We start from the raw sequence: 72,089 nt of genomic DNA on the forward strand, positions 1-72,089 counted from the left end.
TGTAAAATAGATAGCTAGTGGGAAGCAGCCGCATAGCACAGGGAGATAAGGTCGTGCTTTGTGACCACTTAGAGGGGTGGGATAGGGAGGGTGGAAGGGAGGCATATGAGGTAGGGGATATGGGGATATATGTATACATATAGCTGATTCACTTTGTTATACAGCAAAAACTAACATGACATTGTAAAGCAATTATACTCCAATAAAGACTTTTTTAAAAAATTATGTTTACTGTTAAGTCAAATCGTGGAATTTTTTTTTAAACATCTTTATTGGAGTATAATTGCTTTACAATGGTGTGTTAGTTTCTGCTGTATAACAAAGTGAATCAGCTATACATATACATATATCCCCATATCTCCTCCCTCTTACGTCTCCCTCCCACACTTGCTATCCCACCCCTCTAGGTGGACACAAAGCAGCGAGCTGATATCCCTGTGCTATGCTGCTGCTTCCCACTAGCTATCTATTTTACATTTGGTAGTATATATAAGTCCATGCCACTCTCACTTTTTCCCAGCTTACCCATCCCCCTCCCTGTGTCCTCAAGTCCATTCTCTATGTCTGCATCTTTATTTCTGTCCTGCCCCTAGGTTTTTCAAAACCATTTTTTTTTTTTTTTTTTAGATTCCATATATATGTGTTAGCCTACAGTATTTGTTTTTCTCTTTCTGACTTACTTCAGTCTGTATGACAGACTCTAGGTCCATCCACCTCACTACAAATAACTCAATTTCATTTCTTTATATTGCTGAGTAATATTCCATTGTATATATGTACTACATTTTCTTTATCCATTCAAATCGTGTAATTTTTTTAACCAACTTTTAAAAATCAACTTATAATAATAGTAACTGTAATGGTGACTTATTCCAGAGAAGTTTGGACCTCATGTTTACAGGAAATTTTTTAAAATTCAGTTTATATAAATATTTTTGTTGAAGTGAAATACGAGAAGGTCATTAATAAACGATGTTAGAGAATAGACATATATTTTATTAGAATAAAATTACATGGATGAAGTGGAATGGAAACATAAGTTTAAGGGGAAAAATGATGTAAATATTTGTAAAGAAAGCTTAATGATTTATTTTTAAATGGATGGTAGGAGTGTTAAATTGCTATGGTATTTAGATCACATTAGTTACTATTAGAAAAGTAACACAACATTTTAATTTTTAAGTAAAATATTTACATGAGAGAAATTATATCCTCTGCAACTATTTGCACTTACAGTAAAAATTTTCAGCTGTAGCAATGTGCTAGAAGGACACATACTTTTTCAATATTCTATTAGGCTGTATGTGAATAGGAAAGTTAAAAGACCACTATGCTACAGGAACATATTGTTTGTCTAACATTTGTATAGGAAATGCAGATATTTCTAAAATCTGAAGAAGGCAGAAGATCGTATCCCGAGAGTACAAAATCATAGCAAGTTTTTACTAAAGCAAACATAACCTTCTGAAATATTTGTGTCTCAGCCAACACCTCCTACAGTTGTCTGCCTGGTTCTTCTACAGCTACATCTTAAAACCTATTCGCCTGCTCATAATGCATATCAGGGAAGAAGTAAGAATTTGGGAAGCTGATGTCATATAATACTATTAAGGCACACTGTGATAAATGATAATTCTCTTATATAATAACGGCACACACATACACATGATCACATAATCCTCGACCCCTCCAGCATAACACACGTGGCTGACATGTAGGATTATATTAGTTTTCCAGGAGTTGCTCCTAATGACTAATCAGGAAGTTACTTACCCTCATGGAATGGCATATACCTAAATAAAATAGGCTGACGTTGTACACAGGAACAAAAACACATAACACAGGATATGACCATCTCTTTGTATGTTTTAATTTATCTTTGGGGCAAAGTGACAATAAACCATCAAAGTTAAAATGGAGTCAAATTTTAATGAAAATTCAGGGATAAAAGTATTTAAAACAACTTTGCTGGGGCTATTAGAACATGGAGTTCTGCTCCAAAAGTGTTCGGAAAAAGCTTTACAATCTAAAAACACATTGAAACTCCCGAGTGTAAAACACTCTAAGCTAAATTATGGGAAAAGCCAATGTCGTATCAGCACCAAACAATCACCCAGCATCAGAATGAAAAGAAGGAAATGTTCTGAATAGCTTGCCAAGCCTAAAGAAAAGTAGAACAGTTGCCGAAGACAGATTGGTTGTAACAGACCAAAAGGATGCATTCTAATTTGTTACCACTTAAATTTTGAAATAGGTCATTATCTTCAAACGGGTAAACATAGCTGCATTAGAGAAAAACAGAGAGAGGGAGGGAGGAAAGAAAAAGGGCTTAACAAGTAACAGTGAGAAATGCACTTTAAGTTTTAGGTTTCTTCCGATCAATATATCCTATAATGCATTACAGGTGTATGAATGCTATGTTTTCCCCGTTTAATTTTTGCTGTGAGATAAAGATAGGTTAAGTGTAAAAACAGTAGATCTGGGCACCCCCATATTAAATAAGTGATTGACAATGTATCTCTTATATAGTCTTTAGTAATCCATTTTAATCGCTTTTAACAACTTGACTGTTTGAGTATCTAATGGAAGAATTTTTAAGCAAAATTACTTGACAATTTAATATAAAGCAGTCGTTCCTAACCTTTTTGATTAGGATAATTTTTAAGCTTATCATATGGGAAAATTTCAAAAAACATAAAGTTAAAAGGAAAGCTAGTCTAAATCTCCATGTATAACAATTATCAACTCATGACCGATCTTATTTCATCTATAACCCACCTACTTATTCCACTCCACATTATTTTTGAAGCAGATACAAATTATGAGATGATTTACTTTTGTTTCTAACGTAAAATGTTTGAGGGCCCTCCCCTATCACACTTCAGTGGTTACATTTTTAATAATACTTGATTAAGAAAATCTACATGTACACATGGATTATTGCCCACCCCACTCCTGCTTTTTTGCTATGACTCTGTGCCACCCTCCCCACCACAAAATTCTGTGGCCCACGGTGGGGAAACTCCTGGCATAATGAAAATAGCTGGTAACATCACTTAGAAATGTGCTTATTTATTAGCTCCTTTACATATACTCACAACACAAATACAGCTTCTGCAATTTTATTTCTCAGGAATATACTTGTCACTACGGGTTTATAAGCAATTGGGAAAGATAGTATTAGAATTAACAACACTTTTTTTCCTCTTTATCCACCAAACTGATCATTTCTCTGCTAACATAGAAACAAAGAACTAACACGGGCCGCTGCTTTTTAAAAGCTGTTATGCCCTAACAGCTCTTTAGGGCCTTTTATGACCTTGACATTACCTATGAAAAAACGTCCAGATTTTTGTGGGCTGCAAATCCTTGCGCAATACAGCTTGAGAACTGGCATACTTTTTGGCAGTCTCCCAGAGAAGCTAAGGAATAAATGAGCGAAGACTGCGTTCACACATTTGGAAATGACAATAGCACACTGGAGGCCTTGATATACCCGTACATTTATTTTCTTTATATAAAAGACCAATATCCAATGCTATTAGCCAGAACTTCTCTTACATATGAAATTCACTTTTGTAGGAAGAAAGAAAAAGAAAAAAAAAAAGCTTCTTTTTTCTCTGTATAAGAGAGATAATTTCTTTAGTTTCTTTGGTAAGGGTCTCTAAACAAATCTTTCCTGATTTATGCTCAGTGCATACATGTAATACTGATTAATGCTAATGAGGTTCACATATTTAAAAGAGTGCACTCAATCTCATGATTATAAATACCATTCAGAAAGTGTGTGACTGGATTTTATTGGTATGAATTTAATCCAGGTCAATTTTAAACTCCTAAAGTTTTATGTTTAAATGAACCAAATTATCTCCATTAAATCATACTTGACATTGATCGTGGCTATATAAAGAGAAAAGTTATAGTAGTGTTCATTTATACTTTATTAGAGAAAAGCAATCGTTTCCACTTGAATTCTCTTCCTAGTTTCATGGAATATCCTGTTTTGTAATTATAAATTTCTGAAAAATATGTCATCACTTGAAGATTCCAATTTTGGCTTTATTTTTCTAAACATGTCCATTATGGAGCTGAGCAAATAGAATATATTAGATAACAAAATCTTGCTTACATAGTAAAATGTTTTTCTAAAACATAGTTCAAACATGAAATAAGACAATATAGTTTTCAACCAGGGAAATTATTATCTGCTGCATATGTACCGTACTAATTAGATTACGCCTAAATCCTGGTAGTTTGCATAATTGTACTTAATTTCTCAGGGGGGTCAAATTATAGCATTGGACCTCTATGAAGAGATAATGCTTCTTAGTCAGCAAACCATATCACATTCTAAAGAAACTGAAATATATTTGTAACTTTAGAGTAATAAAATGTAGTCTTTTCAGAGGCCCAATTTGAATAGAAATCCCTTCAGAAATGCACCTGGTTAAATATACATAATCATGAAATATGGTTAAACATTGGTTAGAAGCTCATTTACTTCATCCCTTCCAGTTTAGTGTCAATTTGTTAAACATATTTTCTGGTCGTTTCACTAAACTATCATTAAAATGTAAAATTTCAGACCTTGAACTTCTGCCTATCACTTCTTCCTTATTATATTTCCTTCTTCTGGGTTTAACATGTTTTCTCCATATTAAATAATTGTTTTCTCTCCTCACCACCACCCCTCAGAAATAGGGCACTCTTATTAACAAACTTGCTATGTTAGAAAAAGGAAAAGGCAACTGAGGAAGAATGCTTGCAATTTATTTATAAGGGAGAAAAGGAGATCACCAAAATAGTGTAAGAAGTAAAAAATTTGCTGTACAAGAATCTGAAGATGTTCTGAAAAAACAGTATTCTTTCAGATTTCTTTGGAAGTTACTTTACTCTTAGACAAAAGGTATCCAGGCAAATTTTTTGGTATTTGGTATTTTCAGTGGCTTTGGCCTACTCTGAGCTACTTGGTATTCCACCAGGTTTGTTCTTGGCTGGTGTAACCCTTATCAAAAGCACTGAAGTATTCAAACATAGATTATCACCAGAATCACTCAAGACACCTTTGACAAAATACAGGTTTCCAGAGAACCAGCCTAGATTTATTGAATGGGAATCTTAGAGGTGGGGTTCTGGAGGTAGGGTGAGGCAGAACATAAGAATCAGAATTTTTTAAAAAGTTCCCCAGAGGATTTTTTTAAAGCAGCTTCATTGAGATGTAATTTACCTACCATTTACCTATTTAAGAATACATTTCAATGTTTTTTTAGTGTATTCACAGATATGTGTGATCATCATCACTGTCAATCTTAGACCATTTTTATCATCTCTAAGAAAACTCTTCAGCTATTCTCCTACTATCCTCCCATCCCCATCATTCCTGACTCTATAGATTTCCCTATACTGGACTTTCATACAAATGGATTCATACAATCTGTGATCTTGTATGACTGGCTTCTTTCCCTTAGCAAAATGTTTTCAAGGTCCAACCAAATTGTTGTATGTATTAGTACGTCATTCCTTTTTCTAGCCAAACAATATTTCATTGTATGGGTATATCGCATTTTGTTTATGGACATTTGGGTTCTTAGAAGATTTAATCATTAGCCATATTTGGTAACTAATGATCAAGTGTGGATCTCAGAGCAGTTTCAAGCTCTCCTCACAAAGCAACACTGGGTCCTAAACTGCAAGGAGGGAAGAGAAGCATGGCTGGAAAGGCAGGGCTTCAGATGGAATTGGCTCTGCGCTTCTTAGTCATATGACCTGGGCAGTGTCTTTAATTCTCTCCACTTCATTTTCCTCATCTGTAAAACAGGAAAAATGATTTCTCCTTCATAGAATTGTTATGAGGATACATGAGACAATTGAGTAAAGTGCTTAAAATTGCCTGGCACAGAGGTATTTTACACATGACAGCTATTATTCTTATTTTCTTTGTTGAATTAATACAAAACAGCCATTTATATACAGAGTTATAGAAGCTGGATAGGTTATTTCTGTCTAGAAAATGAATTATTATGAATAAAATAAGCAAGGCTTCCTTAGCGGCCCAGTGGTTAAGAATCCGCCTGCCAATACAGGGGACTCGGGTTCGATCCCTGGTCCGGGAAGATCCCACATGCTGCGGAGCAACTAAGCCCGTTAGCCACAACTACTGAGCCTGCACTCTAGAGCCCACGAGCCACAACAACTGAGCACGTGTGCCACAGCTACTGAAGCCCACTGCGCCTAGAGCCAGTGCTCCACAACAAGAGAAGCCACTGCAATGAGAAGCCCGCGCACCGCAACAAGGAGTAGCCCCCGCTCGCCACAACTAGAGAGAAAGCCAGTGTGCAGCAACGAAGACCCAACGCAGCCAAAAATAAATATATAAATTTTTAAAAAATAAATAAGTAAAATAAATAAATAAAATAAGCCTCTCCAAGTTATAAGAGAGTAAAAGGACAGATTGGATGATGCAATTTCTTCACTTTTTTAAACTAAAGTAAAAGTAATAATAAAAGTCCACATTTTCATTTGGAAAAAAAATAGTTGCTTCTATTTAAGAGTACAAATCAGATTTTTATTGTTTCATTGCATTTTCAAAATCCATATATTTTGTATACTCTGCAAATCTTCTGAAAGTTCTACCCATGTAAGTGCATGTATGTATATGTGTACACACACACACATACACATGTGAACACACATATAATCATAGTTAACACTTACTGAACTCTTTATATATGTCAGGCAATGTACTTTATGTGCATTGATATACTTAACCCTGCCCACAACTTTACATGATCAGCTAAGGAAATTGAAGCATAGGATAGTCAAGAATCTGGATCTGGATCATAAGGTAGGTAAGTAGCAGAGCCCAAGCTGTTAACCATGACATTTGTAATAGTTTTTCTCCACGTGTTTGTATATAAGATAATGCAATAGCTATTGTTCATGAACTACAGAACGATGTTTATTACAGCTTGAAGCAGTCTTTAGCAGGTACTAGTGAAATCCACCCTATACTGTTGCACTTCGAACACCGTTTAAAGATCAAACCAAAGATAAGTAGCATTGTGAAGATTACTGGTTTTCAAACTGAGTTCTGTGCTGCCCCTTCACAGAGACCCAGGGATTCAGGAAGGAAGGGGCTCTAGGCTTCACACTCTGATTCATCAGAGCAGTTCTTTTTTTATCTATTTGGTTTATTTTCATGTCAACTTTGATCTATTTGTCTTATTTTCATTTCAATAATAAGTTACTTGACAGGAAATAAAAGTTTTGAAAATCACTGGTATAGTTGAAAAACCTTGAGTTTTGGAGGCAGACGGTCCTGATGCTGAATCTCAGTTATACTACTGCCATCCCAGCTGTAGAATCTTGGTTTAAATATGTAACCATACTGGACTTCAGTTGCTACATCTGTCAAACAAGGGCTATCTACGCCACGTGCTAGGCAAAGGGTAAATAAAATGTGAGTAGAATAGTGCCTGATACATAAAGGTTCTATAAATTAATTCCCTCCCCATTTATTATAATTATTTCTTTATTCCCCATTACTCTGCAGGGTCTTTATATTCTTTTTACCTAATAAGGGACTATCTCAAAACCGACACTCATTGAGTGTTTGTTGAATGGAAGCAAATGTGATAGGATACTAGAATGAAATAGTTAGGGTCAATATTGAGGTTAGAAGTGGATTATAAAGAGTTTTGAATGCTATGGTAAAATTTTAAACTGAAAGTTTTGAAAGGTAGAGATGTGATAGTATCTATTTCTCAGCAAAACAGATAATTTTAGTGCAGTGATTCTTAACAGAAGGTGCTGGGTATAGTTCAGCTTAATAGTTAGAAGTGTGGAATCTGAGTTCAAATAACAGCTCTCTCACTATCCGTGTTTGGCTGATAAAATGTAACAAATACAATTTTAACTAAATGGACTATGATTCCAAGAGTAAGTTTAGATTTTCTTCTATAAAGAATTTTTTTGGGCTTCCCTGGTGGCGCAGGGGTTGAGAGTCCGCCTGCCGATTCAGGGGACACGGGTTCGTGCCCCGGTCCGGGAAGATCCCACTGGCCGCTGAGCCTGCGCATCTGGAGCCTGTGCTCCGCAACGGGAAAGGCCACAACAGTGAGAGGCCCGCGTACCGCCAAAAAAAAAAAGAATTTTCTTGAAATAACATTTGCTGCAACAAAATCTGAACTATAGCATTCATTCAGTTCCATAATATCCAGTATCAGATTATAATTGCCTTGTTTAATACAGTTAGAATTCCATATGGAATTCTTTCCATTTTTTATAAATATTCCATCACGGATTAGATCTCTGCTTAAGCTTATTATCTGATCATAGCTTCCATTATAATTTGTCTGTGTGTGACCCCACAGGACTGCTATGCCCAGCGTTTCTTGGCTTGTTATCAGATGAAGATGAACAGTGCAGAACTGTGAATAAATTGTATAATTGGAGAAGGTCATCTTTCCTGCCTCTAGTCTGCTCTGTCCCCTTCCAGGGCCCCACACTGCCTTTTTGCCCTCTAACTCTCCTCATCCATCAAAACAGGAAAGAGTGTGATATCCTATTTTATAGCTAAAACTGATTCAGATATTTGTATTTTTAAGCTCTTTATCTCTAACTGTGGAATGAAATGATTTATCAACAGTTTAAAGTGATGTGTTTTCTTTTAGGCGAAACAGACGTAGTAGAAGGAAAATGCTAGATTAAGTGCTAAATCCTGAAGGCAAAACAACTGAGTTATATTAGGGTGCTGTGTGTGTTAGGGGAGGGGAGGTTGTGGTGAGAGAGTTCTGTGTGGAGACAAATGATCAGAAAGACTACCAGGTACATAAGAATCTCCGCTTATTCCATGTCTTCTCTTCTTTTAAGCCTAACGTTTCTCCTTTTTTTTTTTTTTTTTTTTTTTGCGGTACGCGGGCCTCTCACTGTTGTGGCCTCTCCCGTTGCAGAGCACAGCCTCCGGACGCGCAGGCTCAGCGGCCATGGTTCACGGGACCAGCCGCTCGGCGGCATGTGGGATCTTCCCGGACCGGGGCACGAGGGGCACGAACCCGTGTCCCCTGCATCGGCAGGCGGACTCTCAACCACTGCGCCACCAGGGAAGCCCACATTTCTCTTTTTATTCTTTGGCCAAGGGTCTCAAATTTTGAAGCTCTGGAGTTCATCCATCACTAAAAAGCAGAACCTGAGGCATGAATTAAGTTTTTAAGTCTTATAAAGGAGGCACAATCCCAGGGCAGTAAGGGTGAGGGAAAGGGAAGGCGAGGGTAGGAAGGATGAGAGGTAACACAAAGTTACCATGCTGGCCGCTGCTTCATAATATGCCATGGAGAGACTAAGGCAATCACTTTCATCTGCTCAGCAACCCTAGGAAACTGTGCCTGAGGATGAATGGGAGGAAGAGAGGAGAGAGAATCTATCTGCCTGGCTCCCTCTGGTCTCTTGGTTTCCATTAGTTCAGGTTGACCCCACAGGGAGTTCATTCTCCTGTACTTTTGTATTAACGTCTGACTGAGCAGGAAGCCAAATCCCATGCCATGTGGTGAGGTGTTTCATCTGAGCCCATAAATGGCAGAAGCAGCCAGAGACCCTGGGCATGTGGCTGGTTACCTGGCTGCAAGGTGATAACAAAAGTGGAGGGTCAGTATTCTTAGTTATGCAATAAGTTAGCTCCAGACAGCAGAACCATGTGAGGCACAGAGTAGGTACACCGTAGTTTTCGAGAAATACCTGATGGCCTAGAAAGCAGGGCAGGAAAGGCCAGTGGAATCCAAAGGGATATATAACCTATGTCTTGTGTTTTTGTTTCTTTTTTCTATTTTATAAAGATTATAAGTTCATTTAGGGCAGGACTATGTATTTTCAGCTTTGTGTGCTTTGTGACTATAATACTACATGCTGTATCTTGGGTGAGTTTGACCTTAAGGTGTACTACGATTTCAAAGACAGCTTGCAGGGAAGGGCAAGAAGCAGGATTGAGCAAAACAGGCAAACTAGTCAGCAGTTCAAACTGGAGTTTACAAAGGAGCATGTTGAACTGGAGCTTGGGCAAAGACGAAGCTAAGGGGGGTCTAATTTGCCTGGGATATGGTAGCCATGGGGACGTTAAAAATCAAGTGGCTCCACTGGAAGTGAATGATATGTAGCATCCCAGCCAGAGGCTGATGACAAAATGCAGGAATAGAGAACAAGGTGCCAGAGATCCAGCCAACTGGATTGGGGTTCAAAATAGGTTTCAGTTCCAGGCAGAGAACTGGAATAAAAAATATGGGGAACCAAGGCAAAAGGACCTCATATCTGGGCTGTATGAACATGGCAGGAATTTTTTGAAATTATTAGCAGTATTTGTATGAATAATAATGATTTGTAGTCAAATTTTATTAGGTACATTAGCTACTTCTCTAACTTATATTACTTAATTTCCCCAACAACTCTCCTAGATAGATACTTTTATTATTTCTGTTTTACAGATAAGGAAATCAAGAGTCAGGAAAGATAAATAACTTGCCCGTGGTCACACAGCTAGTGAATAGGGGACTAGGATCTAAACAGAGGAGTCTGATCCAGAGCATATACATTCAGCCACCATTGAAAGTATTAAATGAAAGAAGGCTGACAAAGCTCTTAGCAGAGTTCCAGTCATATAGTAAGTTTTCAGTGAATATTACCAATTATCATCGTTATTGTTAGTAGTTTTGTAATAGAAGCGGTACTATTAACTGTATCAGTGGTATTCACCGTAGCAGCAGTAGCACGTCCACGGAATTTGGGGTCAGCTGATAAGACCTATTGACTGTTTTGGTCCACAGGAGAGGACTGATGAGATGGGAACTGTCCTAGGGCACAGGGGCTGAGAATCAGGTGTGAAGGAGTAAGAAAATATAGGGACATACAGTGCAGAACCTTGCCCTTTTAACAAAAGTAATTGAGAAGTAACATAGAATAGGAGTTAAAAGCTTGGACTTTAGAATTACAAAGACATGTGTTCTGTTATTTATTAGCAGTGAGTCCTTAGGGAAGTAACTCAACAGATGTGAGTTTCAAACAATTTGCACCTGTACCCAGCGGAGTGCCTGGCATATAGTAATCATTCAGTAAATGCTTGTAGAATTAACTCACTGCTTCATTTCCATTCCTTTCCACTCAAAAAAGCTCAAAACAAACCAAACCAAAAACTATCCCAGTGCACAGCTGCTATTAAACTTCTGAAATACCAAGGCAAAGCCATCCCACTGAGAGTAGCTACTTTTATAACTGATATAATTTGTCACCCACATCCGCCTAACATTTCAGGAGCCTCCCCATCTGTGCTCAAAAGCTGTAGCACAACCAGGGAAAACTGTGTGATGTGCTATCCCTGTCATCTTGATGCTGTGTTGCTACAGCAGGTATTCCTCTGTTATTCACTTACCTGAAGCTATTTTGATTTGACAAGTAAGAGGCAATTTTGAAGAAAGTGCCTATTTTTTCCCCCCAAAGCCTGTCATTTTTAAAGAAAACATTTCTCATTTTAACTATGGTGTAATCAAACATGAAAATAAATGTATATTCAAAGGAACAGGTCATCTCTTTCCTTGGTACCTTTCACTGTAAATTTGAATTTCAGTTCCTGGGGCTCAAAAGAAAATAATGCTGTAATTCATGGGGCGGGGGTGGGGGGGTGGCCGGGGGGTGGTGGGACTGGAGGAGAGAGGGAGAGAGAGGGAGAGAAAAAGAACATTACTGCCACCTCTTGCTCACTTCTCTAGAACTGAGAAAATGTGGAGGAAACCTGGAATTTTGCTTGCCGAAGTTTCACACAGACAGTCTGACTTTTGTTTTTACTTCCATGACCTTTAATGGCTCTCAGTGCAGCCAGACCAACTGTGCATATATGTTGACACTATGGAAACCACACAAATAAGTAGTTTGGGGTTTGCATGCTGTATTTACTTTGGCACTTAACAATGATACGCATATTTTCCTGTTAGAGCTCCCAAAGGTTTTGGGAGTTCAGTTGCCTTTCTCTTTTATTCAGCGTTCAGATTGCTTCATCATTACTGCAAATGTGCAAGTATTTTTAAACTTTTTTTTTTGCTAAGTGTAGTTCTATTTTGTTTTGGAGAGCACTGTTTGCTTTAACAGAAGTAGGACAGGTCCTGTTCAAGCTGTGAAACACACACTCTGGAGGGATAGGGGAGGGAGGAAGGCATCTTTGCAGTCACTGGAGGAACAGAGCCTACAGAAGGATCACCCTCAGGTCTGTAGATGTTTTCTATTTCTTTTCACCCAGGAATTTCAAAGTGACTTTTGACATCTCTGATTGTCCCTCAGAACCACTGCCTTGTACCCTTCTTCAAGAAATCACTTGCTTCACTTAGTTCATACCCCTTCTATCATTAAGAACAAAGTATATACTCCTAGAACTCTAAAGAAAGACATATCAAGAATGAAAATTTTAAAAATTCTGATAAATATATTCTAATTTTAAATGGTTGCCATGGACTGAATGTTTGTGTCCCCCCAAATTCATATGTTGAAACCTAAATTCCCACTGTGATAGTACTTAGAGGTGGGGCTTTGGAGAGATAATTAGGTCATGAGGCTGGAGTTCTCGTGAATGGAATTAGTGTCTTTTATAAGAAGAGAGAGAGATGATCTTTCAGCCATGTGACCATACAGCAAGAAGGCAACTGTCTACTAGCCAGAAAGTAGGACTTCACCAGACACCATATCTGCTGGCACCTTGATCTTGGACATCCTAGCTTCCAGAACTGTGAGAAATAAATATTTATTGTTTAAGCCAACCATTCTATGGTATTTTTGTTATAGCAGGCTGAGTTGAATAAAACAGTAGTAAAATATGTACAACAAAATTTAACCATTTTAACTGTTTTTAAATGTATAGTTCAGTAGCATTAAGTACATTCATATTATTATGCAACCATCACCATTATACATCTTCAGAACCTTTTCATTATCTGAAATTGAAAATCAATACCCATTAAATAGTAACTTCCGTACTATCCGTCTTCCCAGCCCCTGACAACCACCATTCTATTTTCTGTCTCTCTGAATTGCACTATTCCAGATACCTCATACAAGTGGAATCATACAATTTACCCTTTTGTATCCGGTTTATTTCACTTATCATCATGCCTTCAAAGTTTATGCATGTCATACCATGTGTCAGAATTTCATTCACTTTTAAGTCTGAGTAATATTCCATTGAGAGTGTATCCATTCACCTGTCAATGGACATTTAGGTTGTTTCCACTTTTTGGCTACTGTGAATAATACTGCTATGAATATGGATGTACAAATATTTGTTCTAGTCCCTGCTTTCAATTCTTTTGTATATACACTTAGAAATGGAATCGCTGGGTCATATGGTAATTCTATGTTTAATTTTTTGAGGAAATGCTGTGAAGTTTTCCACAGCAGTTGTACCATTTTATGTGTCCACCAATACTGCACAAGGAGTTCCAGTTTCTCTTCATCTTTGCCAACACTTATTTTTTCTGTTTTTTTGATAATAGATGGCTATTATCAAAAAACCAGAAAATAACAAGTGTTATTGTGTGAGGTGGTGTCATGTTGTCATATTTTAATTTTTCATAAAATAAAGTTTTGGCCTAAATTTCTAGATGTTTTTACAAAAGATCTGAAACTCACTACAACAGTTTTATAACACAAAGGAGTATGTTATAGGACTGTTAATATGGTGCCATGTAGCTAAAGAACCATTAGTTAAACAGCTAAAGAACCAGGCAGGATAGATGAATAAGAGAACTAGGCGTATAGACATACTTTAGTAAAATACACAGGACTTCGTGCCTAATTGGATTAGGTATATAGAAAGGCAAGAAAAGAATCTTTTCCACATTTCTGACATGGACAATTGATAGACGGTAGTACTATTTACCAAGATATGGAAAACAGGGAATTATAATAAAATATGCTGCACATCCAAGTGGACATGTTCAGTACACAGCTGAGTCTAGCAAACAGGAAAAAGCTGAGGAAAAGGGAGAATTTTGGAGTTTTCAGCTTACAGTGATGCCATCAGCCTGCAGACTTCATCAACGTGTAGGCTGAGAAGGGACCACAAAGGACAGATCAGTGGGACACACCAGTAGCTGAGGGTGGACAGAGGAAGAGTAAGAAGGAATGATTTTAGAGTTACAAGAATGATTCCACTGAAACCAGGTAAAAAAAGATTTTGGCCCAAACTGTCAAAGCTGAAGACAGATAGGGTAAATAAATAATGAAAACTGCCGATTGGATTTAGTACCTAAACAACCACAGGTAACATTCACAGAGCAGTTTCATAGAGACAGGTGGGGGAAAGAAGTGGACAAAGCGAACAGAGCACAGGTTTTCAAGAAGCTCGGGAGTGAAGAGGAGAAATTCAGGGTGGCAGCTTGAGAAATGCACTTTGTTTTTTTTTTTTATGCTGAGATAAAGCTGAGCCTGTTTATAGGCTAAAGGTAAGGAGCTAAAGGAAAGGAAGAGGTTAAAGACACGGGACAGAAAAGAGGCAGCTGATGGATCCAGGTCCCAGAGGAGGTGGGAGAGAATGAGATCCAGAGCACAAGCAGCTGGGTTAGGATCAGGGTTCGTAACCTCTCCTTTTAGAACAGAGAAAAGAGGTAAGGTTACAGCATTTGCAGTTGTGTTTGTAGAAGTGGGGGGAAGGGCAGGAACTTAAGAGCATTCATGCTTGATATAATCTTTGTGAAATAGGAAGTAAAGTCACCTACTAAGAAAAGGTGTTATTTTAGAAAATCAATATGGTAGAATAGTACAGTATACACTGAATGAGATGAGTTAAAAGTATAGAAAGGAAACTAACGTTAATAGTTTAGGTGTGAGTTTATATGGGACTTAAGTGGAGTGATGACAATATGGTTGGAAAAGAGAGGTGGACATCATGCTTTTTTTCTCATATTCTTCTGAAAGCGAGAAGCATTATTTTTTCTGTGAGGAACAAATCCTGATACACAATGTCTATGCCATGGGAATTGCCACATGACATCAATATTTAAAAACATAGGCAGTAAGATCCTTGACATCAACCTTGGTGATGATTTTTTTGAACCTAATTCCAAAAGCAAGGCAACAAAAGCTAAAATAAATAAGTGCGACTATATCAAACTAAAAAGCTTCTGCACAGCAAAAAAAACTATCAACAAAATGAAAAGGCAATCTACTGAATGGGAGAAAATATTTGCAAATCAAATTTTTGATGAGTTAATATCTAAAATATATAAAGAACTCATACAGCTCAATAGCAAAGAAACAACTCTATTTTAAAAAATGGACAGAGGATCTGAATAGACATTGTTCCAAAGAAGACATACAGATGGTCAACAGGTACATGAAAAAATGCTCAATATCAGTAATCAGCAGGGTAATGCAAATCAAAACCACAATGAGATATCACCTCACATTTGTTAGAATGGCTATTATCAAAAAGATAAGAAGTAAGAAGTGTTGGAGAGAATGTGGAGAAAAAGAAACACTTGTGCACTGTTGGTAAGAATGTAAATTGGTGCAGCCACTTTGGAAAACGGTACGAAGGTTCCTCAAAAAATTTAAAACATAACTACCGTAAGGTCCAGCAATTCCACTTTTGGTTATTTATCTGAAGAAAACAAAGAAAATGAAAATACTAACTCAAAAAGACATGCACCCCCATGTTCACTGCAGCATTATTTATAATAGACAAGATATGATAATCTAAGTTTCCATCAATGGATAAGTGGATAAAGAAAATGAGGGATAAAGTATATATATTATATATATATATATATATAATATATATACATATATACACACACACAATGGAATATAATTCAGCCATAATAGGAAGTAAATCTTCCCATTTGTGACAACATAAATGGACCTTGAGGGTATTATGCTAAGTCAAATAAGTCATCAAAGAGAAATTCCGTGTTATATCACTTATATGTAGAATCTAAAACACCAAAACAAACAAACAAAAAAACCCCCCAAGCTCATAGATTCAGAGAACAGATGATTGGTGGTTGCCACAGGCAGTGGGCGATGGTGGGCAAAATACATGAAGGGGGTCAAAGGTACAAATTTCCAGTTATATAATAAATAAGTCATGGGGATGTAATGTGCAGCATGGGGACTATAGTTAATAATGCTGTATTGCATATTTGAAAGTTGCTAAGAGAGTAGATCATAAAAGTCCTCATCACAAGATTTAAAAATATTGTATGGTGATGGATGTGAACTAGACTTATTGTGGTGGTCATTTCACAATATATGCATGATATGCACAATATATACATTAAATATATTTCATCATACTGTACACCTGAAACTAATATAATGTTATATGTCAACTATAGCTCAATAAAAACAAAAATTTAAAAAAGAACAAATGCAACTGGCCAATAAACATAAGAAAAGTGCTCAGTATCATCTAAAAATACATATATAAATAAAAATAAAACATCTAGTGCTAGAACTAAGCATCCTTGGAGCAACAAGACTCTCTAAAGACAAGTTTTTAGATTGCAGAGATGAATATCAATACTAACTTGCCCTACCCACTTCAATTTTGAGCTATTTATTGTTAACACCTTCTCTGTCACACACACACACACACACACACACATTCTTATGTGTGTACATATATGTGGAGAGTAGAACGCTTGATTTAGGAGGAACTAGGGTAAACACACAAAGGAGCCTGACCAAAACCCCTACGTAGACCAGAAATAAAGATCACAATTATGAATAATTTGCTTTTTAAAAATTGTGGTAAAATATACATAACATAAAATTTACCATTTTAACCATTTTAAGATGTACAGTTCAGTGGTAGTAAGTACATTCACATTAATTGTGTAACCATCACCACTGTCCATCTCCAGAACTTTTTCAACATCCCAAATTGAAACTCTATACCCATTAAACAATAACTTCCTACTCTCCAGTCCCCTAATACCTGGTAATCTTCATTCTGCTTTCGGTCTCTATGAATTGGATTTTTCTAAATTCCTCAGATAATTAGAATTATACAATATTTGTCCTTTTGTGTCTGGCTTATTTCACTTAACATAACGTCTTCAAGGTTCACCCATATTGTAGCATGTATCAGAATTTCTTTCCCTTTTAAGGCTGAAGTAATATTCATATATATATATATATATATATATATATATATAGTGTATTGTGAACAATGCTGCTAAGAACTGAGTGTACAAATATTTGTTCTAATCCTTGCTGTCAATTCTTTTGGCTATATCTCTATAATTAGAATTACTGCACCATGATAATTCTATGCTTAATTTTTTGAGGAACCACCATACTGTTCTCTATAGCAGTTGTACAATATTATAGTCCCACCAGCAATGCACAGGGTTTCAACTTCATTACATCTTTGACAACACCCGTTATTTTCTATTTGTTTATTTTAATAATAATCATCCTAATGGGTGTGAAGTGGTATCTTATGATTTTAATTTGTTTCGCTAATGATTAGTGATGCTGAGCATCTTTTCATGTGCTTATTGGCCATTTATACATTATCTTTGGGGAAATTATTCAAGTCCTTTGCCCATTTTAAAATCAGCTTGTTTGTTTTTTTTGTTGGTTGTTGTAGGAGTTGTAGGAGTCCTTTATGTATTCTGGATATTAATCCCTTATCAGATATATGATTTGCAAATACTTTCCTCATTCTGTGGGTTACCTTTTCAATCTCTCTCTCTCTCTCTCTCTTTATTTATTTTTATTTTTATTTTATTTGTTTGTGGGCACGCTGGGTGGCATGCAGAATGGAACCCGTGCCCCGTGCAGTGGAAGCGGGGAGTCTTAACCACTGGACTGCAGGGGAGTCCCTACCTTTTCAATCTCTTGATAGTGTCCTTTGAAGCATGAAAATTATGAATAGTTCACTTTTAACTTCAGCTGATAAAAAGTGATGTATAAAAACATTTCTCTGGGGCTTCTCTTGTGGCGCAGTGGTTGAGAGTCCGCCTGCCGATGCAGGGGACACGGGTTCGTGCCCCGGTCCAGGAAGATCCCACATGCCGTGGAGCGTCTGGGCCTGTGAGCCATGGCCGCTGGGCCTGCGCGTCCAGAGCCTGTGCTCCACGGCGGGAGAGGCCACAGTGGTGAGAGGCCCGAGTACCGCAAAAAAAAAAAAAGTTATCTGAAGTAATTTGAAATAAAACTTCTCGTCACAATACATTTATTGAACATCTTCATGATACCGAATTAAAGAAAATATGCATTGAAAAGACACTGAAGCTTCTTCTAAAATTTTTCATAGATATATGAATTTGCTCATTCATTCATTAATGTATTCAGCAAATATTTCCTGAGCCCATATTTTTCCAGGTCTTTCTTCTCATAAGCCATTAGTAAAAGACTAAAGGAATCACTCTAGTGATCTCCTTATTTAGACACAGTTTTTCTGCAGTCGACATGATCCAAATTATTTGTCCCAGACTACTAATTTGTCCAGGCTCTGGTTTCCTGGATCTTCTTATTCTGGCAGTGGTGTTAATTATGATAGGCTGAAGAGAAAAATGGCCAAGAATGAAAAGAACCTAGCAGGTTTCTATCATGATAACTCCTGTACAGGAACCTCTGCGGTTGCCAGAAATCCTGACACTCAACTAACACTGAAAATCAGAGAGAGAGAAAATTAGCCTATGTTTTTCACCCTTTGCTAATATCTGACTTAACTACATGAAAGTCTGTTTTATGCCTCACAGGCATACCACACTGGGCATGAACCATGATCCTTCTTGCTGCAATACCAAAAAGTTACCATAGAAATCTGGGTTTCCAGCTGCTCTTGAAAAAGTAAGAGATCTAGTAAACCTGGGTCCATGTTCTCATGTGTCCAGAGTCAGAACGCTTGCTTTAAGGCAGTGCTTCCAAACTTTTTAAGTAGAAGCTCAAATAAAAAATGGTAATATTTGAATAGTACACTGGAGTCACCAGAAGAAGCTGCTTGAGGTGGAGGCAATGAGCTGAGGTTCTGGCTACTTCCTCCCACCTAGATACCCCAAAGGTTGTTGTTATCAATATCTGGTCACACCACTAAACCACTGGTGAGCTATGAACCATTGAATGTTTCTAAGCAGAAAAGTGAAATTATCTGTGCTGCATTTAAAAAGATAACTCTAGCAGGAGTGTAGAGAGCAGACAGGAGGTGATCAGATCAGTTAGAAGTTTTCCTAGATGAGTATAAGGAAATGGCTATAAAGGCTTGTCATACGGCATTGGTGAGGACGGAAAAGAGGGTATACCCTAGAGACTATTTTTTTAAAGATACAAACATTTTAATATATGTAAACTGCATACCAGCAATCAGATGAAAATATACAGATCATATGGGGCTTGTTTATAAGTTGAGCTTTATTTTGAGTTCACATGACCCCCAAGGCAGCTTTTATTTTATTTTATTTTACATTTATTTTACATTTTTTCAAATATAATAATCCTGTTGTATCATTTTGTTAACATCTTTATTGGAGTATAATTGCTTTACAATGGTGTGTTAGTTTCTGCTTTATAACAAAGTGAACCAGCTATACATATACATATATCCCCATATCTCCTCCCTCTTGCATCTCCCTCTCTCCCTCCCTAGCCCACCCCTCTAGGTGGTCACAAAGCATGAGCTGATCTCCCTGTGCTATGCGGCTGCTTCCCACAACTATCTGTTTTACGTTTGGTAGTATATATAAGTCCATGCCACTCTCTCACTTCGTCCCAGCTTACCCTTCCCCCTCCCTGTGTCCTGAAGTCCATTCTCTATGTCTGACTCTAGAGACCCTTAAAGGTAGAACCAAAAGACCTGCTGCCAGTGATAGCTTCAGACTTTCCTTACAGCAGGAACTTAACAATAGAAGTAAAGTCTTGTTGATGTGTGCGGAATGACAGACAAAAACATTTACCTGAAGCTCATGTTGTCTTAAAAACTCAAATGTAAGCATGAGAAAAATCAATTAAGTCTTCTATTAACGTAAGTGCTTCAGAAGATTTTAGCCCCATGAGCGGCAACTTGATAAGCAATAGTATTGCTTAAAATATTGTGGCAAACTTATTAAAGACTCTGATAAATAGATTTTCATTTTAGATGTTTGATGTCTTATATATCTTTATAAGCACTGGCTTATAAATATAAGGGTTTTTCCCCCTCCCTTCATCATCACATTTTAGCCTTATCTGATCTAAAAGGGTGGGGATCATGATCCACAGCAACCACTAAGCCACCTGAGGAGAAGCAGCATGGTCTATGAAAGTCATTTAAGTGCGCAGTAGTGATTATAAGTCAAGCAGGTTATGTCTAGTGCTCTTGTACTTGATGCTGTGAACATTAATAATCTAATTAAAGTATGTTCACCAAGTTCTTCTCCTGCATTATGATTTTTACTTCTCACCATAGAGGTAGCATAGGTATGATTTTTTTTTTTTCTAAATAAAACCGTTTAGGGGATTTCCTACCTCTTCACTGCTTTACTTTCTAGAACAGAAGTTTAGAGATTTTTTTTTTCTATAAATGATTACATGGGTACTTTGAATTTCAAACCAAATTTGTTTTTCTACTGAAATCAAAAGATGGTCAGATTTCCTTGAACTCTAGCAGTTAAGAACTCAGGGGTACCTCAAAGGAGAAGACTGCAGCTTAGGAAGGGAAGGACTGACCACACCATTCTATTACCCTGCCCTTTGCTGTTATCTGCTACAGGCAGCTGCTGTGAGTTTTGTGCACAATTCACTTGAAGACTACAAAAAAACACTGAAGTCAGACACAGAACACGTCAACTAAGAGAATGAGTTTGATCTACTGCTGTGTATCTCACTAGGAGTGAAAAAAAAAAGGCAGGAAAATAGAGTGGTTTCAGAGAGATTCCCACCCCCACTTTACTGCAGGAAGGAAGCCTGACCCTCAGAGACCCAGAGAGGAAAGCAGCCCTAGATGGATTCTTCCACACAGAGTGCCACCACACACAGAGAAGCAAATTTGCATAGATATACAGCACTTCCTCCTCTTAAAAACTGCTGTGAAGATGTGCTTCTACACCAGGCTAATTGTGGTTGATCTGCCTGTGATTCAAGAATCAAAGAAGAGAGGGATCCTCCAAACAGAACAAAGTATGACATTGTGCTTCCCCAGTCAAGGCCAATGTCCAGAACAGATGTAATCACAGTCCCCAGAAGTATGTGTCCTGTCAAAAAGGGTCTGAAAACTCTACAGCCTTTAAAAAAAAATCTAATATTGATCTAATCATCACCTCCACCCCTAGATTTTCCAAATTTGCCAATATTATGCTTTTTATTAAAGTATCCAAACTCCGTCCTAAAATAATTTCACCAGGCCTCAGAATGGGATTAATTTCCATCAAAAACTTGGTATTGGTGATACAATAAATTTCCCACACAGATTCTCTCAGAAGCAGTGACATATTAGATATATGTTCATAAACAGGGAATATATAACTAGTAATGCTACAAACTGTCAATGTATCATAACCAAATTATAATTTCACTACAATGGGAACTCAAGCTCAGTTTCCCCCTAATTTTCTGGCCTATTTACAGCTTGACCTGAAATCAGATCAGACATCACAACCAGTAATACAAAAAAAAATCTGATTTTTTTTTAAGAGATAAGATTTAATTTCTTTAAGTTGTACCTCTTAAAATTCTTCATATTAGACCTTTATGTGTTAAAATATTGAAGACAATGTTATAAGTGTAATTTTTCATTATTAAAAAAAGACCTAGAATTGTAGTATGTGATATGAGCAAATTGAGTGATATCTTTTTCCTGAATAATCAAGAATTATCTATTATACATTTCACCCAGAAAATCAGGATATTTTACTTTTGTTTTGATATGACAACTATAACCTTAAGTTAACTTTCGTTAAAATTACCATGCGTTAGGTAACTCAACAGTGTAAAAGTGTGGAGGGAATTAGGGAAAAGATGACCAAAAGGGAATCTGAAATATTAATGTAGATTGGGATAACTCTGATATTTTAAATCTGCAAATAAATCCCAAACTTTCATTTCAACCAATTATGCCAATCTTCTTCCTCAATATAGCTGAATTCATAGTTTAAAAAATATAAATAGAAATATATATATTAAGCGTTGGTAGAAAGTTTAAAAACTTGAATCACATGTGTTTTTTACCAGTATATTTGGGAAATAAATTGTTCCGATTGAATGAATTTTCTAGTTTAATGAGAAAAAAGAAAACTTTTTGTTTTGATCTCTGTAGTGGAAAACTTGGCTGAAAAATACGAGTTTACTATCTTCCCTTAGTAGGAAGAATATGACAACCATAAGTAAATGATTCAGGATCGTAGAATGCTGAGGGTTTTACCTTTTTCCTTTATTAATTCATTCATTTGACAAATATTTATTGAACATCAACTATGTGCCGGGTACTGTTCTGGGTAAAAGCTTTATTTGATGGTCTTTCTACAGGCTATAGAAGAAGTATAGATAACAGGGTTCAATGTGTAAAGATTCCAAGTTATACCGTGGAATGTGCTCTTAAAAAATCCTATCAATCAGCTTGTTTTTGGTAATATGGCAATTTTGCCTGAAAGTTTACAATGTCTTTCCTCTGCATGCTCTTAAAATAAAATCTACTTAATTGAAGTTCTGGTTAATCATACTTTTACTGAAGTACAAGATAATCTGTAAAGTAATTACTACAATGTCATGGGAACCAGAGATTGTTTACTTGTGTATGACTGTCAGAATTACACTATGTAACCAGCAGTCTTCACTGCCTACATGAAAAGAAAGCATAGGCAGTGTGACCTAGAAACAGTACAGCCTCAGGATCCAGACAAACCTATAGCCATTTGACTAGGGGGTGAGCTCCTCCCTTTAGCCTTAGTGTACTTAACTGAAAAATAAAAATAATGTCCCACCTAATGTTATTCTGAAGATTAGAGAAGATAATTCATTCAACAAATGTCCATCACATGCTTTATCCTGAGTGCTCTGAAGAATCACTATAGGGTCTTAAACAGAAGAATATCCCTCTGGCTGCAATATGGAGAATGAATGAGGATGAAGTAAGATTGGAGGGAGTGAAATCCGTTAGGGACCTGTTATTATTCAGAAACAAGTGTAACTTTCATTGAAGTAGAGGCAGTGAGGAGAAAGAGAATTAAACAGATTTCAGCATTAATAAGAAATTAAGAAAGTAATATTGACAGGAGAGGGTGACAGGCTGCATGTGGATGGTAAGAGTGTAAGGTATAAAGGAACATCTGGATCTCTCACTTGTGTATCTGAGTGGATGGTGTTGCCGTTAACTGGGAGATAGAACATTGGAAAAGCAGCAGATTTTGTGGGAAAGATGACAAATTCTGTTCTAGATAGGTAGAGTTTTCTGAGGTTCCTACTTGGCACCCAACTAGTGATTTACAATATGTGGTTAGAAATACAGGTCTGGAGATAATGCAGGGGAACATGACACAGGATAGAAGCTCAATAATCAGTGGCTGCTACTGAACAGACCTCCCAGCTGGTTGTGCACATCTCTGCTTCCCTCACTGGTCTAGAAACATCCACAGTTCAGGGACCATGAGCTATCTTATAGTGCAGTATAAGCAATTCATCACGTGGAAATTTTTCACAACTACTAGCACTACCTGAAGAACCTGTCTAGATTCTGTCTCAGCCTCTCAGCTGTTGGAATGCTGTTCAAGAAGAGTCACTCTATTGATTCCTTTTTAGTGTTCTATATATTAGTTTTCCACAGTGGTTTCTTAGAATTTCAAACTCCTGAATCTGTATTTCAAGATTTGATTAAAGTATGTATGTACTCTCTCTCATTTTTCTTTTCCATACAGCTATTGAGTGTAACAGGTTGAAGTCATACAGATATACCTGATAGCTGAGGAGGAGTATTCAAGCCAGAGAAAACACAAACAGCTGTTAGAGCTGTTAGAGTTAGAACAGGTTTGGTGCCTTCAAGACCAATGTGGAGTGATGGGACAGAGGTATGAGATGACCCTGGGGAGACAAGCAGGAGTCAGATCATGCAGGGAATGTGCAAAGATCCAGAGGTAAGAACATCACTTGTTCAGAGAATTGAAATTTCAGAATTCATAAAGAGGTGAAGCTGCAGAAGTATTTGGGGGGAAAGGTTCAGATCAGGAAGGGCCTTTTGGCCACATGAGGAAGTTCTAACTTCATCCTGATACCAATGGGAAATTAGTGAAAGATTATTAGAAAGATCATTTTAGTTGTCACATGGAGAATGGACTGCAGGAGGCAAAAGGAGTGCCAGCCAGGAAGGAGGCTGTTACAAAATGCCAGGTGAGTTATAATGGTGGCCTAATTGATGCCAGGGAAGCAGGGAAAGAAAAGAGTGGTTACATTCAGGAAATACTGACTAGGAATAATTTGCGGACTGGTGACCATCTGGATGTGAGGAGTCAGGAGAGGAAGGAACTAAGCATGACTGTCGCCCAGGTTTCTGGTGGGGACAACAATGGTGGCACCAGTCTACTCTGTCCTGTTTTCTTCTATAGAGCTTTTCTTTTTTTTTTTTTTTAATTTTATTTATTTATTTTTGGCTGTATTGAGTCTTCGTTTCTGTGCGAGGGCTTTCTCTAGTTGCAGCAAGCGGGGGCCACTCTTTATCGCGGTGCGCGGGCCTCTCACTGTCGCGCCCTCTCTTGTTGCGGAACACAGGTTCCAGACGCACAGGCTCAGTGGCCATGGCTCACGGGCCCAGCCGCTCCGTGGCATGTGGGATCTTCCCAGACCAGGGCTCGAACCCATCTCCCCTACATTGGCAGGCAGACTCTCAACCACTGCACCAGCAGGAAAGCCCAAGAGAGCTTTTCTTAACCTGTGGTTGCCATTGCTCTATTTTTCTCTGCAGTGGTAATCATAAAAATACTTATTTGTCACTGGTTGGTTGATAAGTAAGTTAATACCAAAAAATAAAACGCAGTTCTGCTATTGCTGCTACTTCTTCCACTGATGGAAAAAGTTCTACCTTAACAAGTCAGTGACAACTTGAGGCCTGGAAGGAAGTGAGGGAACAGCAGCTGCTCCATCCTGCAGGGAGGGAAACAGCTCTGGGCCTTCTCGATAGTGATGGTTGTCTCATTTTCAGGGAACTAGCACCAAGGGGACTAAACCTTATGCAATTTAAGTTCCCTACTCCAAAGTATATAGATTCACAATTTCTTTAAAGTGACTATTAAAGTATATTTCTTTCACCATACAACTCTGAAATTCTACAAACTGAGTTGCCGTGTAGAAATACCGGTTCTCGCCAATTCTATGATTTGATTATTTGAAACTCTAAGCATTTCTAATTTCTCACACACTGACCACTAGCCTGAGCCACAACTTTCTGTTTAACAGGTATTTTAAAAGCTATTGTGGCTTACCACAGCACCTTGAAGGGGTTTTTCTATTATACTGAAGCCTGTCGTCTGTTACGTTCAGAACTACCGTTTTTTTTTTTTAATGTAAAATAGTTTTAAATTCAGTCAACCTGAAGCTCTTGCTTTTAGTTGGTTAGTATTTCTGCTTCAGACAGGATGTATTTCATTTGAAAACAAAAAGGCAGTTAAGAAACTTCCAGGAGTTTATTTCTCTGAGAGCTTTTTAAGAAATGATAAAGATTCATTGCTTTTTTCCTAAGAACACAGAATAGTTTTTAGTAAATGCTATACAGAAAATGTGCATAATTTTAAGAAAACACAGTATTTTAGGCTCTATTTGCTAATAACTGATGGTATTTGATAACTTTTAGTGAGGAAGGGAAATACTAGGGGAAGTACTTCATGTGAGCCAAGAGATAGGAACAAGTATATTAAATTAGGCGTCTTCCCTGCACAAAAGCATTTTAAGGAATACAAAATAAATGTTTTTAAAGACACAACCTAGTTGGAATGCAGTCCTTTGTTTGTTTATTCAGTTGTAGGATAAAAACTATGAAAAACTCATTTAAGTCCAAGAGGCTGTGTATTTTATTTATTTAACTCTATGAAGGATGAGAGTGATGCTGAAACCAGAAAAACAAGTTTTTCTTCTGTGCATCTCATGTCTCCCATTTTTTATTAAGTAGTTTCCATGATGGAAATAGCACATGTTCCATGCTCTCATTTCACTGACACACAGAGTCGATATGTAACAGGTTAGCCTTGCCATTATTAATACTTTTTGCACTTTAAGCATTTTCTCTACATGATAGTACTTTGAATGTTTGGTGTTTTGTTTTGTTTTGTTTTCAATTTGGGAATATAAAGCAAAACCCTGATGTACTTTACTTCCACTGACAGCAAATATTTTGCTTTTAGAATCCTTTTACTTTTTTTTAAATTAATTAATTTATTTTTTGGCGGCGTTGGGTCTTTGTTGCTGCGCCTGGGCTTTTCTCTCAAGTTGCGGCGAGCAGGGGCTACTCTTCGTTGCGGTGCACGGGCTTCTCATTGCTGTGGCTTCTCTTGTTGCAGAGCACGGGCTCTAGGTGTGTGAGCTTCAGTAGTTGTAGCATGCGGACTCAGTAGTTGTGGCTCATGGGCTCTAGAGCGCAGGCTCAGTAGTTGTGGAGCACGGGCTTAGTTGCTCCACGGCATATGGGATCTTCCCGGACCAGGGCTCGAACACGTGTCCCCTGCCTCGGCAGGTGGATTCTTAACCACTGTGCCACCAGGGAAGGCCCTATAATCATTTTACTTTTTATCTCTGCTGAGTTGCATTGGAATAGAAAATTTTACATTTGCTAAAGTAACAGAGTTATTTTAAATATCAAAAATGTTGAGTTCTTTATTTGGCAAAGAAATCCTTCAAAGTGTGCAGTAACTAGGACTCAGTTTAAATATATTATGTTATTTATATCTTCCATATCATTTGGCTTTGTCTCCAGAGGATCCGACATTAGGAAATTTCATGTGCCCTTAAAGTATCTCATCATAAAGAAATAACTGATAGTCAAGATGATTTCCTCCATTTTAGTTTTTATCATTAAAGTATATGTTAAAGTGCCGTATATTAATAATTACCCTTCTTACTTTCTTTATAACCTTTGATTTTGGTAATACACAGCAGAGACTAGATATCTATCTCCCTGTTAGAAGCACTGCATATGGGATCCCCTGTACTGAAAAGTAGGTTGTACTAGGTGACCTTTCCTAACATTCTGCAATAACAACGAGATTATAAGGTTTTCATATATTATTTTATCTTCCTAACATTCCTCTGAAGTAGAGGAGCAAGTACACTTTCTCTCATCTTATAGCTGAAGAAAAGAGCTATAACTTCCCCCAAATCATATTCCTTGTAGATCTGGAACCTAAGCCTTGGTCTTCTTTCTCTCCTTACAGAATAACCAAAGTAGCTTATAAACAACTAGTCTTTCTATTATCTGAATCTTCTTAGATGAACTCTCACTTCCTAAACTCTTGGGTTTTTTTTTTTTCCTACTAGCAATGCTATTTCTATAATAATGCTCATAGAGTTATGAAGTTGAGCTAATCATCTGACTATAGATGAACCATCGAAGCAAGTCAGTGGAAAAATATAAAAGATGATAGAATTTAATCTTCAACTTAAAATCTGCATGGTTAATCATGCGAGTAAATGATTTATCACATTTATTTGTGAGCACTGAATTAAATCCTCATGACAGTTAACATCATACATCCTTTTGATAGAACAGCATTACATTTTAGAGTTCTTTACCAAAAATTTGAAATTGAAACATGTAAAAAGAGATTTCTAGGATCAAATGAGCAGTGAGGGCATCAAAACGCATTGTAGGATGCTGGTTAAATGAGGTTTGGGCATAATTTTACAAATATAAACTATTTGGGAAACTGTAAGTTCTTTGTAATAAAATCCATTATCTTTCAAAACTTAAACATTATAATAACAAAACAGCAGTGCTGTTCTAAGTAGAACTTGCCTTCTTAGGAATTAGTTGTTTTACTATCCCAGAGATATATCTGGAACAGGGTCTAGTTCACAATAACTATTCAATAAATATTTTTTGAATGAATAAATAAATGAGTCTCAAGTTCTGGAGAGAAGCAGGGAATGCAGACACAGATTTGAGGATTGCAGCTAAAATGGAGGGAACTGAATTCATGCCAGATGCATGAAAGAAGAGTGTGTAGATGGAGTTCTCAAGAAGGCACATAGATAAGAAATTTGAATTTCCATAGGAAGAGATTAAATTATTCTTATGATTATACCATGTCATCTATGATTGGAGTTCAGTAAGGCAGTCAGAAGAAAATAAATATATAAAAATCAATAACTGTCAGACACAAATTATTCCAAAATAATTTAGAAAATGTAAATGAAATTGTGTTATTGATAATAGCATACATATATAAATTAGTTTCACAAAAATATGCAGGATTTACATGAAAAAATTATAAATCTCCATTAAAAGACACAAAAGAAAATTTAAGTAATGGAGAGCTAACCCCAAATTAAATAATAAACCTTGCAATCAACATTCTAACAGTCCACTATGCACATATTAGAATAGCCAAAATCCAAAACACCAACACCACCAAATGCTGGCAAGGATACAGAATGCCAAGAACTCTCATTTATTGCTGGTGGAAATGCAAGATGGAATAGCCCCTTTGGAAGAGAGTTTGGCAGTTTCTTACAAAACTAAATAATTTCTTACCATATGATCCAGCAATTGAACTCCTTGGTACTTACCCAAAGGAGTTGAAAACTAATGTCCACACAAAAACCTGTACACAGATGTTTATGACAGCTTTATCCATAATTGTTAAAACTTGGAAATAACCAAGATGTCCTTCAGGAGGTGAATGGATAAATAAACTGCTGTACATCAGACAACTGAATACTATTCAGCGATAAAAGGAAATGAGCTATTAAACCATGAAAAGACATGGAGGAAACTTAAATGTACAACACCAAGTGAAAGAAGCCAATCTGTAAGGGCTACAGACTATATTATTTCAATAGTATGATATTCTGGAAAAAGTAAAACTGCAGAGACAGTGAAAAGATCAGTGGTTGTTCAGGGGTTGTGGGGAAGGGGATGAACGGGCAGAGCACAAAAGATTTTTAGGTCAGTGAACTATTCTGTATGATACTGTAGTGGTGAATATATGTCATATATATGCATATATATATATGATCTCATTTGGGTCAAAAATATGTATGCACAGGTGTGACTTGAAAAGAGACAGAATTGATTCTCTCTGAGCAGTGAGATTACAGATGAGCAGGAAAGGGTACTTATACTTGCTGCTTCACATACTTCCACACTCTACACTGCATAAACTGTATAACTTAAAAGATAACTAGGGACTTCCCTGGTGGCGCAGTGGTTAAGAATCCACCTGCCAATGCAGGGGACATGGGTTCGAGCCCTGGTCCAGGAGGATCCCACATGCCGCAGAGCAACTAAGCCCGTGCTCTGCAACTACTGAGGCCGTGAGCCACAACTACTGAAGCCCACGTGCCACAATTACTGAAGCCCACGCATCTAGAAGCCCGCGCTCCACAGTGAGAGGCCCCCGCTCGCCGCAACTAGAGAAAGCCCGCACGCAGCAGCGAAGACCTGACGCAGCCAAAAATCAATCAATAAATAAATTTATTTTTAAAAAATAACTAAAATGACCTTGGGAACGTTATCTACATAATCATGACAATCTGATATGAGATAGATAGGTGCTAGACGGAATAACAAAGTATAAAGTACTAAAAGGTTGATAACGCAGGCAAAGCCAGACATAAAAATTCAGATTATGAGCTCAAGTTTTGCCATTCCCCAGTTCACAATAACAAAAATGGTAAAGTCTAAGGAACACAGTCCAATGCTGATGATAACGATACCAGTGATCACCACTTAGTTGTGGCCTGTGATATGCTAAGTGTTGTGCCAGATGCTTTACGTATTTTACCTAATTTAATCATCACAATCCTTTCAGGCTTTATAAATGAGGAAACTGAAGTTAAGACAATATAAGTATTTTGCTCAAAGTCACAATGTTAGTAAGTGCCAGAGCCAGAATTAAAGTTGAAGGTAATCAGACTCTAAAGTCCATGTTCTTTTCCTTACAACAGCTGTACCGCCTCTCAGTAAAACAGAAATAGAAGGATACATCAATTATAAAAACACATCTTGAAAGAAAATTTGATTTCTAATAGTAAGAAATTTAGTGTATCTGAATGAGTGGTATTTAAGTTTAACTGTAACAAGCATAGCAAACTCATCTCTATCATGTAATTCAGCCATGGAATAGAATTCTCCATGTTTCTACTTGAGCTTCACAGAGACTCTTTTCAGTAATCTGGCCTCCAGCCCAATGTATCATTTTGCATCAGTAAAGGGCTCTGGACTGGAAAAAAAAAAGAATTATCCTTCCCTGCATACATGTGAGAAGATTACATATTTGCACTCCTCATTTCTCCATAAGAACTAATCCAAACTTAATTTCTGCCAAGCTTCTGAACATCTACATAAACGATAGGTTTGTTACCACTTACTACTGGATTCAGCGGATTACATGCAAAATGTGCAAAGACATGATTAAAAATCTTTGACCTTTTAATCAAAAGAGTAAGCAATATTAATTCATTTTGGCAAGTGTGATACATATACTTTATTGTAATGCTATTTTGCATTTGAGATTACCACGCTAAAATAATTATTCTTCATTAATGAAGGTTTGTTGCTATGTAATTTCATTGTGGCTCTAGGCAATAGTACCCTTTCTAGAGCATTGGATAAATTTGGTGTGAACTTATTTTATAAAATAATCATATTCTTTATAAAATATAAATTTTACCATCATGATATTTGATTCTGTAAAGCTTGTAGACAGAAATATCACTGAGAACTATGTAAATGGGAAGAGTGAAAAATCTTCAAATTGAATAAGAAATAATCTTCAAATTCAAAAGACCACTGTATTTCTGTTAGTATTAACTTTGTGAAGCAAGAACAAAAAAGCCTCCCAAATCTTATTGCTGTCCCACTTTAATAATGAAGATAGATTTATATATAAATAATTATAACACAAAGAAGGATGCACATTAATGCTGCAACAAAAGAAGAAGCGGCATGCTAATTATTCCTAGAAGGATTCTGGAAGACTTCATGGAAAAGATGTAATTTCAATTAATCTTTAACAAATGGGCAAGATCAGGAAGTGGAGAGGAAAGGAGAGGGCTGGAGTAGTATATAAAAGGCATAGAGTCTTGATTGCTCGTCTAAATGCTGAATCTTTATCTGCGATAAATAAAAAGCTACCGGATTTTTGAGCTCAAAAGTAATAGCATCCGAGCTATGAGGAGTACTCGGGGGAACTGTGAATGGGACATAAGATTAAAAGAAAATTATGGTGGCAAAACCAGTGGTGAAGTACTTTAGTGATTGGTCTGTCTGTCTGTCCCCCCAGAGAGTTGTCATGAGCATCTCCAGGCCAGACACCATGTTTTCCACAACGCTATACTCCCCAAGCCACACATATTTAACAAGTGCTGCTGAATGCATGGATGAAAGGTAATTGGTTCTTGTAACATGCAAACAGCCGTGGGAATGAAAAGAAATGCAACAGAGACAGTATAACTGAGGTGGTGACATTGTAAAGAGATGTTATCTGGCTGGATGTAGATACTGAGGGAGACAAAGAAATAAAATCGTTACTCAATTTACCCTGATAAAAATTTACTGAGCACTTACTCTGTGTCAGGGTGCTGTAGATATTAAATATATAAATATGAATTAATATCTGGTCCCTACTATCAAAAAACTAGGGGTGACATTAAGTGAACAGATAAATAATAATACAGAAAAATAAATAATACAGAATAATTTTGTGTATTATATATATATGCAATAATGTGTGTACAAAGTTCACAAATAACAAAGAAAAGTAATTTATTTTTCTCTGCAGAGAATGAGGGAAGACTCCATTGAGCAAATGGTGGTTGAGTAGGACTTTGGAGAATAAATAGGAGTTTTCAAGGTAAGGAAGCGCAGGAGCCCATCTCACACAGAGGAATTAACATTTTTAAGTATGTTGAGGTCTCAAAAAACTTCTCTCGTGTGTGTGTATATTTGTATGTGTGCGTATGTGTATAAGTATTTTGGTATTGCAAAAGCATAAATTGCAACATGGAACTGAGAACTAACGGGAAATGAGATTGGAGAGCTGGGTAGGGGATAAAAAGTCTCTGCATTGCAAGCTAAAGAGAATGAACTTTATTCTGTGCGTAGATAATAGTCAGTGAAGGTTACTAAGCTCTGTAGCAGCTGGTAGATCTACCCATCAGTAAAGGGCAAATGGGGAGCACGTTGATGAAAGCTTGGTGAATGGATAGGGAGGGAGGAGGAGGGCAGTGTGGGTGTGAGGATAGAATGGTAATGGCAAAGAGTCTATTGCAACAGGTCGATTGAAAGACCGTGAAGTCCTACTAAGACAGTGATAATAGACAAAGGAGAGAGAGAATGAAATAAAGAGATATTTAGTTGATAAAATTGGACAAATTCAGTGACACGGGATGTGAAACAACCAACTCCAAGGTTTTCTGATTGAACTACTAGGTTGAGAGTTGTGCCACCAAATGAAGATTCGGTTTGGTATAAGCAGAGTCTGAAGCATCTGCGGCATACCCAAGGGAATGTTTCTGTAGACAGTGAAATTTATGTCTATGACTTAGGGGAAATGTTAGTGCTAGTGCTCAAGTTACACCCTTGGAAGCAAGGTGACATTATTATTTTTTTTGTTGTTGCTGTTCTTTTAACATCTTTATTGGAGTATAATTGCTTTACAATGGTGTGTTAGTTTCTGCTGTATAACAAAGTGAATCAGTTATACATATACATATGTCCCCATATCTCTTCCCTCTTGCATCTCCCTCCCTCCCACCCTCCCAATCCCACCCCTCTAGGTGGTCACAAAGCACCGAGCTGATCTTCCTGTGCTATGTGGCTGCTTCCCACAAGCTATCTATTTTATGTTTCATAGTGTATATATGTCCATGCCACTCTCTCACTTTGTCTCAGCTTACCCTTCCCCCCCCCATATCCTCAAGTCCATTCTCTAGTAGGTCTCTGTCTTTATTCACGTCTTGCCCCTAGGTTGCTCATGACCTTTTTTTTTTTTTAGATTCCATATATATGTGTTAGCATATGGCATTTGTTTTCCTCTTTTTGACTTACTTCACTTTGTATGACACACGCTATGTCCATCCACCTCCTTACAAATAACTCAATTTCGTTTCTTTTTATGACTGACTAATATTCCATTGTATATATGTGCAACATCTTCTTTATCGATTCATCTGTTGATGGACACTTAGGTTGCTTCCATGTCCTGGCTATTGTAAATAGAGCTGCAATGAACATTGTGGTACATGACTCTTTTTGAATTATGGTTTTCTCAGGGTATATGCCCAGTAGTGGGAATGCTGGGTTGTACGGTAGTTCTATTATTAGTTTTTTAAGGAACCTCCATACTGTTCTCCATAGTGGCTGTATCAATTTAAAGTGCCACCAACAGTGCATGAGGGTTCCCTTTTCTCTACACCTTTTCCAGCATTTATTGTTTGTAGATTTTTTGATGATGGTCATTCTGACTGGTGTGAGATGATATCTCATTGTAGTTTTGATTTGCATTTCTCTAATGATTAATGATGTTGAGCATTCTTTCATGTGTTTGTTGGCAATCTGTATATCTTCTTTGGAGAAATGTCTATTTAGGTCTTCTGCTCATTTTTGGATTGGGTTGTTTGTTGTTTTGACATTGAGCTACATGAGCTGCTTGTAAATTTTGGAGATTAATCCTCTGTCAGCTGCTTCATTTGCAAATATTTTCTCCCATTCTGAGGGTTGTCTTTTCGTCTTGTTTATGGTTTTCTTTGCTGTGCAAAAGCTTTTAAGTTTCATTAGGTCTCATTTGTTTATTTATGTTTTTATTTCCATTTCTCTAGGAGGTGGGTCAAAAAGGATCCTGTTCTGATTTATGTCATAGAGTGTTCTATGTTTTCCTCTAAGAGTTTGATAGTGTCTGGCCTTACATTTTGGTCTTTCATCTATTTTGAGTTTATTTTTGTGTATGGTGTTAGGGAGTGTTCTAATTTCATTCTTTTATATGTAGCTGTCCAGTTTTCCCAGCACCACTTATTGAAGAGGCTGTCTTTTCTCCACTGTATATTCTTGCCTCCTTTATCAAAGATAAGGTGACCGTATGTGTGTGGGTTTATCTCTGGGCTTTCTATCCTGTTCCATTGATCTATATTTCTGTTTTTGTGCCAGTACCATACTGTCTTGATTACTATAGCTTTGTAGTATAGTCTGAAGTCAGGGGGCCTGATTCCTCCAGCTCCATTTTTCTTTCTCAAGATTACTTTGGCTATTCAGGGTCTTTTGTGTTTCCATACAAATTGTGAAATTTTTTGTTCTAGTTCTGTGAAAAATGCCAGTGGTAGTTTGATAGGGATTGCATTGAATGTGTAGATTGCTTTGGATAGTAGAGTCATTTTCACAGTGTTGATTCTTCTAATCCAAGAACATGGTATATCTCTCTATCTATTTATATCATCTTTAATTTCTTTCATCAGTGTCTTATAATTTTCTAAATACAGGTCTTTTGTATCCTTAGGTAGGTTTATTCCTAGATATTTTATTCATTTTATTGCAATGCTAAATGGGAGTGTTTTCTTAATTTCACTTTCAGATTTTTTATCATTAGTGTATAGGATTGCAAGAGATTTTTGTGCATTAATTTTGTATCCTGCTGTTTTTCCAAATTCACTGATTAGCTCTAGTAGTTTTCTGGTAGCATCTTTAGGATTCTCTATGTATAGTATCATGTCATCTGCAAACAGTGACAGCTTTTCTTCTTCTTTTCCGATTTTGATTCCTTTCATTTCTTTTTCTTCTCTGATTACTGTGGCTAAAACTTCCAAAATTATGTTGAATAATACTGCTGCGAGTGGGCAACCTTGTCTTGTTCCTGATCTTAGTGGAAATGGTTTCAGTTTTTCACCATTGAGGATGACGTTAGCTGCGGGTTTGTCATATATGGCCTTTATTATGTTGAGGAAAGTTCCCTCTATGTCTACTTTCTGCAGGGTTTTTATCATAAATCGGTGTTGAATTTTGTCAAAAGCTTTCTCTGCGTCTATTGAGATGATCATGGTTATTCTCCTTCAATTTGTTAATACGGTGTATCACATTGATTGATTTGTGTATATTAAAGAAAACTTGCATTCCTGGGATAAACCCCACTTGATCATGGTGTATGATCCTTTTAATGTGCTATTGGATTCTGTTTCCTAGTATTTTGTCAAGGATTTTTGCATCTATGTTCAGTGATATTGGTGTGTAGTTTTCTTCTTTTGTGACATCTTTGTCTGGGTTTGGTATTAGGGTGATGGTGGCCTCATAGAATGAGTTTGGGAGTGTTCCACACTCTGTTATATTTTGAAAGAGTGTGAGAAGGATAGGTGTTAGGTCTTCTCTAAATGTTTGATAGAATTCGCCTGTAAAGCCATCTGGTCCTGGGCTTTTGTTTGTTGGAAGATTTTTAATCACAGTTTCAATTTCAGTGCTTGTGATTGGTCTGTTCATATTTTCTATTTCTTCCTGGTTTAGTCTCAGAAGGTTGTGGATTTCTCAGAATTTGTCCATTTCTTCCAGGTTGTCCATTTTATTGGCATATAGTTGCTTGTAGTAATCTCTCATGATCCTTCGTATTTCTACAGTGTCAGTTGTTACTTCTTTTTCATTTCTAATTCTGTTGATTTGAGTCTTCTCTCTTGTTTTCTTGATGAGTCTGGCTAATGGTTTATGAATTTTGTTTATCTTCTCAAAGAACCAGCTTTTAGTTTTATTGATCTTTGCTATTGTTTCCTTCATTTCATTTTCTTTTATTTCTGATCTGATCTTTATGATTTCTTTCCTTCTGCTAACTTTGGGTTTTTTTTTTTTATTCTTTCTCTAATTGCTTTAGGTGTAAGGTTAGGTTGTTTATTTGAGATGATTCTTGTTTCGCAATGTAGGATTGTATTGCTATAAACTTCCCTCTTAGAACTGCTTTTGCTGCATCCCATAGGTTTTGGGTCGTTGTGTTTTCATTGTCATTTGTTTCTAGGTAGTTTTTGATTTCCTTTTTAATTTTTTCAGTGATCTCTTGGTTATTAAGTAGTGTGTTGTTTAGCCTCCATGTCTTTGTATTTTTTACAGATTTTTTTCCTGTAATTGATATCTAGTGTCATAGTTTTGTGGTCGGAAAAGATACTTGACATGATTTCAATTTTCTTAAATTTACCAAGGCTTGATTTGTGACCCAAGATATGATCTATCCTGGAGAATGTTCCATGAGCACTTGAGAAGAATGTGTATCCTGTTGTTTTTGGATGGAATGTCCTATAAATATCAATTAAGTCCGTCTTGTTTAATGTATCATTTAAAGCTTGTGTTTCCTTATTTATTTTCATTTTGGATGATCTGTCCATTGGTGAAAGTCCCCTACTATGATTGTGTTACTGTCGATTTCCCCTTTTATGGCTGTTAGTATTTGCCTTATGTATTGAGGTGCTCCTATGTTGGGTGCATAAATATTTACAATTGTTATATCTTTTTCTTGGATTGATCCCTGGATCATTATGTAGTATCCTTCTTTGTCTCTTGTAATAGTCCCTATTTTAAAGCTATTTTGTCTGATATGAGAATTGCTACTCCAGTTTTCTTTTGATTTCCATTTGCATGAAATATCTTTTTCTATCCCCTCACTTTCAGTCTGTATGTGTCCCTAGGTTTGAACTGGGTCTCTTGTAGACAGCATATATATGGGTCTTGTTTTTGTATCCATTCAGCCAGTCTATGTCTTTTGGTTGGAGCATTTAATCCATTTACATTTAAGGTAATTATCAATATATATGTTTCTGTTACCATTTTCTTAATTGTTTTGGGTTTGTTATTTTAGGTCTTTTCCTTCTCTTGTGTTTCCTGCCTAGAGAAGTTCGTTTAGCATTTGTGGTAAAGCTGGTTTGGTGGTGCTGAATTCTCTTACCTTTTGCTTGTCTGTAAAGGTTTTAATTTCTCCGTCAAATCTGAATGAGATCCTTGCTGGGTCTTGTAATCTTGGTTGTAAGTTTTTCTCCTTCATCACTTTAAATATGTCCTGCCAATCCCTTCTGGCTTGAAGAGTTTCTGCTGAAAGTTCAGCAGTTAACCTTATGGGGATTCCCTTGTGTGTTTTTTGTTGTTTTTCCCTTGCTGCTTTTAATATGTTCTCTTTATATTTAATTTTCAGTAGTTTCATTAATATGTGTCTTGGTGTGTTTCTCATTGGATTTATCCTGTGTGGGACTCTCTGGGCTTCCTGGACTTGATTAACTATTTCCTTTCCCATATTAGGGAAGTTTTCAACTATAATCTCTTCTAATATTTTCTCAGTCCCTTTCATTTTCTCTTCTTCTTCTGGGACCCCTATAATTCGAATGTTGGTGTGTTTAATGGTGTCCCAGAGGTCTCTGAGACTGTTCTCAATTCTTTTCATTCCTTTTTCTTTATTCTGCTCTGCAATAGTTATTTCCACTATTTTATCTTCCAGGTTATGTATCCGTTATTCTGCCTCAGTTATTCTGCTATTGATCCCTTCTAGAGAATGTTTAATTTCATTTATTGTGTTGTTCATCACTGTTCGTTTCCTCTTTAGTTCTTCTAGGTCCTTGTTAAACGTTTCTTATATTTTCTCCATTCTATTTCCAAGATTTTGGATCATCTTTACTATCATTATTCTGAATTCTTTTTCAGGTAGACTGCCTATTTCCTTTTCATTTGTTAAGTCTGGTGGGTTTTTATCTTGCTCCTTCATCTGCTGTGTGTTTTTCTGTCTTCTCATTTTGCTTATCTTACTGTGTTTAGGGTCTCCTTTTTGCAGGCTGCTGGTTCATAGTTCCCGTTGTTTTTGGTGTCTGTCTCCAATGGCTAAGGTTGTTTCAGTGGGTTGTGTAGGTTTCCTGGTGGAGGGGACTAGTGCCTGTGTTTTGGTGGATGAGGCTGGTCTTGTCTTTCTGGTGGGCAGGTCCATGTCTGGTGGTGTGTTTTGGGGTGTCTGTGGCCTTATTATGATTTTAGGCAGCCTCTCTGCTAATGGATGGGGTTGTATTCCTGTCTTGCTGGTTGTTGGACATAGGGTGTCCAGCACTGTAGCTTGCTGGTCGTTGAGTGGAGCTGGGTCTTGGCATTGAGATGGAGATCTCTGGGAGTTTTTCGCCGTTTGATATTACATGGAGCTGGGAGGTCTCTTGTGGACCAGTGTCCTGAACTTGGCTCTTCCACCTCAGAGGCACAGCCCTGATGCCTGGCTGGAGCAACAAGAGCCTGTCATCCACACAGATCAGAATAAAAGGGAGAAAAAAAGAAAGAAAGAAGATAAAATAAAGTAAAATTAAAATTATTAAAATAAAAAATAATTTTAAAAAATTTTAAGTAATAAAAAAAGAAAGAAAGAAAGAAGATAGTAACCAAACTGAAAAACAAATCCACCAATGATAACAAGTGCTAAAAACTATACTAAATATATATATATATATAGAGAGAGAGAGAGAGAGAGAGATAGAACCCGAGGACAAATGGTAAAAGCAAAGCTCTACAGACAAAATCTCACACAGAAGCATACACATACACACTCACAAAAAGAGGAAAAGGGGAAAAAATCATAAATCTTGCTGTCAAAGTCCACCTCCTCAATTTGGGATGACTCGTTGTCTATTCATGTATTCCACAGATGCAGGGTACATCAAGTTGATTGTGGAGCTTTAATCTGCTGCTCCTGAGGCTGCTGGGAGAGATTTCCCTTTCTCTTCTTTGTTCTCACAGCTCCCAGGGGCTCAGCTTTGGATTTGGCCCCGCCTCTGCGTGTAGGTCGCTGGAGTGCGTCTGTTCTTCGCTCAGACAGAACGGGGTTAAAGGAGCCGCTGATTCGGGGGCTCTGGCTCACTCAGGCCGGGGGGAGGGAGGGGCACGGAGTGCGGGGTGGGCCTGCGGCAGCAGAGGCCGGCGTGACGTTGCAGCAGCCTGAGGCGCGCCGTGCGTTCTCCCGGAGAAGTTGTCCCTGGATCCTGGGACCCTGGCAGTGACGGGCTGCACAGGCTCCCCGGAAGGGGGGTGTGGATAGTGACCTGTGCTCACACACAGGCTTCTTGGTGGCGGCAGCAGCAGCAGCAGCCTTAGTGTCTCATGCCTGTCTGTGGGGTCCATGCTGATAGCCGCGGCTCGCGCCCATCTCTGGAGCTCTTTAAGCAGCGTTCTTAATCCCCTCTCCTCGCGCACCAGGAAACAAAAAGGGAAGAAAAAGTCTCTTGCCTCTTAGGCAGGTGCAGACTTTTTCCCGGACTCCCTCCGGGCTAGCCGTGGTGCACTAACCCCCTGTAGGCTGTGTTCAGGCCACCAGCCCCAGTCCTCTCCCTGCGCTCTGACCGAAACCCGAGCCTCAGCTCCCAGCCCCCCCTGCCCCGACGGGTGAGCGGACAAGCCTCTCGGGCTGGTGAGTGCCGATCGGCACCGATCCTCTGTGCGGGAATCTCTCTGCTTTGCCCTCTGCACCCCTGTTGCTGTCCTCTCCTCCGTGGCTCCGAAGCTTCCCCCCTCTGCCACCCTCAGTCTCCACCCGCGAAGGGGCTTCCTAGTGTGTGGAAGCCTTTTCTCCTTCACACCTCCCTCCCACTGGTGCAGGTCCCGTCCCTATCCTTTTGTCTCTGTTTATTCTTTTTTCTTTTGCCCTACCCAGGTACGTGGGGACTTTCTTGCCTTTGGGGAGGTCTGAGGTCTTCTGCCAGCGTTCAGTAGGTGTTCTGTAGGAGTTGTTCCACATGTAGATGTATTTCTGATGTATTTGTGGGGAGGAATGTGATCTCCACGTCTTACTCTTCCGCCATCTTGAAGCTCTTCTCAGGGTGACATTATTAACCAAGGTAGGGAATACAGTTTAGAGATACACAACAGTTAACAATGAAAATTATATATATTTTTTTGCTGTTGCATTTGATTAGCTGGTAGAATAACCATGTGGATATGTCCATAAGGAGTTTAGAAGTATGATACTTCCATACTGTGAAATACTATGCAGACTTTTAAAGGATTAGATAGCTCCATATGCATCAATTAGAAAAGATATTCATGGTTTATTATAAAGAAAAAATACAAGTTGTAGAACAATGTTTAACGTGATCCAACTTTCATAACAAAATATATATGTAAATGCATATATGTATGAATATATTATATACATATGTGTAAAAGCAAATAACACATATACATACTTATAGACATATATACAGAAAAAATATATGGGAGGGGGAAGACAACTAATCTTTTACTGGATATCCACTGTGTTCTTTGTATTGTTATAATGCACATTCATTGCTTCTGTTTTAAGTTCTTTTTAGAGTAAAAAAAAAAAAGCTGTGGAAAAAAATAAGATTGTCAAGTGAGCGTATAGAGGGAGGAAAGAAAAGGACCAAAGGCAGGAACCTGAGAAATACTCTAAGCATAAATATAATTTGAGAGTCAGATAGAAAGGGGAAAAAGAGGAATGAAAGATACCTGAGGGTTAACAGTTAAGAGAAGAGTGCTTAGCTAGGAGGTGCTGAAGACTTCAAAAAAACGTGCATAGAATGATGACCAAAAAGTGGCAAATGAGGTTGGGAGATTGGCAAGTTTTGATTAAGCAGGGGTTTTTTAAATATAAATTTATTTATTTACTTACTTATTTTTGGCTGAGTTGGGTCTTCATTGCAGCGCGCGGGCTTTCTCTAGTTGTGGTGAGCGGGGGCTACACTTCGTTGTGGTGCGCGGGCTTCTCATTGTGGCTTCTCTTGTTGTGGAGCACGGGCTCTAGGCTCCTGGGCTTCAGTAGTTGTGGCGCATGGGCTCAGTAGTTGTGACTTGCGGGCTCTAGAGCTCAGGCTCAGCAGTGTGGCATACAGGCTTAGTTGCTCCGTGGCATGTGGGATCTTCCCGGGCCAGGGCTCGAACCCGTGTCCCCTGCATTGGCAGGCGGATTCTTAACCACTGCACCACCAGGGAAGCCCTAAGCAGTTTTTTGAGAGCAGAGTTGGACTGCATTTGGTGAAGCATGAGATTAAAATGAGGACATAGAGGTAGCAGTGCAGTTAGTTACCAAGGAGAGTGTCTCAGGCAAAGGGAAACTAGAACATGCTTGTCATTGAAGGCTAGAGAGGCAGTGTTCTTAGGTTGAAAACACAAAAGGGAGAGAGAGTAACTGTGCTATTTCATCAGATATAATTAAATTTCTTTTAAAAATGAAATAATACTGTGTACTTTCATATTTGATAACAAAACCAAGTATGCTTTTCTTTATATTGACTTTTGATTATAAAGAATCACATTTAAGGGCTTTTACAACTATTTTTTAAATTCCCAACATTGCCATTTTTCAGATAAAAACAGGAACCGGAAAGAAGTGGCTGGGCAAGCTGTCTGTGGTCTGACGCACACTGCTGGTCCAGACAGCTAGAGTATATGTTGTCTTGGTTCTCACGAAACGCATTCTTCTAACGTTGGATCAAACAACCTTAATCGTTCAAAGTGACAGTAAGTGTTAGAATAAACCACAACAACTGAACCGTTGGCAGTGATATAACTCCACCCAAAGGTCGGTTCTAAGACACACTTGTGAACACTGCTATTGCATGTATTGTAGACTTCTTTGGTAGGAGTTATTTTTCTGCAAGTTGTTCACATCTTGACTACCTGTACCTAGACACATACACATGAAAACAATAAAACAGCCATTTATATTTATTTGGTTATTCATGTGGGGATTATGCAAGACAAATTTTAGTCCTTAGTTTCCTTCCTCATCATCAGAAACCTATCAACACTGTCATGTGTTTAGGAGATGCATGTTAATTTTAAATTTTAAATGTTGACAGCCTAAAAAAGGGAAAACCTATAGGGTATACCTCCTAGGGTAGATGGTAGAGCAGAAAAGCAAAAAACACTTTCTAAATCTAATTATACATGATTTTAAAATTACCTGTGAAACTAAATTTAGATTATTTACCATTTGGGATTATACATAGTGCTGGTAGAAGGTTGACTGTATTTAACACAAAGGTATTATATCAAATTTCCTCCCTGAAACAAATCCATCTTAATTCATAACCTTGAATTACGAGACTTTATAGAACGTACAAGCTGCCGCCATAGCAGCATTTGGTGTGCATTTACTATAAAAAAAAATGCCCCCTACCCCAAATAAAAACTGTCTAAAATTCCTGATGAACATTTTCCATGGTAGGCTCACATATGGTTGGAATTTAGAGTGTAAAATTGCATAAAGAAATAAAGTTGAAAAGATAGAGTGGGCAGGTTATAGAAAGCCTTGCATGAAATATTTAACATTTCGGGATTTAGTCAGGCACTACCTGCCAACTTTAAGACTCCAGACCCCCTCTCCTCTGCTACTATTGGACCTGTGCTTATTTCTATTGACACATTTATTTTATTATTTTCTAATTACCATTCATGGCACTATCTCTCCTTCCCAGATTATGGGCAATCTGAAGAGCAGGAAAAATGTCTTTGTTCTCAAATCTTTTTACCCCAGAGCCTAGCATAGTGATTGAGCTCAGTAGGTGCTCAAAGGAATAAATGAAAGGAAGAATGCGTGCATGTGTGGACATATGTGGTACACAAGACTATGAAAAGTGGCTTTAAAACGAAGACATGTTTCTAGGTAAAACCGGCAAGGCTGCACTCTGGACTCTCCCGTGACTCTGCTTTTTTTTTTTTTTTTTCTCTCTTGGAATTAAACTGATATTCATTTTGGCACTGCCTAAAGTGTCCTTATCTTTAGTCCTGACCCCAAAAACAATGTGGCCCATGAGAGCCAACACTGAGGCATGGTCCAGGGGTCAAAGGCTCATGCAGTAGTGTGATGGATAGCATGGAGAAGATAGAATAAACCCTGGGTAAGGAGAAACACGGAGATTCGCAACTGAATGAACCAAGACCATTGTTAAGCCTTTGAGGCAAGTCCTAGGCTAGAAATGGGAGCTAAGGGCAGTTTGTATTCTAGATAAATGCAATAAGGCAACAAAAATTAGGGAGAGCAAGAGAGAAGAGGACCCAGAACTTGCGATGTGATGAGGGCTGCTTTCCTGAAGCTCCTCCCCTTTGGGTGCAGCTACATAGCTGGAGTAACAGGCATAACAGGGTCAGGATGTATGCTCACTCTCTCAACTTCTAGAGTTTCCGAAGGTCTCATCTTCATCCAGGGGTTTCATTCAGTGAAACACGCTTCATGTGTTTACCAAAGAAACATGTTTTGTTGCCTGTGGTGTACCAGGCACTAAATGAATTCAGTGAGAAAACGAGTCCCCACAGTCCCTGCTCCCAATCCAAAAGGAAAAACAGGCATATGAACAAATAATGAGAGTAAGTAAACAGTGTAAGGAAGTATGTACAAGCGTTATGGGGGTTCAGGCGAAAGGCTTGAGTTTACTTGGGGATAGTGATGGCTGGGATGGGAAGGTCTTCAGAAAAAATTCGAAAAACAAAGTCTGGAAGGCTGGAGTAGAAGTTTAGCAGGCACACTAAGAGAACAAGCCTGATAGAAGCAGGTGGAAAGATTAACTAATTAAAAATCAGCACATTGGGCTTCCCTGGTGGCGCAGGGGTTGAGAGTCTGCCTGCCGATGCAGGGGACTCGGGTTCGTGCCCCCGTCCGGGAAGATCCCACATGCCGCGGGGCGGCTGGGCCCGTAAGCCATGGCCGCTGGGCCTGCGCGTCCGGAGCCTGTGCTCCGCAACGGGAGAGGCCATGACAGTGAGAGGCCCACGTACCGCAAAAAAAAAAAAAAAAAAAAAAAAAAAAGAATCAGCACATTAAAATCTGGAGTACATGAAAAAACAGGATATATTCAGAATTCAGGTTGTTCAGGTAAGATGGGAAGAAGCAATGGTATATACAGATAGAATTGTAGCCAGTGGGCAAAACTTGAAAGCCTCTGGGACCTACTAAAATTAATCAAAACTGGAAGATATGTTAGGTGGTGAGAAATACAGATGTCATGAATTTGAACAAAGACACTGGAAAGGGGGAATGAAGAGAAAGGCATAGATTTGAAAAGAAATTTGGAGGAAGAATGTTTGGTGATATGACTGCGTGTGTGGGGTGAAGTATGGAATAGTCATATATGAGTGCCGAGTTTCTGGATTGGGTGGCTAGATTGAATGGTGGTACACCTATCAAGATTGGGAAAAACAGGAGAAGTAGATGGTGTGAAGAGACGAGTGTGGTTTTGGACATGTTGAGTTAGAGTTCAAATTCAGTAGGTCCAAAATTAAATTCATTGGCATGGAAAACCATGTGAAGAGGCCAATAGGTAGGTTGAAAATGTGACTGGGTCATGACCTGAATGAAACAAACCCCTCTACTTCTGCCAAGATCATGGATGCATTCTGGGCTTTTGATTCTGACAAGTTCGTGTCACACATGACTTATTCACAAATGTTCATCATATATTTCGCTATTCAGTGAGAATACGCAGGGTTTTTTTCTTGTTTAATGCTTATGTCAAAATAAGAGTGTTTGGCTAGAGGAAGAATAAAGTCCCTTCTAATATTCTGATCTCTATATTTGGGTAAAATCTATGTCTTTTTAAAAATTATTTATTTATTTTGGCTGCGCCGGGCCTTAGTTGCACCACATGGGATCTTTGTTGCCGCGTGCGAGATCTTTAGATGCAGCATGTGGGATCTAGTTCCCTGACCAGGAATCGAACCCAGGCTCTCTGCATTGGGACCACGGAGTCTTAACCACTGGACCACCAGGGAAGTCCCTAAAATCTATGTCTTTAACAAAGTTCTAAAATCCCAAAATAAGAAATGGTGAAAACATACATTTTTGGTTTTCCCTACATAAATATAAAAGACATTCTTTTTTTTTTGGCTTCCCAGCATTCACGTCTCCAATTTCCTTCTGGGAAATTAACTGTGTGTAGTTTCATGTCAGAATTGAGACTTGGGCAGTCTAGCACATGAGCTAGGTTAATCAGATGCTTTCTCATGGGATTTTGTATTTCACGAGCAATGCAAGGGTGGGGGACAAGGGCAGTATTGTGGTGGCACCCTGATCAGGCCAACCAGTGATGAAGCAGTAACTGTTGGGCTGTTTCTGGCTTTTGACTCGAGGGACCTTTTGGTTCCTGTCTATTTTGAAGCTTCCCATGCTCCAGTCTTCTGTTGGTTCTGTGAGCTTGACGTCCTCTCAACAAATCTCCTTTGCTTCAATTAGCTAATTAATTTCTGCCACTTTTGATAAGAAACTTAGCTGAACATCAGATTAAATTAAGTCATTCAACCAAAAAGAAAATACTGGATGTTTATTTCCTAACTAATTGAAATAATTGTTATTACTAAAGCCATGGAATGTAGTCCAGAATCAAAAAAGATCTCAAATGAGTTCTTATGAAAAAGAGAACTTAGCCACATTCTTTCCTGTCTGGTTATCTTCACAGTAAATTGAGCACAGGCAGGATTTTTCTAGTAAAACCTAAGCTGACTGAGGAGTAATTAAAGTAGTTTTGTTTCATTTAGTTTTAAATTGTAAGGGATTTATTCTTCTGCAGGTAAGTATCTGAATAGGAAAGATATATTATTCTTATGAATTTGGTAGCATTGATTGAGTAGTTATTGTGTGCAAAACAATGTGCTAGATGCTGAAAGAGTATTCTTTTTCATCATTTTGTATTTTGAAGCATTTCGCATATTGATGTTTCTATAGTAAGTTCCTGTCCTTATGGAGCTTACGTTCTAGTGAGAGAGGGAGAAAAAAGATAAAAATAATAACAGTAAGTCATAGTGTGTACTATGAAGCACACAGACTAAGAGCTGAGATTGTGACCAACAATGAGACCTACCTTAGGTACAGTGGCCAGAGAAGTCTTCCCCAAGGATGGAACTGATATGCTGAGACCTAGAGGATGAGAAGAGGCTGCTATACAAAGAGTGTGTAGAAGCTCATCTTAGTGTCATCAAGTACAAACTGTGGGACTTTGGGAAATTTATTTAACCTTTATTTATTTTATTTATTTAATAAATAAATTTATTTATTTGTGAGGATTAAATGTGTGCATATACAGAGGGTACTTAGAACAGTGCCTAGCATGTAGCAAGAGCAAAATAAATACTAGTTATTCTTACTATTCCAAAAAGAATAGTGCAAAAGCCTGAGGCAGGAAAGATTTTTGGCAGATTAATTAAACTGAGATAAGACTAGTGTGGCTAGAGCAGAGTAGGCAAAGAGCTGAGTAGCACAAGATGAGACTAGAAACATAGCGTCAGATCACTCAGGGCCTTGTGGTTCATAGTAAAGAGTTTGGATTTTTTTTCTTAGTGAAAAGGGAAGTCACTGAAGAATTTAAGCAGGAGATTGATGTTACTGGATTTATGTGGGGTTTTTTTTAAGATTTAATTTTTTAAAATTTATTTTTGGTCTGTGATGGGTTTTTGTTGCTGAGCGCAGGCTTTCTCTAGTTGCAGTGAGTGCGGGCTACTCTTCATTGGGTGCACGAGCTTCTCATTGTGGCTTCTCTTGTTGCGAAGCACGGGCTCTAGGCGTGCGGGCTTCAGTAGTTGCGGCACGCGGGCTCAGTAGTTGTGGCTCACAGGCTCTAGAGCGCAGGCTCAGTAGTTGTGGCGCATGGGCTTCGCTGCTCCGCGGCATGTGGGATTTTCCTGGACCAGGGATCGAACCAGTGTCCCCTGCATTGGAGGGCAGATTCTTATCCACTGCACCACTGGGGAAGTCCCTGGATTTATGTTTTAAGATGATCACTTCACCTGCAGTGTGGAGAATAGATTGGAGGAGGTAAGTGTAGACACAGAGTGACCAGACAGGAGGGTGTTGTACAGTAGTCAGGGTGGGACATGATGGTGGCTAAGCTAGGGTCGAAAGAGTGGAAAAGATATACTTTGGAGACACTTGGCAGTATTTGTGAATTAATTGAATTGGGGGAAAAGAGAAAAAGGGGGAAGATCAAGGCAGGGCTGCCACATACAGTTGTATAGGATGTTCACTGACTAAGTGTCCCTAGCTGACAAGGGCACATGGAAGCTGACATCCAGCACACACTTAGTTCACAAAGTCCTGTCCCCTGGCATGGAGCTACGTGCATTTTCAAGGAGTGCCTTTTTCTGATTTCTACAAAGGAAGTACATAGCTGGAAGCAGTCTCACCTTTAATTCTGGCTTGGGTAAGAGGTAAATGATGTTGCCGCTGACAGAAATTCATTTTCCCTAATAGTTATAAGACTATTCAGATTTTCCTATTTTTTCTCTTTCTTTACTTTTAGCGAATTATATTTTCCTAGGAATCTGTCCATTCCATCTAAATTTTTGGATTTATTGACAAAGTTGTTACTAATAATGATGATAATGATATTCTGGGTTTGTTTGTGGGGGTTTTTTGGTGATAATCGGGCCTCTCACTACTGTGGCCTCTCCCGCCGCGGAGCACAGGCTCCGGACGCGCAGGCTCAGCGGCCATGGCTCACGGGCCCAGCCGCTCCGCGGCATGTGGGATCTTCCTGGACCGAGGCACGAACCCGTGTCCCCTGCATGGGCAGGTGGACTCTCAACCACTGCGCCACCAGGGAAGCCTGATATTCTCTTATTATCCCTTTAAAATCTGCATTTGTGTCTTCTCTCTTTTTCATGGTCGGCCTAGTCAGAGGCTTATCTCAAAGAACCAGCTTTCGGGCATGACTGTTATTTGTACAGGGTTTCTTTTGGGGGTGATGAGAATGTTCTGAAATTAAATATTGGTGATGGTTGTGCAACTGTGAATATACTAAAAACCACTGACTTGTTCATGTTAAAAGGATGAATTGTATGCATTTGAATTATATATAATACATTTGTTATTTTATGTATATGAATATACATTTGTCGTTTTATATATATGTATACAAACTAACACAACCAGTGTAACCTGTATAAGGATCAGTGAAATTTATAATACTTGCCTACATCAAGGCTCCAGTAGTATTGCTTGTCTTAGTTTTTGTACACTGTAATGTTCTTTATTTCACATAGCTGTTGACAAATTAACCTCCTTTAGTATTGTCAGGAAGGTAAGATTCACTAATATACGATTTCTTTAAAACCTTCAAATTTGAAATAACTAATAGTTTCCAGAGGATACTGGTACATGTTCTATCCATAGAGACCAAATGAATCTAAGGAAAGTAGGTCACAGAGCACAATCTAATTCAAACTTGGCACTAATTGATGCAATGTTTTTTCTTCACATAATCATGATGTTCTAATCATTCTATGATTTTGACCTTTAAGTCAGTGGGTAGTCTATTATTACTTGGTAGCTGCTGAATCCAGAGTCAACATTTTGGAAGCTAAAGAATGCCCATCTTCTTTCAAAATCATTTGGCTTACAAAAAGCTGAGCCCAGCTAAAAACTCTTGCCAAGGTTTAGTTATTTCATGCATGTGAACTAAGCAACAAACAGAATACAATTAGCAGAGGATTAAAAAAAATAGAGAATACACTTCTTTTCTAACATATTAAAAACATTAAATACATTAAAACATCTAAAAAGAAATTACCTTCAAGCATATTATAACCTTTTTAAAATTAATTTTATTTTATTATTTATTTTTATTATTTATTTTATTATTTATTTTTATTATTTATTTTTGGCTGCGTTGGGTCTTCGTTGCTGCACGCGGCTCCGTGCACTTCATTGCAGTGCACGGGCTTCTCATTGCTGTGGCTTGTCTTTGTGGCTGAGAACAGGCTCTAGGTGATGGGCTTCAGTAGTTGTGGCACGTGGGCTCAGTAGTTGCGGCTCGCCGGCTCTAGAGTGCAGGCTCAGTAGTTGTGGCACACAGGCTTAGTGGCTCTGCGGCATGTGGGATCTTCCCAAACCAGGGCTCGAACCCGTGTCCCCTGCATTGGCAGGTGTATTCTTAACCACTGTGCCACCAGGGAAGTCCCAAGCATATTATAATCTTAAGAAATTATAGATCAGATTTTCCTATTTCTCAAAATGTTATTCTTCCTTTTTTCTATAGATAGAGGCCAAAATAAAATTTTAGTCAAGTTAGAAATTTTAAATTTTAAAAATTATCAAATGACAGAATATCTTTCCTATCTCCAGGCTACAATTAAGATAGATTCCTTGCTTCTCAAAGGTATATAATCCATAAATTTAAAAGGAAAAGATGTCATCAGAGATTGGCACAACATTGTATATCAACTATACTTCAATTAAAAAAAGAAAAGAAAACATTTTTAAAAAGGAAAAGTGGAAAAATTACCTATGGTTCTAATTTAATATCTTTTGTAAAAGTGTGTGTATGTCCTTTTCTGATTTTTTGTAAGAGTAAAGTCAAGCATAGTTTCCTCTCTAACAGGAGCAAGTATTCATTTATATTAACAATAGAGTGTTCAAGTAATTTTTAAATATTGTCAGCTTTTCTAGGATATTTATCACCTTTCCATCACATCCAAAGTTGAATCTTAACAAAACATTCAAGAAACATAAAATACCAAGAGAAGGTTAGTGGTATATATAAAAACCTTTAAGAAAGGAGATTTGAAGTCTTAACTCTTAACTCTAAACTAATGTAATTTCCCCTTTACTGAGGAATATGCAGCTTCTGTATAGTGATTTACTTAGTATAGTAATAAATTGCTTCTTTGGAAAACTAGATACACAACTCTAAAATGGTCTCCATGGACTATAAGGTTCTTTTTTTGAGGTATAGTTGATGTATAGTATCATATAAGTTTCACGTGTACAACACGGTGATTCACAATTTTTAAAGGTCATACTCCATTTATAGTTATTATAAAATTTGGCTATATGCCCTATGTTGTATAATATATCCTTGTAGCTTTTTAATTTTAGGCATAGTAGTTCAGACTATAATGTTCTTAACAATTAACAATTTAACAGCTTCTGCCTATGAGAAATGAAAATAATTAAGTGCAAATGATTTAAAATGCAGGTGCATGTCGAGGAATGGAAACCCAAAATGATAAATACAATTTTAGATTCGACAATCCATGTTCTTGATGCAAGAGGGAGGAGATATGGGGATATATGTATATGTATAGCTGATTCACTTTGTTATAAAGCAGAAACTAACACAGCATTGTAAAGCAATTATACTCCAATAAAGATGTTAAAAAAAAAATTCCATGTTCTTTAAATAACCTTTGCTGTGAGAAGTTAAGATACTGTGAGAAAATGGAAGTGTGAAAAAATGGTTTATTAAATATTCATTCTTGAACCTCAAGGCATCTGCTTTCATGCATTCAATGATGCATTAAAAAAACTTTAAAATTACACCCAAAAGAAAATCCTTCTGCCTCATAACTGACAGGTGATTTATATATCTGTTTTATAAAAAATTCCTACAAATTAGTAAGGAAATATATACAAATCAATAGAATAATGGGTTTGGGGTATAAACAGGCAATTCACCAACGAAGTACAAATACATAATAAACATATGAAACAATGCTGAACTTCACCAGTTAAAACATATAAATTAAAATAAATATGATTTTTTCTAATCAGATTAGAAAAATTTAAAAGATTGATATCAATAACTTTTGGATAGTGTGAAGTGTGGGGAAATGAGCTTTACATTTTTGATGGAAATATAATTTGTACAAACTTTTGGAGGATAATGGAATTTTCCTTATTAAAATCTGAAAAGTACATACCCTGTTACCTAGTGATCCCACTTCTAGGAATCCATCCTATAGATATGGTTTCATGAGAATGTAAAAATAAAATAGAACATGGTCATTACAACATTGTTAGTAATAGCAAAAATTTAGGAACAGCTTATGTAGCTGTTGATAAGTGAATGGTTCAATGAATGAAGGGGTAAACATAAAAACTGCAGCCATTTCAAAGGGCACTGATAGGATTTCCAACGTCCTGGCAATGTTCTTTTTCTCAACCTGAGTAATGGATGTCTGGATGCTCACTATGCATATATTTGTTTGCATATATAATTGTACATGTTTCTACATGCTTCTGAATTTTCACCAAAAAATGAAAAGGAAAGAATGAGGATAAATCTATATGTATTAATATAGTAAGATGTATGGGATATATTAAGAAAAAACATGAGACCATAAAGACCATTAGACATGGTATAATCCTTATTTTATGAGAAAAAATGTACCATGTATGCATGCATATGGACATGTCACCATGCTTATATAGTATATAAAAAACCATGGAGAATATGTAGCAAACCTCTGGAGAATGGGATTTAAGGATGCTTTTGGGAGAAATAGAGTGACATTGGAGAGATTTCATACATTTCCTAAAATATATTTTTGGTGGTATATACGTATATATATGTAACACATATATTTACTTTTATGTGTTTTAATTGACAAAAAAAAAACTTGTCCAAGACAGTTTAGCAATAAAAGCAAATTAAAAGAGACCAAATTTGAATATGTTCCAATAAATATTTATCCAGCAATAGAAAGTGAATTATATAGTAAATCAAGTGTTTTATGAGCAAATAATAAAAATTGTCCCATATGCTTGATGAGAGAGAGTTTATAGAAAAGTTTAAGACACTGTGATTAAACTTATGCTTCTCACATTGTAGTTAGAGAAATGAAATTATTGTATCAACTACAGCTGATCCATTTTTATATAAAACTTGTAATAAATCTAAATTCAACTAATGTTTTAGAAATAGTACATTAAAATTTTCCCAAAATAGTAATAAGATACTTATTTAATTCTAATTAAGTTCTAGGCATGATTCTAAGTGTTTTATATGTATTAATTCATTTAATTATTACAACCAATTATTATAATTATGTATATTTTATAGATGAGATACAGAGAGGTTAAGTAACTTGACAGAGGTCACACAGCTTGTAAGTGGGAACAGGATTTAAACCCAGGTATTTTGATTCTAGTTTTCCACTATTCTATACTGGATCTCAAGGAATTTCAGCTAAAACCTAATATTCATTATTTTTTCTTTTTTAAAATTTATTTATTTATTTTTGGCTGTGTTGGGTCTTCGTTTCTGTGCGAGGGCTTTCTCTAGTTGTGGCGAGCGGGGGCCACTCTTCGACGCGGTGCGTGGCCCTCTCACTGTCGCAGCCTCTCTTGTTGCGGAGCACAGGCTCCAGACGCGCAGCCTCAGTAGTTGTGGCTCACGGGCCCAGTTGCCCCGTGGCATGTGGGATCTTCCCAGACCAGGTCTCGAACCCGTGTCACCTTCATTGGCAGGCAGATTCTCAACCACTGCAGCACCAGGGAAGCCCCTAATATTCATTATTAAATGATGTATTGTAACATTAAAGTATATTTTGTTCCTACCCCCGCAAGATACGTGAAAACATTTTGAAAAATATATAACGTTATAAAATTAAAAATATTTTAAATGTTATTATATATATAACATTATAAAAATTAAAATATTATGACTGTAAAGCTTTAGTTATTACCTCCCTCTCCATAAGTCAAAGATTCTTACGCTTTGAACCTACAGTAGATTACATGAAATGTTACATTTGTCAAGAAGAAGTTTATTTTTGAAGGAAATAGTATATAATTTTGAGAAACTGATCAGAACTAACTTTCTTATTTACTTCATAGACTAATATGAATTGCCCCATCAGTTATGTTTATACATTCTAGTGCCAAGGAACTATAGAGCTAGTTAAGTCAGAGTTTATCTATTAAGATTTATTCTGTGTTAATAGATAAAATTTTGAGAGTCAATGAGAGTGTACAGTCCTTTTTCTTTCCAGCAAATTAAAATTCACTTTAGAAGACGAAAGGCATTTAAAAAAAATTCTAGAGAACAATTACAACATTGTACATAAGAAGGATTAGAATGAGTGTCATAAGATACATGAGATATACAACAATTCAGAGAAGGTAGAAACTCTGGGGATATGAAATAATTGCAGGAGTTTTTATGCCTCATGAAGCTGGGTCTGCAAGGAAGGGAAAGAATCAAGCGTTCATAGAAGAGGATACTTTACTTTCTGTTTTTAATAAATTCAATATAATTATGGTTTTATTTTACCTACTTTGTCAGAACTGTTGAAAACTCACTATAATTATGGAGGTACATTTTGCAAATATATCTTATAATACTCAGTAAAATGGTTGCTAGCTTTTTAAAACTATTCATGTGATAATATTTGAAAAAACTGTTCTTCCTTTTCTTCAATCCAAGCCAATTAAATGATGAGAATCCCTTGCTTTGTAATTCTTTTAGCATTAATTACTAGTACTTAATCACTGTTTCTCTGACTTTAGACAAGCCCAAACAAGCATATAGATCATTTGATTACTAGTTATTATACATACACTTTACTAGTAAGAAATGTAGAGGTCATTGACTGGTCAAAGGTTATCTGGTAACATTCAGGACTTCTAACTCATATTTCAAAACTTTACTATACTCAGGTTATCATAGCATGGAAATATGAAAGTGAAAACACTAGGAATCTGGACCCTCAAATGAGCAGTGGGATGTAGAAAAAGAGTAGGGGACTACAATGAGTTACATCTCCCAATTCCCTAAAAAGCAAATGTAATTTATACCAGGAAAAGTCATTTAAGTAAAATACTACATACGGTAGAAGGGGAAAAGGAAGTTGTATAAGAATTGACTATTGGGACTTCCCTGGTGGCGCAGTGGTTTATGAATCTGCCTGCCAATGCAGGGGACACGGGCTTGAGCCCTGGTCCGGGAAGATCCCACATGCTGGGGAGAAACTAAGCCCGTGCTCCACAACTACTGAGCCTGCGCTCTAGAGCCCACGAGCCACAACTACTGAGCCCGAGTGCTGCAACTACTGAAGCCTATGCACCTAGGGCCTGTGTTCCGCAACAAGAGAAGCCACCGCAATGAGAAACCCGCGCACGCTGAAGAAGAGTGGTCCCCGCTCACCGCAACCAAAGAAAAGCCCCCGCACAGCGACAAAGACACAATGCAGCCAAAAATTAATTAATTAATTTTTTGAAAAAAGAATTGACTACTAAGGAAAGTTTAGTTAGAGGCAACTCTAATGATGGAACTGCAAGAAAGTGGTTTAAAAATATTTCCTTAAAATAATAGTACAGTAAGTAATTTTATTATCCTTAATAAGTTCCCTGGGCCTTATTTATGTTTACCCAGAAATATTCTAGGTATACTTAAATTTACAGAGATTCTTAAAAGAACTCCCATCCTTCCCACTACATGGTGGGAAAAGAGTGGGTGTATGTCATATTATGGGTAGGAAAGGGTAGGACAGGGCAATAGGTAGGTTTTAGTGCTAACAGACTGAGAACTGTCCCAGAATAAATGCCTGGAAGGAATCCAAACTTTCAGTAATCAACATTCAGTCCCTATCCCACACAAGCAAAAAGGAGTAAACTAAACAATAAGAACAGCAGACAAATCAAAAGAGAAACTATTAGAGACCCCCCCAAAATGGTTTATTTTTAAAGTACATTGGAGAAGAGGTCAAGGTCAGATTATTTTAAAATATGGATTATCCTGCTGAGGATCTAAGGCTACACCAACAACAATATGGAGCAGTTACCTAAACAATTATATAGGAAGTGGAGGAAATATTGTTCACTAAGGTTGTCTGTATATGGGTTCCTCAGGAAACTGAATAATACTGAAATTTGGGTGCACTAGGGCATGAACCCAAATGCAAATTGCACACTAAAAAAATTCAGCTTCAACTAGCTAGGATGCTCAAATCAGCAATTGGGTTTTTTATGCATGTGGATTTTTCAATTAGGATTATATTGTTTTGGTCAGTGAAAGGACTGCTTGACTTTTTTTTTTTTTTAACATCTTCGTTGGAGTATAATTGCTTTACAATGGTGTGTTAGTTTCTGCTTTATAACAAAGTGAATCAGCTATACATATACATATGTCCCCATATCTCCTCCTTCTTGTCTCTCCCTCCCACCCTCCCTATCTCACCCCTCCAGGCAGTCACAAAGCACCAAGCTGATCTCCCTGAGCTATGTGGCTGCTTCCCGCTAGCTATCTATTTTACATTTGAGACTGGAAATGATACATCATTACCCATTGCTAGGTCAAGAGTATAGGTAGCAATTAATACTACTGTTTTCTTGAAACAAGAGAGTGTTTTAAGTCAGATATATTTTTATCTATTCTTTCTTCCAATATCTCCTCCTTCTCAGAGGGAGAGAGAAACAGTACCTTTATTTAATACACAATAAATTCTTCTCTGATGCTCATGCACTTCTCTCGGTTGTGCACATGTGGATGTGAAAAGGACGTCCTGTCGTCTACAATGAAGATGAAAAAAATTATTTCTCAAACTTGGTTAATAAAATGCAAAATAATATACTTTATGATGAGGCTTTAAAAGATTGATGAACAATATGATAAAAAGCATAAAGAACTAGAACCCAGGAAATTAGTCCACTGTCTAGTTTTGTTACCTTGTGCAGATGACACTTTCTGGGGTTCAGTTTTGTCATATATGCACCTACTTTAAGAGTGCTTTTGAGGAACTAGATGAGATTAACATCTTGAAACAAATAACAGAACTGTATACAAAAACAGGCTATTATTGGCTTGTATTCTATCTTATTACTTGTCAATTAGTATGTAAATGCAGTCTTTTACGAAGCACATTGGACCTAGAATCTGAATTGAAACTTCTCTGGTCCTTGTTTTTTTAATCTATAAATAGGGAGTAATGCTGTGTATGGTTTCTTTGATGAAATGCTATTGGTAGGGGCTGGTTATGTGTGGCAAATAATAAGCTTATAGGGACCATCTTAGAAATTCCAGATTCAATATCTGTATTAACTAAGATTAAGTTTGGGAGAAAATGACAGAAACAATAGCTTAATAAAAATGGGAATTTATTTTTGTCTCATAGAAATGTCCGGGAAGTGGTTCGTGACTGGCATGGTGACTCATGTCGCCAGGAACCCAGGATCCATGCATCTTGATGTTCTGAGCTGCAAGGCTTCAACCTCTTAGTCCAAGATGATAGCATCACATTCCAGAGGAGCAAACAGGAAAAGGGTCAGAGGACAAGAATAAAGGGGCCTACACCTCACTCTCTCCTGAAGAATGTTCATGAAAACTGCCACAAGACACTTCCTTTTGCATGCTACTGGCCATGCCTGGTTGCAAGCTGGAAATGGAATGCCCACTGCAGATGGTCACAAATCTGAGCTTCTAGAACCTGGGAAAAACTACTTGGGGATAACTACCAGTCTCTGCCATTTATCATTTAATTTATATAATTATTTCAGTTTAGAAACTTTTTCTTCTTGAATGAGTAGAAAGAGAATGGGCTAAGAAATATGTCAGAAAATTGAAATAAAGCTGCTCTGTGAATGTTTATTATTGTCTTCTTTTTTTTTTTAATTTATTTTATTTATTTATTTATTTTTGGCTGCGTTTGGTCTTCGCCGCCGCGCACAGGCCCTCTCCAGTTGCATCAAGCTGGAGCTACTCTTAACCTCGGCGCGCAGGCCCCCTACTGCGGTGGCTTCACCCGCTGTGGAGCACAGGCTGTAGGGCTCAGCAGTTGTGGCCCACAGGCTCAGCAGTTGCGGCGCACAGGCTCAGGTGCTCCACGGCATGTGGGATCCTCCTGGACCAGGGCCCGAACCCGTGTCCCCTGCCCTGGCAGGTGGACTCCCAACCACTGCACCACCAGGGAAGCCCCTATTATTGTCTTTTTAATTTTGAAAAGTAGTAAGCTCCAATAACTTTACAGGTTTAAAATGCTGATTATTTTTATCATTATGTAATAATTATTCCTATACTTCTAAATATCTAAAATGCTTATTTCTCTGTTTTCACATTGACCTAAAACATACTAAACAAAACTAAAAATAATGTAAACATAAATAACAAGAATATGAAAATTCTCAAAATATATTAAAAAAAAACCACTAAGGGGAGGCAGTATGAAATGTGGTAAGAACACAAGCCTTGTAAAGAAAGTCTTGAGATAGAAACCCATCATTCACTCATTCATTCATTCATTCATAGCATCTATTGCTGTTACGTGTGTATGTTTCAGTTAGTGTGCATTAGGCATGGGATGTACAATTTACTTAGGAAGACAGATATAGAACCTACAATTTTATAAATAATAATTCAAATTACAATTGTGACAAGTAATTCTAAGTGAGAGTATAGGGTACTGTCAACATCTAAAAGCAAGATTCAGCAATTAAGCAGACAGGAAATTTTATATTTACTAGTTGGAAAATCTTCTACACTTAAAAGTTTAGATACATTATGTGAAAAAAAAGAAATTGCAAACTAGGGTGTGCATTATGATTTCATTTAAAAGGTTGCACCTCAAAGTTTTAACAATATTATTATGTGGCTATAAATCCACAGAAAAAAATTGTAGGAATATACTCTGAACTATCAACAGAAGTTATCTCTGGTATTTTTATTAAATATTTTTATGATGATTAAATTGTTTGCTATGAGCATATGTATTTCTTTTGTGCTCAGAAAAAAATAACAAATAAAAATGTATTAAAAAAATAAAATTTACTCCAATTAAAAATAATAATAATAATACTGCATTGCACATTTGAAAGTTGCTAAGAGAGTAAACTGCAAAAGTTCTCATTAAAAATAATACATAAATAAAATTAAATTTAAGGTTGTAAAACTGACTGCAGCATGAATCTGACACCTGGACATTGACCTGCATCTAGTAAATGCTCAGTGAAAGCTTTTATTACATTGGTAGAAAAACATTAACAAACAAACAAAAGAATAAATATTCTTCTATTTAAAAAGGGTTTTTACCATAATTCAAAAAGAGTCATGTACCACAATGTTCATTGCAGCTCTATTTACAATAGCCAGGACATCAAAGCAACCTAAGTGCCCACTGACAGATGAATGGATAAAGAAGATGTGGTACATATATACAATGGAATATTACTCAGCCATAAAAAGAAATGAAATTGAGTTATTTGTAGTGAGGTGGATGGACCTAGAGTCTGTCACACAGAGTGAAGTAAGTCAGAAAGAGAAAAAATAAATACTGTGTGCTAACACATACATATGGAATCTAAAAAAAAAAATGGTTCTGAAGAACCTAGGGGCAGGACAAGAATAAAGACACAGACGTAGAGAATGGACTTGAGGACATGGAGAAGGGGAAGGGTAAGCTGGGACGAAGTGAGAGAGTGGCATGGACATATGTACACTACCAAATGTAAAATAGCTAGCTAGTGGGAAGCAGCTGCATAGCACAGGGAGATCAGCTCTGTGCTTTGTGACCACTAGAGGGGTGGGATAGGGAGGCGGGGAGGGAGATGCAAGAGGGAGGGGATATGGGGATATATGAATATGTCCAGCTGGTTCACTTTGTTATAAAGCAGAAACTAACACACCGTTGTGGGGCAATTGTACTCCAATGAAGATAAATAAATGAGAGAAACAACGCGAGCCACAACTCCTGAAGCCCACGCGCCTAGAGCCTGTGCTCTGCAGCAAGAGAAGCCACCGCAATGAGAAGGCCACGCACCGCAACGAAGAGTAGCCCCCGCTCACCGCAACTAGCGAAAGCCGGCGCGCAGCAACGAAGACCCAACACAGCCAAAAATAAATAAATAAATAAATGTTTATGTATATTAAAAAAAAGGGTTTTAAAATATATTAACTAGTTTATTTCTTTCATAGTACAAATTCAAGATTTGGTATCCAACATTAAAGATAATTATATTTTTCCATTTACAAAACAATGAAAATAAATTCTGGTTTTCCTTAGTTTATAGGAATACTGAAGGAGTTAAAGTAGAGATGGTTTTGGCTCTCACAAAATAAACATACACACACTGAGTATTTAACAAAACACTGCTTAATGCTTTTGGGAAAATCTCCACAAGAAATAGTTTACTAATTCAACAAATATATACTGGGTACCTACTCTGTACCAGATCCAAAATGAAAAGGACATAGAACCTGCCTTCAAAATACTTTTGATTTAGTGATAGAGACAGATACATACATAACTTTCTAACTATATGACTAGAAAAATCAAATAATCATAGGCAATTTTTAGACGTAGACGTAACTAACATGCTAGCACATGCACATTCTTCTATAGAGTGTCACAGAGTTATACACTTTACTATGAGGGAAGCCAAGGGCAAAGAGCTTCAGTGACTTCCTCTGTTGCAAAAACAATGAAAACACAGAAAAATAAATTTGAGTTGAGACAAGAAAGAGGAGAAAGACAGATTTTGCTCAAATGGCTATCATACTTATAAAGTTTCATGGCTTTTGTTTAAAAAGTCACTTTCCAGTCTTTATGATCCTGAATTGTGAAACAGTTTAGCTCCTGACAAGGTAAACCATTGCAGAAAAAGCCCTTCTCATATCTCAGAAAAGTTCTGCTTTTCTTTTTTTGTCAGTTTTTCTAGTGGTGACTGTGGTAACAAAAGAAAGCCTTAGATTCTAGTGATAAGATGGAGTGGTTATTTTTCTTTCTCGGCAGCCAGCATGGGCATTTATATTGAGAGCTCACTAATAAGCATTTGTCATTATCAGTGTAATGAAACTCCTTTGTAATGGGTTTGGAGACAGAACTAGCTCTCACTGAGACATTCACTCATTCATCCAACCAACACTTTCTATCACCTACAATATCACTGGGCTCTGAGCTTAATAAATGAGGAAGCCATAGTCCAGGCCCTTGAATTTACATAGAGACTTACCCAACAGACAACAAATTTCCTATAACCTGACATTCTATGGTTGATAGAATCAACCATACTGTTAACCACATAGTCTTCATTTCTCCATTCATTTAATAAATATGTACTGAGCTCCTTCTAAGTACCTAGAATCGTGCTACACACAAAACAGTATGAAAAAACAGCCATGCCCTCTGTTCTAAAAGAACATATAGTCTGCCTGGGGCCGACTGAGACAGAAATTGTTAGTTTCCTAAACAATTTCCATTCTCTCTTCTTCTCTAAAAGAAACCTGATTCTTGTACGGGGAGCAATATGTCCAGCCCCACAAAATGGATCATGATTAGTTTAAACCCATGATTCCCAAACTGTGTGCCCAGTCTCCAAGGGTGCCAGAGTAAATTCACTGGGTGCAGGGGAATAGCATATTTTAATTTTCAAGGGAAACACAGTGGGACTCAACATCTGTTGGACAGCACGTACTACTAGCTTAGGGTACAGTTTTCATATGCGATCACTACATACCTTTAGACTATGCCATATCGTTGCAAAACTGGATTTTCAGTGGTTGCTGTGACTAAAAAACAAAGAAAGTATGGCACGAAAAGCATGTAGAAAGAGAAATGACACTATCCAATCTGACGCCAATGTTTGAGAAGCTATGGAATACCCCACAGGTAATACCCATTAACAACACATGGTTATTTAAGAATGAAAAAGGTATTACTTTTCTTTCAATTTATGTGCATAATTTATTCAAACAGCTACTAAGTTGTAAATAGAACTTTTACGTATTTCTTTTGGCACCATGAAAATATTTACTGAGATCCCAAGGGAGCTGTGAACCATGAAAGTTTGGAAACCTTTGGTGAAAGCCAATCATGTAAATCCTGTTTCCTGTTTCCTCAGCTTCCTTGCATCTAGAGGTGACCATATGAGCCAATTCCAGCCTAAGCAGAAATCTGCTGGGGGTGAGGGAGGAAGGAAGGTGCTGAGAGAGCATTTACTTTCCTGATAAAAGGGGAAAATGACTAAGACTGTTAGTTGTCCTTCAAAAGTCCAATTCCTTTAGTCATAAAATCCTACAAGTTTTAGCTACAGACTACATGCTCCAGTCTCCTTTCCAGCTACATGTGACCAACTGACTAAGCTCTGGCCAAAGGTACAGGAGCAGAAGTGATACATGCAAATTCTGGAGCATACTCTAAAAAGGAATGGGTGTACCTTCTAGTTCTTTTCCCTTTCTTGTCAAGGCCCAGAGAATTTAAATAATTAGCCTCAAATACACATAGATAATATCAGCAGAACTCAGATAAGAATGTTAGGCCTCCTTATTTCTAATCCACTGTACTTTCTATATACTACACTCATTGGGGTCTTAGAAATCTCTGCTATAACTCTGTACACTATATTTGGTATGTTAGTATAACAAAGTCTCTTTGACACGATGCCATACTATTGATTCAAAATAATAACAGGATAAATTCACATTATTATAATGCATAAACCATAGCACCTCAGTTAATAAGCAAGATTTAGTTAGTGAGTCAACTGAGTTTCTTAACCTGAACAACATAGGACTGGACTCCAGCTCATGGTAGGTTATCTCTCCAAGGTGCAGATCACATGATACTTGCACAGTTCTATGACTAGAAGTAGCAAAGAGGTGGAGATTTAGCCATTGCTCCACGAATGAGAGTTTCTCTTAATTGAGATGGGAATATGAAAAAGCGACATAAAGACAAATGGACATAAAGACAAAAGGATGGGGTGCAGGGACCTGGCTGGGCTACAGCGGGACGGCAGGCAGGGAGGCCATGGGCCCCGGGGCTGCCACCAAGGTTGTGACAAAGGATGCAGATGAGTGGAAAGAATCTGAGCAAAAAGAGGTTGATTACAGCAGCCTAAGAGTTCAAACAATGCAAATAAGTGAAAAGGAAGAAGATGAAAATGAAAAAAGAGGAAGACTTCCAGGAAGATGGCGGAAGAGTAAGATGCGGAGATTACCTTCCTCCCCACAGATACACCAGAAATACATCTACACGTGGAACAACTCCTACAGAACACCTACTGAACGCTGGCAGAAGACCTCAGACCTCCCAAAAGGCAAGAAACCCCCCACGTACCTGGGTAGGGCAAAAGAAAAAAATAAACAGAGACAAAAGGATAGGGACGGGTCCTGCACCAGCGGGAGGGAGCTGTGAAGGAGGAAAAGTGTCCACACACTAGGAAGCCCCTTCGCGGGCGGAGACTGTGGGTGGTGGAGGGGGGGAGCTTCGGAGCCGCGGAAGACAGCACAGCAACAGGGGTACGGAGGGCAAAGCGGAGAGATTCCAGCACAGAGGATCAGGGCCGACCGCCACTCACCAGCCAAGAGGCTTGTCTGCTCCCCCGCCGGGGCGGGCGGGGCTGGGAGCTGAGGCTCGGGCTTCAGGCGGAGCACCGGGAGAGGACTGGGGTTGGCGGCGTGAACACAGCCTGCAGGGCGTTAGTGCACCGCGGCTAGCCGGGAGGGAGTCCGGGGAAAAGTCTGGACCTGCCGAAGAGGCAAGAGACATTTTCTTCCCTCTTTGTTTCCTGGTGCGCGAGGACAGGGGATTAGGAACGCTGCTTAAAGGAGCTCCAGAGACGGGCGCGAGCCGCGGCTGAAAGTGCAGACCCCAGAGACAGACATGAGACGCTAGGGCCGCTGCTGCCGCCACCAAGAAGGCTGTGTGCGAACACAGGTCACTGTCCACGCCCCCCTTCCAGGGAGCCTGTGCAGCCCGCCACTGCCAGGGTCCCGGGATCCAGGGACAACTTCCCCAGGAGAACGCACGGCGCGCCTCAGGCTTGGCGCAATGTCACTCCGGCCTCTGCCGCCGCAGGCTCGCCCTGCACTCCGTGACCCTCCCTACCCCCGGCCTGAGTGAGCCAGAGCCTCCGAATCAGCGGCTCCTTTAACTGTCCTGTCTGAGCAAAGAACAGATGCCCTCTGGTGACCTACACACACAGGCATGTAGCAAGACAGGAACACAACCCCACCCATTAGCAGAGAGGCTGCCCAAAATCATAATAAGTCTACAGACACCCCAAAACACACCACCAGACGTGGACCTGCCCACCAGAAAGACAAGATCCAGCCTCATCCACCACAACACAGGCACTAGTACCCTCCACCAGGAAGCCTACACAACCCACTGAACCAACCTTAGCCACTGGGGACAGACACTAAAAACAACAGGAACTACGAACCTTCAGCCTGCAAAAAGGAGACCCCAAACACAGTAAGGTAAGCAAAATGAAAAGACAAAAACACACAGCAGATGAAGGAGCAAGATAAAAACCCACCAGACCTAACAAATGAAGAGGAAATAGGCAGTCTACCTGAAAAAGAATTCAGAATAATGATAGTAAAGATGATCCAAAATCTTGGAAATAGAATAGACAAAATGCAAGAAACATTTAACAAGGACCTAGAAGAACTAAAGATGAAACAAACAATGATGAACAACACAATAAATGAAATGAAAAATACTCTAGATGGAATCAATAGCAGAATAGCTGAAGCAGAAGAACGGATAAGTGACCTGGAAGACAAAATAGTGGAAATAACTACTGCAGAGCAGAATAAAGAAAAAAGAATGAAAAGAACTGAGGACAGTCTCAGAGACCTCTGGGACAACATTAAATGCACCAACATTCGAATTATAGGGGTTCCAGAAGAAGAAGAGAAAAAGAAAGAGACTGAGAAAATATTTGAAGAGATTATAGTTGAAAACTTCCCTAATATGGGAAAGGAAATAGTTAATCAAGTCCAGGAAGCACAGAGAGTCCCATACAGGATAAATGCAAGGAGAAATACACCAAGACACATATTAATCAAACTGTCAAAAATTAAATTCAAAGAAAGCATATTAAAAGCAGCAAGGGAAAAACAACGAATAACACACAAGGGAATCCCCATAAGGTTAACAGCTGATCTTTCAGCAGAAACTCTGCAAGCCAGAAGGGAGTGGCAGGACATATTGAAAGTGATGAAGGAGAAAACCTGCAACCAAGATTACTCTACCCAGCAAGAATCTCATTCAGATTTGACGGAGAAATTAAAACCTTTACAGACAAGCAAAAGCTGAGAGAGTTCAGCACCACCAAACCAGCTCTACAACAACTGCTAAAGGAACTTCTCTAGGCAAGAAACACAAGAGAAGGAAAAGACCTACAATAACGAACCCAAAACAATTAAGAAAATGGGAATGGGAACATACATATCGATAATTACCTTAAATGTAAATGGACTAAATGCTCCCACCAAAAGACACAGATTGTCTTGATACCAAAACCAGACAAGGATGTCACAAAGAAAGAAAACTACAGGCCAATATCACTGATGAACACAGATGCAAAAATCCTCAACAAAATACTAGCAAACACAATCCAACAGCACATTAAACGGATCATACACCATGATCAAGTGGGGCTTATTCCAGGAAAGAAAGGATTCTTCAATATATGCAAATCAATCAACGTGATACACCATATTAACAAATTGAAGGAGAAAAACCATATGATCATCTCAATAGATGCAGAGAAAGCTTTTGACAAAATTCAACACCCATTTATGATAAAAACCCTGCAGAAAGTAGGCATAGAGGGAACTTTCCTCAACATAATAAAGGCCATATATGACAAACCCACAGCCAACATCGTCCTCAATGGTGAAAAACTGAAAGCATTTCCACTAAGATCAGGAACAAGACAAGGTTGCCCACTCTCACCACTCTTATTCAACATAGTTTTGGAATTTTTAGCCACAGCAATCAGAGAAGAAAAGGAAATAAAAGGAATCCAAATCGGAAAAGAAGAAGTAAAGCTGTCACTGTTTGCAGATGACATGATACTATACATAGAGAATCCTAAAGATGCTACCAGAAAACTACTAGATCTAATCAATGAATTTGGTAAAGTAGCAGGATACAAAATTAATGCACAGAAATCTCTGGCATTCCTATATACTAATGATGAAAAATCTGAAACTGAAATCAAGAAAACACTCCCATTTACCATTGCAACAAAAAGAATAAAATATCTAGGAATAAACCTACCTAAGGAGACAAAAGACCTGTATGCAGAAAATTATAAGACACTGATGAAAGAAATTAAAGATGATACAAATAGATGGAGAGATATACCATGTTCTTGGATTGGAAGAATCAACATTGTGAAAATGACTATACTACCCAAAGCAATCTACAGATTCAATGCAATCCCTATCAAACTACCACTGGCATTTTTCACAGAACTAGAACAACAAATTTCACAATTTGTATGGAAACACAAAAGACCCCGAATAGCCAAAGCAGTCTTGAGAACGAAAAACGGAGCTGGAGGAATCAGGCTTCCTGACTTCAGACTATACTACAAAGCTACAGTAATCAAGACAGTATGTTACTGGCACAAAAACAGGAACAGGATAGAAAGCCCAGAGATAAATCCACGCACATATGGTCACCTTATCTTTGATAAAGGAGGCAGGAATGTACAGTGGAGAAAGGACAGCCTCTTCAATAAGTGGTGCTGGGAAAACTGGACAGCTACATGTAAAAGTATGAGATTAGATTACTCCCTAACACCATACACAAAAATAAGCTCCAAATAGATTAAAGACCTAAATGTAAGGCTAGAAACTATCAAACTCTTAGAGGAAAACATAGGCAGAACACTCTATGACATAAATCACAGCAAGGTCCTTTTTGACCCACCTCCTAGAGAAATGGAAATAAAAACAAAAATAAACAAATGGGACCTAATGAAACTTAAAAGCTTTTGCGCAGCAAAGGAAACCATAAACAAGACGAAAAGACAACCCTCAGAATGGGAGAAAATATTTGCAAATGAAGCAACTGACAAAGGATTAATCTCCAAAATTTATAAGCAGGTCATGCAGCTTAATAACAAAAAAACAAACAACCCAATCCAAAAATGGGCAGAAGACCTAAATAGACATTTCTCCAAAGAAGATATACAGACTGCCAACAAACACATGAAAGTTTGCTCATCATCACTAATCATTAGAGAAATGCAAATCAAAACTACAATGAGATATCATCTCACACCAGTCAGAATGACCATCATCAAAAAGTCTACAAACAATAAATGCTGGAAAAGGTGTAGAGAAAAGGGAACCCTCTTACACTGTTGGTGGGAATGTAAATTGATACAGCCACTGTGGAGAACAGTATGGAGGTTCCTTAAAAAACTACAAATAGAACTACCATATGACCCAGCAATCCCACTACTGGGCATATACCCTGAGAAAACCATAATTCAAAAAGAGTCATGTACCAAAATGTTCATTGCAGCTCTATTTACAATAGCCCAGAGATGGAAACAACCTAGGTGTCCATCATCGGATGAATGGATAAAGAAGATGTGGCACATATATACAATGGAATATTACTCAGCCATAAAAAGAGATGAAATTGAGCTATTTGTAATGAGGTGGATAGACCTAGAGTCTGTCATACAGCATGAAGTAAGTCAGAAAGAGAGAGAGAAATACCGTATGCTAACACATATATATGGAATTTAAGAAAAAAAATGTCATGAAAAACCTAGGGGTGAAACAGGAATAAAGACACAGACTTACTAGAGAATGGACTTGAGGATATGGGGAGGGGGAAGGGTAAACTGTGACAGGGCGAGAGAAAGGCATGGACATATATACACTACCAAACGTAAGGTAGATAGCTAGTGGGAAGCACCCACATAGCACAGGGAGATCAGCTCGGTGCTTTGTGACCACCTGGAGGGGTGCGATAGGGAGGGTGGGAGGGAGGGAGACGCAAGCAGGAAGAGATATGGGAACATATGTATATATATAACTGATTCATTTTGTTGTGAAGCTGAAACTAACATACCATTGTAAAGCAATTATACTCCAATAAAGATGTTAAAATGAAAAGAAAAAAAAAAGAAAGAAAATGAAAAAAGAGAAGATCCAGATGATAATCGGGAAGAAGGTAGAGGTGGTGGTGGTGATGTAGAAACATCTTCAGGTACCTGGAATAAAACAGCTCCTGTACAAACATCTCCTGCTCCAGTAGTTGTTACAGAAACCCCAGAACTGACAATGACTAGAGGCATGTATAGGCCTCTTGGGGTCAGGTTGACCACAGCAAGGAAAGCACCACAAGGACCACTAGAAATCTACAGTGATACACAGTTCCCATCCCCGCAGTCCACTGCCAAGCATGTAGAAAGCCAGAATAGGTATTTAAAATGAATGCTACCTGGAGTTAAATGACCACGTATGGCACATCCACATCTTATTTAGGGACATGAATTTTTTACAAAGTAAATAATATGGGAAGAAATGTAAATTACATCAAATGGAAATTTTTCAGGGTGGCTTTTAAATTAAGTCCCAGACTTTTTGCCTCTTTGAGAGCACAGCTGGCTTGAACTTAAACCTCCACTTTGACCTGTTCCTCAGCTCTGTCCTACAGTGATTCACCACACTCATCTTTATCTGATCCACTCCCATAAAGTAGAAGTGTGGAGAGGTCTTTGAATAATGAGTAGAACTTTACTTGAATGAGGAAATTGTTGTCCTTACTTTATGCATAAAGAAAGAGATATGTATTGTCTATTATTTGCTAAAAGTGAGTCTTAGAAGGAATCACCATGTCATTATACAGCTTGTTAACTTTCCAGTTGCCTTGAAGTCGGTCCCAAAATAGGTTTTCAGTTAATAGTATTCAGCAGATTTGCTACCACAGAAAATAGGACTGTAGCGCTTCAGTACAGTATTCTATATTTTCTGTTCAACTGAAGCCTTAAAAAATGGTTTTGATAAGGATTTATAAACCAGTTTCCCCCTCCTGTCCCTTCCTCAAGATTTTTCTAAGGGGTGGCTTTTTTTTTTTTATTCAAGGAAGGATATTTTCAAAACAACCTAGTGAAGAAGAAATATTTACTGATCACATTTCTTTTCCCTTAGGGATAAAGAAATGGAGAAGAGCTTTGAAGTAGTAAGACACAAAACTAGAGGTAGGGATGAGGTTTCAAAAAACCAGGCCCTTAAACTTCAGCTAGACAACCAGCATGCTGTGCTTGAGAATCAGAAAAGCAGCCACACAGTACAATTAAGGAATGGTGTTTGCTAACCCTTCTAAGGTAACTAGACCACAGCTAACCACCACGGACAGCCATCCATCATCTACCTGATCTCTGCTGGACCTACAACGGATGCAGACCGCTCGGTATATGGGATCAGCCCTACTGCACTATGGAAGTTTAAAGTGTCACCACTGCTCTTTATGTGTATTGGATTTAGGGGGATTTTCATTGCTATATAAATGTGTGAACTAGATTCAGCAGTGTTCTTTCATAATTACTCTACAAATACAAAAAAAACAAAAACTGCAGCCAGTGGTCATTTCAAAATCTTTTTATGTTCAGATACTGAGCCTTCGTAAGGGTTGACTACCTCAGATTTGCTGCACTCATTGTGAACTTCATGTGGATCACAATGTCTGGATAAGAAGGTTACAGCTTTTAAGTGCTGATGAGAAACTTGAAACCAGCTCTCCTGGATTCCTATCAGAAATCCTGCAGAAAGTCAGCCATCTGGGTTCTGATCTGCTGTAAAAGATGAAGATTTAAGTGACCTTAATTAACCTGTCCTGTGCCCCATCCATAAGGAATACTCTGTAGTACACCATGGCTGTATTAGACTTTCTGGAACATGCTGCTCTCAAAAGAACTGATGTGTCCAGATAATCTGTGTAGGGCTGTGATTTATAATTTAAACTTTGGGTTGTATTCTGAGGTAAACACAAATTAAATTCAACCAAACTCGGGTCACCAAGTGGGAAAGTGGGGGGGGGGCATAATCTTATTTCTTTTAGTAATTTTTTATTCGGGTAGTGCTCTTTCTGTGTTCCATATTAAGGATTTTTTTGGTTTTGGGGGTTTTTTTTGCTTTGACTTGGAATAGTTCTTTGACAGAGCATATTGCTTGGCTAAGTAACCTGAAACATGCATTAGAATTGTGAAATGTCTCATGAATATGTCAATCCCTAGAGTAGAAACAAATGGCCTTTGATGTAAAGGGCAGTAGATGCAGGGGGCTCTACTTCAGGTGATGCGGAAGCCTCCTCTAATCAGGTCTAAGTTGTATAGTAAACTGTGGTGGAAAGAGTATGGTTTCTGCTCAGGCCAAGGGAGTCACGGATGTGTCCTTATAAATTCAAGGCAGTGAGAGCAGAGCCTCAACCTAAAACCCACTGAAGTTTCATGGATCTTGCATGATCTCTGACAAGAATTCCAGATGCACTTGTGCCCAAATGTTTAAGGTGTTAGACATTCTGTAGATGCAGTGATTGTCCCAGCCTAGCTCTGTCGTCAACCTTCTGGTGTGTCTTTTTACATTGTTCATTTGGAGAGTCGGGGCAAAAGATAGGTGAGGTAGCCCTTCTGTTTTTAATAATTACAGCTTAAACTATACAGTAATTTTTAGTCCTGAAAAAGGACATCAGGACGCTACCCAGGATTACTGAAAAGTCCTTCCATCTAATGAGATAGTCTGGTAATTTTCTAGTTTTGTATCTTCGGTTTAATAGAAATATTTCAAAGTGGCATGTGACCACTTGATGCAGAGTCTGGGTTTCTCTATAATAAAATCCCTTTGCCAAGTGTAAGAGTTGCAGACTTGCTACTGGCAAGAGTGAAGCAAATGGGTGAGTAAAACTATCCTGATGCAGGAGCATTTTCCTCTAGGAGTTCAGAGTTGATAAAAGTGTTGATGCAGGAATCACACTCCTAGGAGGGTTACAGAGTCATCTGACAGGACCTGCGAACCATATCTGGGCAATAACGTTGGCATTATTTGAAGGCAGGCAGGATGTCTACGTTCTGATGTACTTGGGTACTTGCTGAGCCAGCCAAGGAGAGGTTGGATGATTGAGAAATAAAGGATTCTTGGTTAATCTGAAGAGTTCATTTGGGAACTAAAAATCTTTTAACAAATAATCTCTTCGACCTTGAGCCACATATTTCCCCTGAAAAGTATGCATTTTTTCCAGCAAAATTTTGTTGGGGGTTACATTATTAAGGAAAGAACTGAGATGAATATCTGGAAATGTTACTTAATGGAACAGAAATCTGAAGACCTGCAGGAGATTTAAAAATTCCAACCCTTGATACAACTTTTTAAAAGATTGTGAAATTATCAAAATGCACATGAATCAAGTTTTAATATGCTGTATGATGGGTGGATGAGGCTGTCCATTGTAACATTTCTTTCTCTGAATTCTCAGGCATGGTTTGGCAGTGCAAAAACTCTGTAACATTAACAAAGTCAATAAAAAGTAAATACATGGGAAAAAAAGACAAAAGATTACTTAAGGACGGACATGAATCAAAAGATTATAAAATAGCAAAAGAATTCATAAAAAGCTGAGCAAGGGCTAAGACATCACATCTGAGACAGTTGACTTTGTAACTAAGTTACTGGGAGTTGTATAAGAAAACATCAAAAGGGATTTCAAAGCACAATAAAATTTATTTCTTTACAAACACGTAACAATATTTCTTCTGACATCTGCCATGCTCAGAGTCACACTACATCCAAAATTATTTAATCCTCCAGAAATACATAAAAGAATGGTTGAATCTCTAAGAAGATGATAATGACCAATGATGTCTACAGTGCACACCTATGTACTCCAAGCCACAGGATTTCAGACAGGACTGTACAGTGTTTTCAAAGCCATAGTTACTGAGCTAAAATTTTGTGATGATTCAGAGATCCTCACATTTCATGGCACTGTCCTGGATGGCTTCTCCCAAGAGACCTTCATAGCCATGTGTTTTGGCCATACCAATATGATGAGCATCACATTCTTTCAGTGCGTATATCACAGCTTCATCGCAATAACCACCCTTAGGGTGTACCTAGGAAAACAAAAAAAGGAAGATGATGATCACTAATATTTTAGGAGGGTTACATTTTTACTATTGTTTCCCATTAACTTTGGGTCCCTAATGTCATGTGGATGACTTCTTTGTGTAATTGAAATCTTTTTAAAACATGAAGTTGAAAATGAACATATGGTAAGTTTATTTAACATGTAACTGAAAAAAAAGGGACATCTGGGGACTTCCCTGGTGGTGCAGTGGTTAAGAATCTGCCTGCCAATGCACGAGACACGAGTTCGATCCCCAATGCATGGGACACGGGTTCAATCCCTGGTCCGGGAAGATCCCACATGCCATGGAACAACTAAGCCCATGTGTCACAATTACTGAGCCTGCACTCTGGAGCCCATGAGCCAACATTACTGAGCCCACGTGCTGCAACTACAGAAGCCTGTGTGCCTAGAGCCCGTGCTGCACAACAAGAGAAGCCCTGCAATGAGAAACCTGCACCCTGCAACAAAAATTAGCCCCTGCTTGCCGCTAGTAGAGAAAGCCTGCACATAGCAATGAAGATCCAATGCAGCCAAAAATAATTTTTTTAACTAAATAAATAATGGGGAACATCCTGCCTGTATCCAAGTAAGGTAAATATACAAAGAAAATAGACATCAGACTCAATGGAAATGTAGGAGAAATACAAAGATGTAATTAAAAGAGACACTTTACCATACTACCCAAGGCAATTTACAGATTCAATGCAATCCCTATCAAATTACCAATGGTATTTTTCACAGAACTGGAACAAAAAAATTTTTAATTTGTACAAAACCACAAGAGAACCCCAAATAGTCAAAACAATCTTGAGAAAGAAGAATGGAGTTGGATGAATCACACGCCCTGGCTTCAAACTATACTACAAAGCTACAGTAATCAAAACAGTATGGTACTGATACAAAAACAGAAATATAGATCAGTGGAACAGGGTAGAAAGCCCAGAAATAAACTCACACACCTATGGTCAATTAATCTATAACAAAGAAGGAAAGAATATAAAATGGATAAAAAACAGTCTCTTCAATAAGCGGTGCTGGGAAAATTGGACAACTACGTGTAAAAGAATGAAATTAGAATATTTTCTAACATCATATACAAAAATAAACTCAAGATGGATTAAAGAACTAAATGTAAGACTACTATAAACCTCTTAGAGGAAAATATAGGCAGAACACTCTTTGACATAAATCGCAGCAATTTTTTTTGGATCCATCTCCTAGAGTAATGGAAATAAAAACAAACAAACTAAGTAACTAACAAAAATAAATGGGACCTAATTAAACTTGAAAGCTTTTTCTCAGCAAAGGAAACCATAAACAAAGTGAAAAGGCAACTATGGACTGGGAGAAAATATTTGCAAGC

The 72,089-nt window shown here is 37.9% G+C and overlaps 1 long non-coding RNA gene across 1 annotated transcript; it reads left to right on the top strand.

Annotated features, from left to right (window-relative positions):
* The first annotated feature begins 12,098 nt into the window (after window positions 1-12,098).
* On the top strand, window positions 12,099-56,436 carry LOC125964111 (uncharacterized). The gene is made up of 4 exons (XR_007476798.1): window positions 12,099-12,241; window positions 31,431-31,534; window positions 31,929-32,000; window positions 55,964-56,436. It is a non-coding gene; the product is annotated as an uncharacterized LOC125964111 (long non-coding RNA).
* The last annotated feature ends 15,653 nt before the right edge of the window (window positions 56,437-72,089 follow it).

The sequence above is a fragment of the Orcinus orca genome, chromosome 1 (genome assembly GCF_937001465.1).
Source record: "Orcinus orca chromosome 1, mOrcOrc1.1, whole genome shotgun sequence".
Taxonomy (NCBI): domain Eukaryota; kingdom Metazoa; phylum Chordata; class Mammalia; order Artiodactyla; family Delphinidae; genus Orcinus; species Orcinus orca.